This window comes from Lagopus muta, chromosome 8, assembly GCF_023343835.1.
Source record: "Lagopus muta isolate bLagMut1 chromosome 8, bLagMut1 primary, whole genome shotgun sequence".
NCBI classification, from domain to species: Eukaryota; Metazoa; Chordata; class Aves; order Galliformes; family Phasianidae; genus Lagopus; species Lagopus muta.
In genome coordinates this window covers 22,367,592-22,428,539 of record NC_064440.1, presented here as the reverse complement: position 1 = coordinate 22,428,539, position 60,948 = coordinate 22,367,592, and the positions used below count along the sequence as shown (strand labels likewise).

The 60,948-nt window shown below is 38.0% G+C and overlaps 1 long non-coding RNA gene across 1 annotated transcript; it reads left to right on the top strand.

Moving 5' to 3' along the window:
- Window positions 1-917: 917 nt before the first annotated feature.
- LOC125697139 (uncharacterized) lies at window positions 918-36,843 on the top strand. Its single transcript, XR_007378691.1, has 3 exons — window positions 918-977; window positions 4,389-4,521; window positions 35,951-36,843. It is a non-coding gene; the product is annotated as an uncharacterized LOC125697139 (long non-coding RNA).
- The last annotated feature ends 24,105 nt before the right edge of the window (window positions 36,844-60,948 follow it).

Below are 60,948 nucleotides of genomic sequence, written 5' to 3'. Positions count from 1 at the left end.
AAAATATGGGTATTTGTGGACTACTTTAATAGCTAGTTTAGGTAAAAATATTCTCATACACAACAGTATGTAACAATCTGATATTCTACAACACATTATTTTGTTTACATATATTTACAGTAAATCTTTATGAATGGTACTCAAGCAAAATTTGCTAGTTCTAGAAATTATTAGTTTATTTCATCATCTCAAGCCCCTGATCCTGCAAATACCAAAGCATGAGTTAAACTCTTACTTGTGTAGTTCTGCTGAGTTCTGCGAGTTCATTGCTTGCAGCACAGCAATCTCAGGAACACATGATGTGTGCGTCATGATTTTCAGCTGTTTGGGGATTTGGGTCCTCCAGTTTACAACAGCTAAAAGAAATATAGTATATTGGAAGCAAGGGGTTTGTCTCTCCAGAACCACGGGATCTTTCTGTAATACTACACTGGGAATCTAGAAAATGAATCTTTTCTAGAGATGACATCTCCTCTGTCCTTTTGAGATCATTTGCACGCTCCTTCTGCATGGTAGCATTAAAGATCTGCCTGTGCTCCTACAGCAAAGCCCGCATTTTATTATCCTTAAGTTTAATACAAAAAGAAAAAAAAAAAGGGATAGTAACAGAATTAGCTTTAAAACTACTTCAGTAAAACTCACAATATAAACCCACTTAGGGCTTTCATCTGCCTAGTTTGGCTCATATTCACTTACTGTCTCCTTGCTTAGTAATCTGATACTTAAGATACATCTCTACTACATTGATTTACTTCTACAGTGGGCTGTGTGTTTGTCTTTTGTGGTGCTTGTCTATGGGTTCTCAGCTGGAGCTGTTAGAGGTGTCAGTGCTTCTCAGCTGTTTGCAATGAGTGCTGCACTGCAGGTTGCTTATATGAGAGGGGGAGGGCAAGGGTGGGTTCCTGTTTGTGGCTACTGAACAGAAGAGGTTGGGAGTGCTTGCGGCTTGTGTGGACCTCTTCCTACAGAGACTGGAGGTAAGTTACTGAGATTTTACTGCAATGTGGCTGCTAGGCTCTGGAAGGTGAGTCATTTGTAAGGGAGAAGGTAGGCACAAAACAGTGTGGAGGTACCACAACTGCTTTCTAAACAACTATCTTGAAATGCTTCATTTTAAGTTTGCTTATTCAATTTTTCAAAGCTGTGTGAGCATGAACAGCTCAGTGTGGGTCAAGCTTTTGGTTGCAGTTTGTTTCCATTCTGAAAAGCTGGTACTGGGGATTAAACTAGTTTGAAGTTTACTGAACTGTGTACGTTGGTCTCTGTGCTGCAGGTCTATACTTAAATGTCAGAGAGGGGTTTTTTAGTGCTTGTATGGTGTCTACTGTTGTTATTAATTCTCATGGTGTTAAAAACAACTATTAAGTATCCTGCTGCCTCTCCTGTCTTTATCTACTCTGTCATGTTAAAATTGAAATAAAATCTGTGACTGAATGGGAGCCCTGCACCCACTGTGGGCTTTATTTATTTGGGGACCTCATGCAGATTTTAATCCACATAACTTGCTCTTTTATTTTCCATCTCAGTTTCCCTATAGCATCACGATTCTGTCCTCTGTGCTCTTCCTTGTCATGTGAATTGGTGTCTCTCAGCTCACAGTAAATGTTTCTGGTGACGTTGCAGGAACAGTAAATGTTCTGAGAAACATGAGACATTCAAAGTCAGATGTAAGAGCGTGTGCTTATTTACATATATGTATGTAGTGTTTATTATTTGTTCAAAGACATTTTAATAACAGCACAATGCTAATGTTTACATTGAGTTCTCAAATCACTGGGGAAGCAGAGCGTAAGCTGTAACTTGAAGTAGCTCTCTGTTAAGAAATAGGTTGTGAACACTGATGTGCAGTTGCTTTCTAGGAAAGCAAATGGTGGAATCTGATTAACAGCATAAAGTGTCTAAAGAAAACACCATATCTGAAAAAATGTTTCTAATAGGTAAAAAATTGCGTTCAACCATGTAAGCAGCGTAACAGAGATTGAAACTATTCTTTCTACTTCAGTTTTGTTGTCTTTGTGCAGAAAGATCTGGATGTAGAATAGACTTGTTTTTCGTCTTTAGTCACTTTAACTCAATGCTGCCAACTTTTGCAGAGAACGTTTTAAGACTTGAATTCAGTTTTTGTTTAGTTGAAGCTTAATGCAGTTAAGATAGATTTCAGAGTTTGAGTTATTAGGGTTAAATTATTTATGCCTGGTTTTCAACATGTTAGTGTTGTTCCTTTTCTGTGGTGGTTTGCACTATGAAAGCCTGAGAAGTAGTGCAGCATGACTCTTTCAAATTCCTCATTTTGCCTGGAAGAAGGAATAATAAAGGGTAGAAACAAAATAAACAAGTGGGACTTGGAAAAACTTACTGACTCTGCATAATGTTCAGGCATGCAGTCTGTGGTTGACTTCAAATGAAACAAGAACACAGGGGACTACGTTTAATTTAAACACCACTCATACCACAATAACTTAACCTGCAGAATGACTGCTGTGCAAACACTGTAATAGTAGAGCAGAGCTGTTATTTCAGTCACCATTTAATATTCTCTGGCTGATTTCATTAACACTTAAAGCACTTCTTGAAAAGTGATAAAAATGCAGATGCGTGGCCTTACTAAGCTCTGAGATCCCATAGAAGATGTTTGTAGCTACTGCTGGCTGCTTGTGCTGATTGAGAACAGAGCAGTTCTCATTCCTAATGTGTTTTTTTTCTAGAGATTGCTAAAAAAAAAAATCGCACGCAATAAAACTGGAAAAGGATGAAATGCGTTTCCTGTATCTTCTGCATTTGTGCGATCTGTGTGGAAACTGAGAAGCGGTATTTCTTCCATCTATCCCAAAGAGCTTGAGGTTTTTTCTGCTGTTTTACTCAAAATTTTGTGAAGAGAAGGCTGGTGCACTGTAGTTGCCACAGAACAGTCAGTTGTAGAACAAGTATTTGCAGATAAGCTGTTAATTTCCTGGCTTTATTGTCATGCGTTCTATATTTTTCTTACTACAGCATGTGTTTTGATCTGTGTGAAAGGAAGTGGCCATCACTTCCATATTTGTGTACATACATATAGATGCTACAATTGTGCCCATGTATGAGAGACGATCATTAAATTCAGTCAAGTTTCTCTGACTTTAAAGCCTTACAAATCCCCTGTCCTAATACAAGAAGCATCCCAAGCACTCTCAGAGTGGGCTGTGCTCGTTCAGGTGGCAGTGCTTAGGTTGATAATTAAAGGTAACTACGGCTGGTGTGGGGCTTGGCCAGTGGTGTGATTCCTTGTTTGAAAGGGCTACAATAGACTTGCTTTCCCATGTTGAGCTGGCAGGTTTGCATGTTTGGTGCATGTTTTCATTAATGACAGACAATGCAGGTGAAGTAGCCTTAATGTTCTCTGTTTCTGGACTGTCTTGCTCTTGCTTGTGCTAACGAAGGCACAGGTGTGGAAACTTCAGCTGGCCATATCTAAAGTTGGAATTTTTGGTTTTATTTCTCAACGGAGTTATCTTTAACATAAATGTCTTTCTGAATATTTTAGGGCTAAATGCTGACCTTTGAAAAGGAGAGCAGGAACAATGTAATTGCAACTGTTATTAACTTGTGTTTAATAGCATGACAAGCTTCTTTGTCTTGCATACTTGTTGCTGGCTCTGTTTATTACTTGGCTGCCTTAATCAGGGGATCTTACAGTGCTCCTGTGTAGCTTTTCTACGTTTTTGAAGAGAAATTTAGATTCAGATAAAGAGTGATGTGCCCACAGTCATAGGAAAAATGGAAGAAAGCAGATGTTCTCGTGTCCTTTTCTGTTGCCTTTGCCTCTGTGCACCTTGTTGCTTCAGGGAAAAGCCACAGCTAATCTTTTCTCTGACATCTATTGCAGCAAGACATGGCTTTTAATGCACCTCATAGCAGCATGAATGGGAAGCTACCGAACATCAGTTCATTTACAGTTATTTTGCTGATGGCCTTAACTGGTCCATTTTATCACAAGGCCTTTTGTAAGGTTTGTTGTGTTGACTTTATCTTCCACCTTTGCTCATTGTCAACAAGCAAGTCATTGTCATTGTTAACAAGCAAGGAGCAATACGCATGGTTATCACTATTAAGGAGACTGACAGTGCTTTAGGCTGGATGTTACAATAGCTGTGGATCAGCATCTTGCAGACTGTATAACCCTTAGGATATTTATTGTGAAAAAAGAATAAAGTAGTGTCAGTAAGAGGTATAACAGTTGCTTCTGGTCAGTAGCTCTGTGTGATGTACACAACTTTGCTTTGGTCTGTTTACCTTGATACTCTGCACAGTCCTGCTGAGAAATCAAAGCAGCTGTAATGCTAATACTATATTTCTTCTTCGGAGTCTCTCCCTCTGAAATAAGTATTCACAGAGGCCAGTGGCATTTACAGGTGCAGTTCTGAGAGGACGTGCTTGCCCATGGCTGCAGCTGTTACTTCAGCATTCCCACACCTTTCCCAGGGCTCAGCTTTACTCTCTCAAGGCAACTAAACTCTTTTGTTTAGTTGGGACAACAGAATAAAGGTGAGTTTTAATACCTAATCGGGTGAACAAATAGTTCATACATGTAGAACCTGAATGTTTAGCTGCCTGAATTTATTAAATTTCATATAATTATATATGTAATAATTTCTATTATGTTTTATAAGTACAGAGCAGTTACAGAAAGCTACTTTCTGCTAATTTGGTTATCCACACTGTAAGTGGAACACTAGCATGCCATGTTCTTGCAATGTGTCTTTAAAAGTCATATCTAGACTTTTTGTATCTTTCTGTCCAAAGTGTTATGTGTGTCTTTGCTACTTTCATTAATCTTTTGATAAACTACAGGCACTTTAGCCTTTCATCTCTTATCTGGCTGCTTATTGGTCTTGCTCAAGGTCTGAACGTGTCCTGCTACAGTAATTGGGCTATATTCTGATCAGGTTTGTGTAGTGTTAGAGTGGCCATTTCTGAATGCAAGTAAAAGGAGCATAAGTAACACTCTCTCACATTAGAGGAGTTGGGTCATTCTATGAGAAATGAAGTGTAGTCTTACCTGACAAACCTGTATCAGTGCAGCACGCTAGAAGACTTAGTGGGCTGCACTTAAAATAGTAGGAAAAAGCAGATCTTCTGTATTGATGAAAAGTTTTAATGGGAGGGTGTTTGAATGTGAACTCCTACCTTTACATTAAACTGTAGAATGCCTTGCCTTGTTTAGATGTCTGGGCAATCTGCAACTATCAGGAGAAAAAGGGAAGCAAAGATCACTTTGAGAACCTGTGGTGAAGAGTGTCACAGTCAAGTACAAGGTGAATGTAACTACTGAAATGGGTCAGTACAGTCAGAATTTGTCTGAGGATTCAGGGTGGAGAAGTCAGGCCAAATAAAAAGCAAATTATCTGCATTTGAAACTGAAAAGTCAGTTCAGACTCGCAGGCATTTAAGATACTGGCTCCTCCATATCTTAAAAGCATGCAAGTCTGAATTGGATTGTCAGTTTCAGTCCCCACAGTGGTTTTAGGTGCCAAAAAGACAACTGTGTAGTCTGACTTTTTCACAATATCATATTAAAAAAAAAAAGTCAGTGCAGAGGGGAGGAGGAGGAGGAGGTCACTTGAGCATCATCAATTATTTATAAGGTACCCTACTGGTGGAAGCAGAGAGAAGCCATGGAAACTAAGTGGGACATGGAAAGATGAAAGCTGAGAAAGGGAACCACAAAAAATGCAGTGGAAATGGTATTATCTGTCTAGAAATTCTACTAGTATCTGACTGCATGTCACTGGGTGTAAGATATATTAAAGAAGTTTTTTAAAAATGATAGGAGTGCTTAGTGTCCAAATATGTGCAATGAGAGCAATAGAAAATCACCATTACCCCTTGCCCTCCTAGGTAGTACTTGAGGTTCCAGGCATCTTGTCTGCCTTGCTGGGTATTCTGCTTGTGGGAGGGAATAAGAGTTTCAATTGGAATCTGGAAAAAAAGTGTGGAGAGAAGCTGTCATCCCAAAATCTGGCATCAGAAATTGTCTGCCCTCCTTCCTACAACTAAAACCAACAGTTCTTGTATGCAACACCACAAATACTCCCAAATATTTTTATAGCTTAAATGATATGGACTAATGACTGAAACCATTAAGACATGAGGTATGGTAATGGGTAAGTCTCTAAAATGCTCAATCGAATACAGTGAGCATCACACAGTGTGGTTGAATATATAAATGACGTGTACTACATTTTCTGAGTTGCATCTCAGCTGAGCTCTGGCTGGTATAGGGATTTAGGTATAATGGCCTTTTATGACAATATATCAACAGGAACATTTATATATGTGTGTAGTCTGACTGAGAGTGAGAATTAATATGTGTAGAGCCAGGAGCTGTGCAGAAGCCTTGACATGGAACCATGAAGATTCTGACCTTAACTCTGGGTTGTGCCTTCTTGGCAGCTTTCAGTTTCTATGATGATCTCTTCCTGGGGAAGTAAAGAAATCTATTTGTTGTTCTGAGACTAGCAATGCTTGACAGTGTATGGAAAGTCAAGTCCTGCGTTGTGTTTAGATGTAATAAATGCAATGTAGCTCTCAGCTGACTTCAATTTTATTGATGTAGTTAACAAAATCTGATTCAACACTCTTTGCATGACTTTCTTACAGTGACTGGTTTGTTTGCTTTTGAATATTATATTCACTCTGTATGATAGAATTACATCTGATCTTCTTGGGCAGAAAAGTCTACTTGCAAGAAATCTTGAAATACGAGCTAACATACTTCTTACTAAGTTTGCAGAATTTTCCTAATCAAATGGATCTATGAAGTGCACTTAATTTTTTTTTTTAATTCAACCAACCTTAATGTTTGAAGTTCTGGTGCTTCTCCTGAAATATAAAAGCTAGTATTACCTTATTCTGAAGCTGGATGTGCTGAACAATTCCTGGATAAAATAATTAGCTATAGGAAATAAGGGTACTTTGTTTACCAGCAGCTGTGGGGTTAGCTTTATATGAAATTAAACAGATCTTAGGAAAATGCTTCCAGAAATATTCAGAAGCAATACAAAGGCTTTTCTTTTTATGCTTTGTGAAGATATTGCTACCAACTTTTGAATCAAAACTTGAATAATCTCTAGTTCGGTCTCTGCCTCTGAAATGTATAAAAGCTCTTACTTTGAGGCAGTCTCCACAGGTTTACAATCTGGCCCTAAGCTGGAATCCCTACAGCAACTGACAGGCAGTGTTCAGCATATTCTGCAGTATTTCTGTTAACTCAATTGTATTTAATGCATAGAGTGCATATTCTACATATACTTCAAATTAAATTTCAGTGCTATGCAGTGTGAGTTGAACACAGTTCTCCAATACGCAGTTCATAGGTCTTATAGATGTCTCTTCAGTTTTTTGTCACTAGCGTTCTATTTGTAGACAAGGCTTTTCCACTCCTGTAACTATGTTTATCTAAATAAGGCCTGCTTGGAGAATACTTAGCAATGCTGAAATGTTGCTAAACTGGAAGCTTTAAGCATGAAGTATGAAATGGGGCACAGCATTTTTGCTTTACCTTCTAAGTGTATTTTTCTACACCTGTTTTTCCTAACTTCACACTGAGGTTTGGTGTGGTTTATTGCTGCTTTTTTTTTTTTTTTTTTGAAGCATATTGTTTGAAAAGGATGCTAAAACTGATGCTAAGGAAGCTTATACAAATCTGGCCAAGGTTGAAGGATCAAGGTCTGAATGCAGAAGAATATAGATTAAATGAAGCCTGGGATAAATCTACTCAGTTGTCATATCCTGTATCTGTTCTGCAGACAAACTCAGGCAACTGGGGCTGTCCACTGCTTCTCAAAAACAATTTGCCTCAGCATCGGGGAAAAAACTAAATAACACTTGCTTTGAAACTAATAGGGTGCTCATACTGTTAGAGTTTGCTGCCATCTTCACAGGAAATGGGATATTGTTCTACTTTTGTTAGCTTATGTGAGTTGTGATTTTAATTAATAGACACTGGTGTTTTCTTGAAGGTACAGAAAGTTCTGCAGGAAAAATAGTCACTTACTGAGGATCTGAGATCACTTTTTCTTCCTTATTCAGGAAACATGGGAGTAGAGCCAGTTGTGATCTGGGTTGTACCCCCACCTGAAATCAAGGAAGGTAGCTAGGTTTTAAGTAAGAACAGAATTTGGCCTGAGCTGTGAGTACTCTGGAGCAGAGGAAACCAAGAAGTGATCTCATAAGATATAAAACTTGAAAAGCACACTTGTGAAGTTAATAAATACTACCTTTGAAGACAAGTATTTAACTTAAGATCTTGGTATTTTATGGATAGAGTCTGAGCAAGTTAATTAGTAGGCTTTCATAGTGAGCATATCTTAATACTATTTTTCAGGTGCACTCTGAAAAGCATCTGAAAAGGATGGTAAAGTTTTTTTTTTTGATTAATTTGTAGATTGTGGCAGAAAACCCAGAGTAGAGATAAGTCATTTTATTTTGGCCTCTTCCTGGAAAAATCAGCCTAGCTATAGAAGTGAAAAATCTGAGTGCTGAAATCAAGTGTTCCATCTAGTCCTTGCTGCCTTCCCTTCTTCCTCTTTCTTGACCAGTGGCAAAGTGTGTATTTAAAAAGTTCAGCTGCTTTATTGTGATGAACATTAGTCTGCCTCTTTTCTATGTAGACAAATGGGGAAAATTGATGGGATTCTTCTAGACCAAACTATCTCCATTGTGAGACAGCAGGAGAAGTTGTGTTCTGAGATGACCAAGCTACATGCTTTAAGGTTACCTCATAAGGCTCTTCAGTTAGGAGTTTTGGTTTGGGGTTTTTGCCTTTGATCAACTTTCATATTTAAAGCCATGCTAGCTTTGGCTGTTTTAAGTGATGTGCTCGTGGAAGTCATGGAACAGTGGTAACAGAATGAAGTGTTTAAATGTAACTTTGATGTCAAATAGCACTATTGTGTATTTGAAGTAAGTCAGCATGTAAATCTGTTCCAGCACAGCTCTCAGCTGTAACCAATAGCTGTGAAGAAATTTTCCAACTTGTGACAAACAGGGCTTAAATAGTCCTGCAGTCTCAACTGTGTTTTCTTGGCTGCTGGGTGGATGGTGGATTCACACAGTTGTCTTACAGTCTTTGCATATGCTATTAAAAAAAAAAAACTTTCTAAAAATCTAAATCTGGTAATTGGTGTAGTCTGTAGCTAATTTAGGAAGGGTGCTGCAGACAATAGCTGCACAATTAATTAGTAGATTTTTTTACATGTTCCTTTTTTCTTCAACATCTGCAAGCTGTCACCACACAAGTTCAGGACCAAGTTGGAGAAAGCTAAGTGTCTTCCTAAGATACCATTATTATGTCTCCCTTTCTGATTAGCTCCTCCAGTGCTGGGCAGCACAACAAAAAGAGGAAGAACAGAATTGTTCCTGCCCTTCAGAAGCCAAAGTTATGGAGTTGTCACTATCAGTATTCCTCTGGCTGTTCTCAGTTTGAGATTTTGTCTACACAGTACTTTCTCTTTCCATAATCGTATAATGATCCTGACTTCAGTGTGGTGATATCTTGCCTGGAGAACTAAAATTTGAGTGGCTGATGTATTTCTCATGCTGTAAGCTACATTCCAGACCTTGAGGTATATGCATGTTTTACCACTGACTTGTAGAGGAATAGGGATTTTCTCCTTGTTTTTAGGATGGTGGTGAAGATACCAAATTTGTAACTGAAGTGATGGTTAGATGCAGCTTCTGTTGCTCAGCATCTTATGACTCACAGGTACTATGGCAGCAAGCTTTAAAGCATCACAAGAAGTGTAAAAGATGTAGCATTTGCTGAGACCCACCTAGCTCTAATGTGTCCAGGAGATGGAGAGGCAGACAAAACCACTGTTTCTGTGAAGGTCATGTTTCTGGGAAGCCCAATGGCCTTTTGATATGAAAGCCTCCTTTCTCTTACTTTATTATCTTTTCTGCAAGGCTGGCATTAGGAATTTATTCAAGTGTAGTGTTTTTCTGTGCCCAGAGTGAGCGTTCATTTCTTTTTGTTGTCTTTATCCAGCTTTTGATGAGTGTTGCTGCTCATTACTGCTGAAAAGCTCCTGTCCATGTTCTTGTGAGTGCATTTCTGTAATTTCTGCCTCATGTCATGGAACAAAGTATTCTTGCTAAAGGAGCAGGTATTAAATTACATTTCTCACTTGGCTTCCCAAAGTTTCTGTTCCTGGCAGGCAGCTGGTCTCTGCAGCCACCCTGGGACTTGCAGCCCACAGCCTCCTGGAAGACAGCTTTGAGCATAACCTCAATGTGAAACTGCTCAAGGCAGAGCAAGCTAAATGCTGAATACTATCGGTGTAATAACAGCAAAGAGCATGGAAAAATTCCCAACAGGAAGGCAACCTAGAGCTGCCTTCTCGTAATGAGTTTCGAGTTCCTCAAAACCTCACCAGAAGTGCTCTGGGGTGTTGCAAAATAAGGTAGTGCAGTTGGAGCTCGCAGCATGTTTTTGCAAGCAAGTGAGATGACACTGCTGTTGCAGTCCTCCCAACCTACAACTGGATCAGTGACCCCTCAGCCTGGGAAAATACAGCCCTGCATAGTGGGATAAGGATGCTTTCACCCAGGGCAAAGCTGCTCTCTCTGAAATGCTGCTGCAAGAAGCAGAGCAGGATAGCTGGCTGGGAAGACTGCAGTTAAATGGCAGCTTGCTGATGGAAGGAGTGGGGGAAGGACTTTCATTTTATGATGCAATATAGATATTACACCATATTCAGGATATACATTTTTCTTATATTATTTTGATATTACTTGATCTTTATTTTTTTAAAAGCTTTATTGTTGAAGATGTTTATAGCAAGTAAGCTAGCCTATGAGACACCAGACGAGTCTTTGTGATGCATTCATACTAGCTGTGAATAGATGGGCAATGGACTTAGATATCAGCTGGTTTATTTTAACACAAACGTTCTTTAATTTTTTTCTGGAAATGAGTTCTTTCTATTAGTACTGCCCTTGACTGTAACAATTAACCCTTAAGGTCCTCTCTGCCTCTTGATCCTCACTTCAGTTCAGGCATTCAGCTTTTCTCACAGTGTAAGAATGAAGTCTATTACCCCAAATGCACTTGCCTAGCGGTGCTTGCTTTCTTGAGCTCTCTGTGCACCATGTAACTGAGGGGTGGTGCCACTAATGTGAGCTTCTTTGTAGCTTGCCCAAAGGAATCAGATATGCTGTTTTAAAAACTATTTTGAAGGTTCATATACTTCATACATCTCTCAGCTCTTTATATCCTCTCATCCTTGTCCTTGCTGACTATTAATTGTTGTGCTGTTGAAATAAAAGACAAGAAATAATTCTGTATTGGAATTTACCCTCAGGTGAAAGATATTTTTTTCTTTTCTGAGGAAGAGGGCCATGTTGTGCACTGTGCCAAGAATGAATTTCACTTGATAGTGAAATCTATAGACAAAAACAGTCAACTTTCCTTGGTCATCTTTGTTTCAGATTCATTGATTCTATGATAAACACAATGCTTATTTCTATCAGAGGTCTGTATGGGGTCATATTAATTACATGGTTAATTTGCTGTTTTGCTTTTTTTAAAGCCTCTAAATCTTGCTGTTCAGCAGCGGCATAGTTTATGTAGGTGAATTACAGGAGGACTGTCTTAAGAAGCCTCTCATACCCCACAGTGCAGCTCCTGCCTGAAGAAATGAGAGCTGAGATTTGCACAAAGCCTGTGCGTGACAGTGGTGCAGCTCTGACCAGTCTGGGCACAGTCATCCTGATGGCAGTTAGCAGTGCCTGCCTGCCTCTGAAGGTGCGGGTAAAAGAGCACCTTTCTGGCAGGCTGAGTGTGTTGACGCTGCCAGTGTTTATACCACAGCTGCAAATAACTCATCTTTAGAGAATTTCAGGCAGAATACACTCAATTCTTAACTTCTGTATCACCTATTTAAATTGGGACTTCAAATTCCACTTGACAATGGGGGGGGGGGGGGGGGGGGGGGAATTCCATCTCTTTGGCTCTTGAGGTACCCTGCATTCTGTTTACGGAAGTTAAGTTACCGTTAGAATGAAGTGTTAAAATCAGACACTAAAAGATGGATTTGCCACTTAACATTCACTGAATTTGAGTTGCATTCATTCAGTGTAAAACTTAACTGACGATTTCCCTTACTACTCCACTAACTCAAGTGTCTTTATAGATTTGAGTACACTGTAGTAGTAGTAGTCCAGCTCCTTTGTAGGGGAGGCAGCTTTAACATGGGTTGGATTAAGTAGCTCTGACCCAATGTTCATCATACTTTTGATGTTTGAATCTTGGTCTAATGGCCTCTTCAGAATCCTACAGCTGCTTCCTAGTTGGAGTGTGGCTCCCAGATGATGAGAATTTTATAAATTGAAAGAAGGTGGTACATGATTTAATCTGTCTTTGGGCAAAAGAAATTATTTTAGAGGTAAGTGGAGTAATAACTATTAATTCTGGATCTTTTAGTTTTGTTTTAGCACCCTCTGGACTTTTCCTAAGACTGTTTCTAGAAATGATCACAAAACTTAAATAACCAAAATCCATTTTTCTTTTATACTCGAACAAAACCGTTTCTCCTTGCACCCACCTGTGTGTAAAATACGTATTGTTTCTTCCTTTGATTTTTACGTGTCTTAATGCTGGGCCTGACAGAGGGGTCTCTTTGTTTCACTTTCTGCATCTCCACCCTGCATCTATATTGATTCTGCACTAATTTGCTCAAGCAAAATTTCTAGGTTAAACTCTTCATGTTACTGTAACTGTTCATTTCTGGTAGTGAGTGACCATGCAACCTTTATTAAATGTAGTTAACCTTATGGTTAACTAAACATGCATGAGAACGCATGCTCAAGTGTACTAGCTTTAGAGAGAAACACCAGTCTAGCTGAAGAAATAAAATTTTTCAACTGTATAGTCCTGGAGATGAGAATAGATAGTACCCCAATAAACATTCCTTTTCATGTGATGTGTAGTGCTGATGTATATTATGTATATTATTTTAGTTCATAACCAGGGATGTATCTAAATGGGCACAAATAAAATTTATGTACAAAAGGTACGTATGTTTCTAAAATGTTCAAAACCTACCCCCATTTTTTTGCATAGATTTATTCCCTACATTCCCCATAGGTCAAATATGAGCACACAGAGGTAATGAACAAAGTACTTCTTACAGTGTTTTAACCATGTTAGTACTTTTTTTGGTACCCATAAAATGATTAGAAAATATTTTATTGATTCTTTTCCCCATCATGATTTTCTACCTAAATATCTGACAAGGGTATTCTCAGCTGAAGCGTGCTTTTCATTACTCTGGAAAGATAAGATCTTTTTGCCCTTTGAGCCAAGAGATTTTCTCAGTCTATTTTCTTGTACAAACATTGCTTCCCTCAGAGGTCCTTGGCAAGTCACTCAGCTTCAGTGTTACAATTCTTTCTGCAGTGGAAAGTAAGGATAATAGCATTACTGATTGCACCTTCCTGGCAGTGCAGTAAGAACTAGCTGGGTAGTTTGCAGTCTGCTTTTGCCATAACATGCGTTATTGGTTCTAGTCTTACTTTTGTTGAAGTTGATGGCAAAAAAAAAAAAAAAAAATAGCACAGTAATTTTCAACAAGCCCCTATCCCCTGCTCCCTTCCCCACCCCCCCAAAAAAGGAGAGGGAAAAAAAAAAACAAAAAAAAAAATAGGAAGGTAGGTATTAAATTGCCAAAGAAATAAGGAAATGAAATAGAAAGTAAAAAAGAACAACAGGAGAGGAATTCCCCTCACTGATGAGGACTGTATGAATTCTAAAATATTACATTTATGAGACTTGATATTTCATTTCCATTAGCTTAAAAAGGTGACTTGCTTGTTTTCTGGGTGACTATAGTGGTAATATAAAATTCTAGAAAGCAATGAAGAGCTTGAATTTGCACAGAAGGACTTGTGTTGAACTTTCTCATAGCTTTCTGTAAATATGTAATTGAAATACTTCCCCTGGCAACCAGAAGAGGCTAAGAGTTAACCTTGTGGCAAATCTGCACAGGAATTACATATATTCATGTGGTATATACTCCCATTTCGATTGACTACTGAATTATAAAAAATTCTTTCCTGTACTCTTGTATTGCCCTTTTGTGTCTTGTAAAATATATGAGCTTAAAGCAATTTGTGGTGTTTTTGTTTTTTTTCCTAAAGCTACAGTTATGATTGTAATGGGAGTGGTGGTAGAAGTGCTGTCTGGATGGAGCACTGATGTGAATTTAAGTGTTGGGAGCTTAATTCATGCTATCAGTTCATTACAATGATGGCCTGCGAACAGGTTTTTTATGGGTAGGATGTGCATCTTTTACAAGAAGTTCTGCCTCTTGTGAAACTAAGGTGTCTGAAATGCAGTTCAAACAGAACATGTTTGTGCTGCTGGTGCCTTTCCTTACCAGCATGGAAAATGTAAGTTCCTATATACCAAGCAAATAATTAAATGTTCGTTTAAACTCTGGTTAGGTACAATACTGAAGGATTCTGCAATGCAAAATAATTTTTCCCAGAGTAAGATAAAATAAAAAGTTATAGCGTGTGACACTAACTCATTCATGGGATTGCCTTAACTTTTTCTATGATCCAGTACTCACAGAAGAGTCTTGAATATTTGTGGCAGCTTTATCTGCTAAGATCTTGTAGTATGAGAAAATCTTTGGTTAGTTATTAGGGGCTATCTACTTCTGGAGTAGATACTTAAAGATTATGATGATTATTTGATAAGAGAATCAATAACACTAAAATGATAGTGCAGAGCTGCATTTCCTTTTGCATTTGAATATATTATATGCTTCAGAGGAAGAGCGTGTGGACTGGAGCCACTACAAAGTTCATTTGAACGCATTCTGAGCAAGCACAATAGTGTTTGTGAGGTACTAAATGCACTTCCTAAGACATGCTGTGATTTCTTGCTTTGTTCTGCTGTGTCTGGTCATTAAAAAGAGGTTCACGGGGTGTCTGGGAGCTGGTGAGCCCCTGTATTCTAGTCCTGCTGTATGCCTGTAGCTCAACCACCTGTCTTGAAAACAAGCTAGCAAATAAAGGAAGCTTTGAAGTTGCGTGGGTTATGGCTGTATGAACTCCCAACAGGATTTTGTAGATGAAATAGGAGGGCAAAACCGATCTTTTTAAGAATAAAATAAAATTGCTGATTTTGTTGATGGCTCTATGTGTGGAACTTAAAGACAATCTTATTTTCCAAACCTATGTAAGCATTACCTATTGTCATCAGTATCAGCTGTATTTATTTGAAGGGTGGGAAGAGAAGGTATTGTTGTCAAGTAACAAATCTGGAGAGCTGTACCTCATTCTGTAAGGTATTTCTAAATCAAAGAATTTTTTTCAAGCAGAACTGCGTTTTGTATTCTTTATATAAGAATGCATACAGACCTGAAAAGTTTGTTGATAATTTTGGCTATGATAGATAAGGTGGTATGCTTCTGAGCCCAGCAGTAATGGCATATGACTCTTGATCACTGTCTTTCTAGAAAATGATACTATTTAAGTAAGTGACAATCAAAAGCTGTGTGAGCTGTGGTCCATAGCACTGAGTAATTCCTATATTTCTATATTCACTAACAAGTATAGGTCTTCTGACAAAATGTATCCTGTATTGAAAGAAAAAATGTGAGAAAAAGGGCTTTCTATTTTCTCTGACATGCATATGGATGGGGGGAACACCCAACCTCTTGGTGTACGAGGACATTGGGTGCATCTTCATCCTGTGCTTCCACTTTTTGTCCGAGTTCCTGTGCACATCTCTTCTGCAAGGCATAAGCTGTAGTCTCCTAGCAGTTCTGTAGCTTGTTGAATGGTTTCTAACACACAACCTTAACTGGATGGATCAGCAAGAAAACATTTTAAAGCCCTTGGAGTGGTGGTTTTCAATGGAAGGTATTGATAAGAACTAGCTTTGCTCAATAGGACATGCTGAGTAAGTTGCTTGTCACCTGTGAGAGATGTAAAAAGCACTTTAGCTTGACTGCATATGCTGAAGAAATTAGCCTAAGCTGGAATCATATAGTGTTAATCTGGGAACTCTAAGTAGCTCATTTTGGGGGCTAACGCTGCTGATAGGCTGCAAGAACAAGGTATAGTATAGATGTAAGACATTCGTAGCAATTTCCATGTTTCTTTTATTTAAAAAAAAAAAAAATTTCCAAAGGGGAGTTGCGAGTGGCAAGAATCAGAACAGAACAATTTAAGCACGTGAATCTGGTCTTTTACAAGAAATTTTCTAATACTGTCCGTTAACCCATTAATACATGAATAAATACATGTGCACTAGAAATAACAAGTCTTTCACAGTGTTTCTAATAGAAATTGATGTTGTGTAGAAGATGCTTAAAATGGGATATTAACCGTTATTGCCCTCTAGGAGAAAATTATTGAAAACATTCAGTCATAAAAATTGTGAATAGATTCCCCTTTCCTGCCCCTCCTAAAGCTATCTGATTGCTTCTTAAAGTGATACAATTATTTTTGAGTATCTTGTTTCCTTGTAAGTTTTTAGGTTATGTGTCCTGGAGCAAAAAATACTTTCTCATGCTTGTTAGCTTACAGTAAATTTTACTTTTGCTTTGTTTCTCAAAATACAAGCTGCCATACTCAGCATGTTAGGGACATGTTGATGAGCAGAAGCTGGGGAGAAAGGGCTTTTTAGCATATAAGTCAGACTCAGTTTTTCAGGCTATTTTGTTGTTTTTCTTTTTTTTTTGAATGCCAGGAATTAGGAGGAGACTGAAGAGATACCTAGCACTGCACATCTTGATTTTTGCTACTGTTTTCAAGTGGCTAATACTTGTTCTATTCTTAAATGCTTTTCTTTCCTTCAGCTGAATCTAAGCAATTACTGTAAGGACAAAGTGTTTGTTATCAAATACTCTGACTTGTACAGTGTTAAAATGTGATCCCTGCTATATACTTTGCATGTGTATTAACAGGGTAACACAAAAATAGAGTTCCTGAACTAACAGTAATAGAAGTCTAGAAACAGAATAAGAATGTAGATGCTGCATCTAATGCAAAAAGAACCTGGAGTTAAATTGGACTTCCGAAATACTATGAGAGCAGTCAATGGTGCGTGTCCATGGACATAAAAACATGATTCAGTCTGAAAGTGTTGCTGTACTGCAGGGCTGTGCACATGAATTAAAAAGATGCCTGTCATAGTGTGCCCCTCCTATAGACATTATTTATTGTGAATGATGAATTAAAATGCATGAAGTCAATGTGACTTGAAGCATGGGGTGGTGCAGAGCAGTATAGCAGAAGGGAAAATTCAGCTGCTCTGAACAGCTCTGTTCTCTGTAGCAAGGAAGAGTACAGCCCTGTGTAGTGAGCTCCCAGATACCCTACTCATGACTAACTGCAGTCTGCAGGATCCTGTGGGATGCAGTACTGTAGCTTGCTGGGGACTCCTGCCAGCTGCAGGCAGAGCAGGCTGTGAGCAGGCATGTGGCTGCCCAGGCTCTGACAGGTTAAGTTAGTCCTGACAGCCTGAACTGGATAGTGTGAAGCCTTTTTTGGGGTTTGATGGTTCTCTTTTGCTCTTTGTGAGTACGCAAGTGCATGTCAGCCTTCACAAATTGAACAGGAACACTGAAATGCCCTTAAAATCCTAGAACATGATGGCATAATTGTTAAGATTTCAGAAATGCCTTATTCATATGAACTCAGATACTGTATAACCATCCTGTGTAATAGAGAAGGCTGGGAATTTCATCTGATTTCATCCGAGAATTTGGAAATCTGTTTGTGTTTAAACACTTGAGCACAGAATGAGGACAGACACCTAACAATTTGCAGCCTACTGTAATCCATCTTGAACATCAGAAAGCATACAACAAAATAGTTTCTTTAGAATGGATATCTAGATCAAAAAGTGTTGCGTAGGATGCCCATTTTAGAAGAATGTCATTTGAGAGGTTAATGTGAAACTGCAAACACTAGCAATTAATCTCAGTTTTCTATTATCTTTCTACTTTGTAGAAACTTGAATGAGTGTTCAGAGTCTGCCATGCCAAACTTCATTAAGATCAGATGAGAAAAAGGTCAAAGACCCTTAAAATGAAGGAATTTGTTGTAACATGACTCCCTAAAAGTGGCACTGCTAGGCTTTGCATTTCTCATCATTCTGAACAGCTGGATGTTACATACACCTGTTTGCCTCATGAATCTGACCTAGGAGTGGAAAAGTATACTGAGTCTTGTGTTCCAGAGGGTAACTGGGAAGTGATTATCTGATTTTTAACAACTGCCAGCTGTTCAGTATTCAGTTCAGTATTCTCTTCAAATCCTTACTGTTTCTATGCTACCTGTGGGTACCCAAGACTACACAACTGAAAGATGCATGAAAAATCATATGACTGCTTTTATTCATGAGATACGTGGGAGACTTTAGCGAGTTGAAACTAAGCAGCTTAAATTTTGGTTTTCTTGAAGTTTGTAAGAGCAGCAAATAGAGATGCTTTCCCATTCCTGGAACAATTTTGATGTCACTACTGAGATTTGGAGAGTGTGGAATGTGGCTTTGCTCTTTAAACAAAGTGTCGCTCTTCAGAGTACGAGTACGTTAGTAGAAATTCCTTTTCTTCAGTTCTTTGATTCTCTGTAGTTATCTGTACTTCGAGATTTGTGCTGCCTTCTGTAATGAGAGAAATTGCATGTAATATATGCATCCTTTGTACTTTCTAGACTAGACATTACAGAATCCTTCTCTTAGTCTTTTGAAAAATGCCTTCGTGTCTCCCTGGATTGTTCAGATCTCAGATTTTGAAAGCTTGAAGACCTGTATTTCTAAAATTATTTGCATATGTTCTTCCTTGATGAAGATCTGGTAAGATTTAAGAGTTAATTGTGAACCAGATCCAATCAGAAGACCTAATGGGCTTAGTATGTAAATAGGTGTAAAATAACAGTTTCACTTTAATGATGGTGCGGAAAATACGTGGGCAATCCATAGACACAGTAATAAATGTAAGGATTGCATGAATAATACCTTTTAAGTTTGGGGTTATGGCTGATTAGTGCTACTGTCTGTGATGATTCATTATCAAAAGGCCTAATCATTATGAGATACTGCAGTGTCTTGGGCAACTTGGTGTAATTACCCTGTGTTTTCTTCAAGAGAACACAAAGCCTGCCTTTGTCTGGCTTTTGCCAAGTAATTGCTGAATGGTTACATGTTTGTGATATGAAATGGGAATGAAAATAGTGTTTTGTTTTCTGTGTGATTGCTCTCCACAGTGATCAGTTTATTTTTTTTTTCTGCTTCACATGCAAAATGAGTCTTGCTAGTTTTATTGTACGATATTTCATGCTGATACTGCTTAGTTTGCAGCTCCATGCAGTTGGGCAATTAAGAAATAGACCTGGAACACAAAGTACTCTGCTTTGGGACTCTGTGTCTACTTGAATAACAGAGTATTGTATTTGAATATTATCAAGGCTTGCTATTATAGACTGAAAACTTGTACCTCTTCTGAAAGAAATACTTCATAATTGTGCTTTGTACTTAGATGGCTTTCCTCACTTAATATCTATCAGTCCTTGGTTGTGGGTGGTGATTTTGAGGGTGAGAAGAGGCAGGATGGTTTTCTTAAGAGGACATATCTAGGAACTTTGGGAGTAGATGAGGCTTTTTCATGCTTTGGTATTTTCTCAAATATTTTTCTTCTTCCATTTTTTTCCAAAGAATGGAGTTCAATTCCCTCTTGCATTACCTTAAATTATAAGCCTGTATTGAAATAAAACATAACAATGCAGAAAGGGGTTTTTTTGTTGTTGTTGTATAATGTGTAAATAGACTATCTCATACAGAAATAGTATGCTATCTGCAGCAGACTTTAGAAAATGATTTTCATCAAAAGAAACTAAAGGAGAAAGAAATAGTGCAGTTCTGATTCCTGATGTATCCAACACTTGAAGAAAATATACTGGGGCAGATAATAAACATCACTGAAACATGAGGTACTGTGTAAGCATTAAACTAATACCACCATCTGGTGAACTGAAATCATGTTACAGCTTAATTTATATAAGTTAATGTGCTTGTCTGACAGGGTGCTGTGTTTTGACCAGGGAACTGAACCTCCATAAAGGATTGCTATCTAATAGCTGTAATGCTGAGCCACTTGCCTTATTTCCTGATCCTTGGGGGGTGCGATGCTAAAGCAACATGAATGCTCTCTTTGTAATTACAATTTTGGTACTCAGTTGGGTCCACCCCATGCTGCTGAATTGTGGCATGGAGCAGGCAACTTCAGTTGGATTTGAAACAAATAAATTGCGCTCCTCCCCCCCCCTCCCCCCCCCCCCCCCCCCCCAAAAAAAAAGTAACCAAACAAGTAAGTCCAACCTTTTGCTGAATGAGTTGCCACAGATCTGACCCATGTTATCTTTTGGGATCTGATTACTCCTAAACTGTTAGTTTTTCTTAGGATATTTGTCTAATCTGAGCCCCTAAACCTCCCGTCGCTCGGTTCATTAATTGATCCATGCTGTTCATCTTTACACCTGTAGATTTTTAAGAATACGCTACATCCTGTATTTTGACATCATTATAATGTGAACTTCCTCAATGAACCTATATTTTTCTTCATTCTAATAATTTTAGAGTGCCCCAAATCCTCTTAAGTGTCTCTTCATCAGTTATTGATGAATAGGGTTCTAAGACTGTGAAATAGCTCTCCCCGTCTGTCATTCTGGTTCATTAAATCTGGTTCAAGAAGTCAATAGAACAATTGTGCATTTAATTGCTAATCTATTTTATGTTTTATTAAATGCTCAGTGTTGTTTTCTTAATTTCATTATATGGTAATGGGTAATCAAGTAATGATTAGTGGCTTACAATTTAAAAATAGCTTAATTGTATGAAACTTTGGATGTTATCTGTCATCTTGATGGACAGAATATGAGCATATGTAGGAGAGCTGCTTGGGAAGTAGTGCTTTTTATTATGTTGGCCCACAATGTCAGAGGTGGCTGTCAGTATGGCAGTAGAGATTGAACCTTCCCATGAATACTCCATTACATGTTATTGCTGTGTGACAGATGGCAGCAGAGGGGCAGTATGACAAAATGGCATTTGACATGGAAGTGAGTATGAAGCAAAGGTGTATTTAATTCCTCCATGCAGAAAAAATGTCACTCATTACTTTCCTCAGTGCTTACTAAATTTTTATGGAGACCAAACAGTGGAGATGGTGTATGGTACATTTCAGAGATGTGAAAGAAAAGCCATGTTCCAAGTGGTCATGCACAGTTGTCACGCCATGAAGTGAAGAACATCTCAGTCAGCTCATTATCTCAAATTAGCGAGATGTCAATCCGTCAAGTGACAGCATATGAATTCCTCAATGAAGAAAATGTTCAAGGTAAAGTAGGTAAAGTGATGTGCACTGTCTGGGATAGGAAAGGAGCAATCCTTTTGGATTTCCTGAAATCAATCAAACCATTAACTCTGTTACATCATAGTGCTGACTAAGCTATTCTAAGCAAGTTCTAGAATCAGGCCGGAGAAAAAGGCAACCTTTCTCTTGCAACACAATAATGCCAGGCCGTATGCTAGAATGAATGCCATGAAGCATGTTGCCCATTTTTTACTGGAATGTCCTATGACACCCACTCTATAATCTGGATTTGGGACCTTTTGACTTCCATCTGTTTGAGCTGGTGAAACTAAGAACTGCATGGATAACTGTCATAACAGCTGCAAAACGGGTCACCCACCAACAGTGGACTTGTGTGGATTAAGAATGCGGCATGTGGGCTCTTGTTCACCACTGGCAAAAATGCCTAACTAATAGTGGTGATGGCATTGAGAAACTGTTTTGTAGTTGAGAATTTGCTCTATCAAATGGTGTTATTGTGCTCTTCTTATCTGCTGTAGCTTCCACAGAAGTAAATAGGAAGCATTACTTCTGGGTGACCTACGTAACTGGTTTATTTCAAAACTTTAGAGTAGATTTGCCAAATTTTTAGGATGTCTTAAACACATCAAAGTATCAAAGCTACTTTAAATTTTTTTCTTCAGTGTCTAAACTGATTAACACCTAATCTGGCATATTTGCTTTCAGGTGTTGCAAACCTAACTTAAATGCTGCTGGATGTATAACTCCTTATGTATTTTTCTCTATTCCATTGCACCTGATGCTTCTGTGGAGTGTTTACTTAACTGCGAAGTAAAAGAAAATGCTCTAGCTAGGAGGAATAGAGTTGCTTGGTCACAGATTGAGTATGCTGACATCTACAGTTTTCTTCTGGTTCATGCTAAAAGTGCTTTGTCTTATGTATTAAGGTCTTGAACCTTGGAAAGAAGACATTGTTCTGCAAATTTGTTAATGCTACTGACATATTTTGATTCCTTCCCCTACCTCCTTTATGAGCAGCCTACTCAAGGTTTTTTTTCATTTCCTGGACTGTAATAATTTATTTTCTTGAAATGCATTTTAGTGTCTGAGAGTTATAATGGGATGAATATTTGGGCACAAATTCTTTAGGAAGCTGTAAACCTCTCCAACTCATTCCTGTTATAATTGGTATTTTTCTGATTTCTTCTGTACACCTCCAAATTATCAGAATGAAAACACTAGTTGACCCCGGAGTATGAATTTCTAAAGTTTTATATAAATTCTTCCTTTCCACTGAAGTGGGAATCTGGGCATTGAGACAATTTCTGGTAATAAAATGAATATAACTTCCTAGAGCATTTATTGCTATACTAATTTAACTGCAAGTGACTTTACCTTCAAGGTAGGTGGTGCCAGTTAAGGGACTTCAGTCACCGTCAGTGAGTTTAAGTTGAAGGCCAAAGGTTTCATCTCTCTTGTCTTATTGTCATTTGATTTCCAAAGATCTTTCATTAGTTGGGCAATGTCTAGTGCTATAGAGCAACCTGAGAAAAATACTGTCTTTGTAATCCTCCTTAAAACAAGAGAACCATCTCTAAGGAACTAAGATGTGCTGGATCATCCATGTTTGCTTACTTCAGTAAGCAGCCACTTGTTACACAGCCACAGCTTACCTTAGGCTTCTAGCCAATGTCTCACCTGCTGTGCTAAATATCCAAGGAAAAAAATACTAAATATACTTTTTTTTCTTGTTTGAATACATGTTAACATCTTTCAATTCAGCCATCCAGTGACCCCTTTTTAATTGTGTGCATTGAGAAACTTCTGCAGATTGTCAGCCCTCATACCTCTAATGTGCTTAGCTGTCTTCAGTGCCTTTGTGTGTGATGAAATCAGCATTGCTGTGAAATAATATCCTTGTAAAGCAAGTTACAGTTTTGGAATGTAGGCTGAACACTCAGATGCAGCAAGTAATTCAAGCTATGAAAATGAGGTCTAATCTTAGGGGAAACACAAAACAATAAGACTGACCAGAGGTGAGATTTCAGCTTTGATTTACGTGCTGCATATTATCTCCTTTCCTGGTTCTCATAAAGAACTACCCAAGGAGTGGATAAACTGTAAAATAACCTCACCTGACTTTTTGTCAGTTTTCAGAAGTATCCCCATTTGACTTTTTCTGAGCAAGTAGAATGTAGGCTGCTGATTTAAAGCATTCAACACTCACTGTTGGGAAATGAAGAGGTAATTGAACTATGATGGAGGTTTTTACACTCAGAGCTCTTATTTAAGTGTTTTAGCAAACTAGTCAGTCCTCTGGGCTGTTTCAGTGCGTGTTCTTTTTTTTTTTTTTTTTATTGCTATGCATTTGGTTATACTAATGTCACCATTTAAATATCATTGCACTCTCACACACAGCTGTTTCAACTGAACTGCTATTGGCAACATCTACAACATTCACATATTCAAAGAAAATGAGTTTTCTTTCCTGTGCTTATAAGAATTAATAAATAGTTAAAACTCTAGCACAGATCCAGCTCTGTGTTCTTTCACTCCAGTTGTGTTGAACATATATCCTGGTTTTCAATAGTGTTGTCCATTTCCTCCACTCCATACTGATCTTAGCAGCATTTCATGAGGAAAGCCTACAGCTTGACTGTGACAAAGATCTATGCTCAGATTTATCTTCTAAGCAGTGAGAGAGAATCCTCTTGGGTGCCATTCCCCTTCACTGCCTTGGAAATCAGATAAAGGTTGATTCCATTTTATACCCAAAAGAATACTATACAAGCGAAATAAAGAAGTTCTTTAAAGTAGACTTCTAGCTGAGAGATTTTTCAGTTCACAAGTCAATTTTCAGAAATAATATAACCAGCAGGCTGAAAATATTATCTGGTAAAACATTAAAACACCAGTCACAGTGCTAATAGCTGTTTCTTAAAAATACTTTGGATGCCTGAATGTAATACCTCCTTATTTACTTCTGTGGAAACAGCAACAGATACAAAGACCACAATAATGCAATAGAGCAAACTCGCTGCTACAAAGCACTTTTCTTCAATATAGTGGACACCATTAGTTGTGCACAGGAGCCACAACCTCACTGTGCTTGCATCCATTGTTAGTCTCTAGAAACATTCAACAAGCATCAATAAATGTCAATGGGTATAATTTTTTTCCACCTGGAGGAATTCAATTCCGCACCTTTGCTTTATATGCACTTCTATGAAGCTCAGGTCCAGGACACATAGTGTTTGTCTGGAATATCTTTAAGTTTCCTGCCTCCAAACAGTTGCAGTTAAATGGTGTACCTGTGTTTTATAAGGTACAGAGTAAGGCAAACTAGAAAGTGCTTATTCAAGGAATGTTTTTAACTTTGTTTTTGTGCATCTCTTAACTGGCTTAGCTACTGTGTCCCAGAAGAGGTAGGAATATTGTCTCTGCATAGGGCAGCTTAGTGGAGTGTTTGCAGTTGTGGGTGGTGCTGAAGAAAGCTGCTTAAAACTGAGAAGAGGGAAAAAAGAAAAAATAGTTGCATTCCAAACAAGTTGAGTAATGAATAGAGCTTTATAGAGTGGGTTCATGTAAATTGGCTGAAATTCAGATATTTTGAGTTACTGTATAAAACTGATCAAAATTAGAGCAAGACATAAATGCCCTAAACATTGATGAAGCATTAAAATAGGAGGTTACTCCATAATCAAATTATTGGTTCTGGAGAGAACAATGGAGGAAGTTGAAAAACTTTTTTTCTTAATGCTTCTATACATTCCCTACTCTTCAGAAAACTTACATCCCGACTGCTTTGTTGTCCCCTCCCCTTTTAAAACTAAAATGCAAAGAACTATTACTGTTAGATTGTCATGTAAGCGCATAGTCCTACTCAGACTTGAATGAATAACGGGGAAAAAAATATATTACTGCTTGCACTGTTTGGATGTTAGGTGGAGATGAAAGGTTTTTTGTGTCAAGGGAATACTGCTGGTAGCAATGTGCCACAGAAGGTATCAGTTTTGTTTCATGGTACTTACAAAATGCTCTGCCTATCTTTTGCTTTAAATGATTTTGCGCTTTAATGGAGCTGACAGCTCTTTTCAGTCTTGCAGACCATTTGAACCAAAGGAAAGTAAATGAAGAGTTCTGAATTTGAACAGTCATTGTGGCTAACATTTTTTTTTCTTTTAACCTACACCTTCAAAGGAAGGAAATACCAGAAACCTTGCAATATAATATGCACAGCTGACCTTTTATGTCCTGGATTGCATCAGAGAGGAAGAAAATAAGGTATGTGAGCAATAGGTTAGAACAAAGCTTAGTAAATACTACAGAGATAATTGTGCAGCACTACAGGCAAAGGTGAAATGAAAGTATGATTATATACCGAACCATCAAAATATTGAAGCAATGTTTTCAGTATCACTTACTTTGCCATTTGTGATGAACTCTGAAGTTAAGAGTTCATGGAGATAAATATCAACTGTGACAAACTACATTAAAAAAAAAAAAAAAGAAATTAATACCAAATGGTTTGATCTAAATCTATTAAATGGGAATCAAAACCACAGAAATCAGTGTCTAATTCACTGCGTGAAGTATTTCTGATTTAAAAAAAAAAAAAAATTGGCAGCATCTCCTCTATACTGGACAAGATAAGGTGATAAATTATCTTTGGGATGAGATAGTGGTTTGAAGGTTGTATGTAAAAAAAAAAAAAAAAAAAAAACCAAAAAAAAAAACAGGAATTGTAATCTAATTCTTTTGAACAGTGAGAATAAAATCCTGATAATTAACAGTTTATAACAAAATGACATTTGATGGTAGCTTTAATACTGTGTTTAAAAAAAAAAAAATAATGCCTCACGATCCAGCAAGCTGAAGTTTATTATGCTGCTAATAAAGAAACACACAGAAACAGCTGTTGCTCTAGAGATGTTGCAGCTTAAATAAGGAATAAAATTGATGGTGCACTAACAAAAATTTAGATAAGGTCTTTATAGAGGAATTTTAGAAGTCAAAAATCTCAGAAAGTAGAGAGGGAAGAGATTGGAAGAGACTCCAGGCCTTCATTGCAATGTGCCAAAGGCATCAACAATGGGCTGGGAGTTGAGAGCATCTGGGTAGGTTACTTTTGAGGGACAGCTTCTCCCCTGTGTCAGTGAAACATGTGGTAAAACAAATGGGAATTCTGGTGGTGGGGTCTAGAGAGGCTGGTTTGACCAACCACTGAGTTTCATGGGGCACATCAAAGAAGCTAGAGTTGTAAATTTTGTGTGTGCTGTTCATTGAGGGTGTGGGAGCTGCTGGATCATTGTACTAAAGGAATCATGACAACAGCTGGCTTGCGGTTACAGGAGGAGCTCTGTACTCCTAGAGGTAGGACTGTAGAGAGGAATTTTATGGGAGCTACCCAATGCATGAACGTCAGCCTCTAGGCTGAAAGAGAAGGATTTTTCATTCTCCAGTTTTCCCCAGCTCTTGCTTTTGAGTTGTTCCTTCTGTATGTTAGATAATAATTAGAATAATTGCTACAAGACCTCTGAACTCTGCATACTGCTATGAAGGATGACAAAAGACTTCTCATTCTTGCTTGGGTTGGCCAGAATCCATTGGGTTTTCTGCCTGCCTTGAATCATGGCTCTGACAGGATAAAATGACATTTCTTGTGACTACTGTGATGTAATATGGGAGCAAAGGTGTTCACACTTCAGCTTTGTCTGGTTTGGCTCCTGCGTCTTGCTGCTTTAAGAATCAGTGAGGAGTGAATTTGTGGAGGGGAGTGCAGCCAGGTGGGGGAGAGAGCTGAGTTGGGTGCTGCAGTGCTGCTCTGAATCTGTGGTAAGTGCTTCGTTTGTCAGGCTGTGTGCTTGTGAGCAGTTCAAACCACACAAATGTAGCGGAAATAAAGGATTTTGTGTAGCTTAAAGAGATTATTTTTGTCACCAAACAGTGCTTGTTACAAAATATATTAGTGCTGTTCAATGCATCAGAATAATTAGTTCAGTCTGTTAACTGGTGTATTTCATCCAATACTTTACTCTGCATTTGCTGACAATACAATTACAAAAAATTACGAAATAACTGAAAGAACAATGCAAATATGATTGTCTGCTTGCTGTTTCCTCTACTATGGCAGTTTGCCAAAGATGACATGCTTCACTAAATGTCACTAAATATTATGTGCTTAGGACTTAATTATGCCTTTAAGGCATTGGCCCTTTCAGGAAAGAGACTGGATAAAATAGCTTCCTTGAGTTCTCTGAGCCATGCACAGCCTGAGAAAATGCAACTGCTGGCAGCATGGTGGGAAATCGGAAAGAACACTGATTGTCTATTTGAAAGGACAGAGCATATGTGCTTGCCCAACACCTTCTCAGCTCTTCTGATGAGTTAGCTATCTTGCTGCTCTGGGTGTTAAACAAATCTCTTAAAGCTGTGTCTGCATCTGTAGCCTCAAATGCTCTTTCTGTCCTGTTGTCTATGCACTACAATGGGAAGGTAAGTGCCAGACTACGAGATTTTTTTGGATAATTTTTTAAAATCCGCTTCACAAGCTTTTTCTAACAGTCACTGCAAGCCATAAAATGTGAAGGGATCAGCCTACACCAGAGGATCTTGCTGGCCTCCCTAAAGAGAGAGACTGATCCAGGACACAAATAGAGCAGAAGGGACAGACAACTTCATCTTCATGGTAAAGCAAGCAGCACACAGGAAAACTTTTGCCCTTCCTTCTGTCCTTCCTTTTAGAGCTCAGGGTCTTCACAAACCTTCATGTGTTATCCCTCCTACTCACTAGTCAGCCCACTATTCTGGCTGGGTGTTCATTGGGACCCACAAGCAGTGGTGCCATGCCACAGCTATGCAGACCCTCTGTAAACATTAGGGACATGGTGAGAGGATGAGTGAACAAAAGAATGGAAGAAGGAAAACAATCTTGTAGGTACCTAAGCAGCATGCTTTTTGTTAGCTATCTGCATTCACACTTGTTTTAAAAGTGGGAAACAAATAAAATCTTCATTTTTAGAAGCAAAGCTTCAATCCAGTTATTGTGACCTATGAGGGTTGAGGACTTAAAGGTATAACTTATCATGGATGCTCAGTTAGTGGTTAGATCTGCACCTGTGCAGGAAAATGTTTATGAAATTTTTTGATGCTGATGAAGTATGAAAATGATAATAAATGTTAACTCTTAATAATAGTAATTAAGATAATGTGATTCTTCTTTCTTTCCCAGTGAAAAGGGCTGGCAGCTTTGAATTCTTGAAAAGAATGCATTTCATAGCATATCTATAAATTTCAGAATATGTACATTTGGAGGTAACCCCTGGGAGCACAACAAAACCAGGATTATATTGTGCTGTGGAATTATGTAGGATGCAGTTGTCAATTTCGTGACTCCATTTTTTTCTCCTGTCAGCTTATTACTGTGTAGTAGCCATTCTCCTTAGTATTTAATCTTCTTTTAGAGGCTTTTTTTTTTTTTTTTTAGAAAGTACTTTTGAAACCATCACAGGTGTGAGACAGTTGTGCTATCAGTTGGTCTGGATTTCTTAAAAGCTGTGTGTTGCATTGTTGACTTCAGGCTTTCGTCTCTTTAATAGTATTTGAATTTCAAAATCTTCATAATATCCAGGTTACAAGTGCAACTGCTTAAACTGGATAATTTTTCAGCGTCAAAATATCCTCTTCCAGCCCTTCTTCTCAAAATCACTGTGCTGAGTAACAGTTCTTAAGTTCAAGAATCACCTCCAGCAGTCACCTTTTCTCTGCCCTTTTCTGCCAGTTTTAATGTGAGCTTTCCTGCAGGTCTTCACTCTGTCTATACTCATGGCCTGAAGCTTTGAAGAAATTCCATCTGTCCTTAATAGTGTTTACTTCCTGGCCTTAGTCAATGACTTTGCCTCCTCACCAATTTCACACCTTCTGTCCAAACTTCTTTGACAGCTTGTCTCTGCCATTCATACATGTACAGAACAAGAGATTCTTGCAGCAAATCCTTTCATCCTCACTCTGTATTTTCCTCAAACACATCTGAGTTTAAATGCTATAGCATAAAAGAATGTAAGCAACATACTGTAGTCACAAGCACTGCTTTGCAAACAAAAGTCAGCAGAGTTCTAACAAATGGGGCATTAAGATCTGCTGTTTACATGAATTGTTTGGCTTTACTCTGGACTTTCACGGAGAAAAATGTTCCGGAACATTAATGTCTTCCTTGCTGAAGTATGTGCAAACAAACACATTGTAACTTTCTGCCTTCGGTGATATACAAAGCACTAAGTTTACAATGATGTGTATCTTTTTAATATGAAATTTAGCTGTGTTAAAATATTATTCACTCTGTATTTTCCCATTCTACTGGAAATGTCTGTCCGATCTCTGCTTGGAATTGAAGTGCTGAATGATTTCATTATCATGGTTACTTGTGGAATACCAAAAATGTCTTTGTTGGTATAAAGACATTTTATGAACTTGCTATGTTGTTCCTCTTTTCTTGCTAAGTGCATCTCTGGACAGTAGCATATAAGTTTTAAATGTCTTATAGGAACTTAGGCTGAATCCAGAAGAATAGTGAGGGAAATTGTCAGGTTATCTTTTTGCCAAATATTTTGTTTAATGATGCATATTTAATGACAGTTCACTAAATAATATATTCAAATCTGTATCTTGTGCTTATGGCCTTGTATTCATGCTGTTTCATTGCTACTGGTTCTCTTAGGATAGAGAAAAGTCTGTTTTCAGAACTGTCAATTCCAAATGATGCAGTGGGACTTAATAATAAGGAGCAGAGTATTCCTGGTCCCTCTGAAAAATACTGAAATTGTGCCAATTGTGCAGGATGTATTCTCTCAGTGTTTAGGTGAAATGTAAGAAAACGCTTGCTAAAAGACTTTCAGTTTCCTATGTAGTATATTTCCTATGTAGTAGTTTCATAGAATTTATTATGTGCCTCACAGTGACTTAAAAGCAAGCTAATAAATATCCCAGTTAATCACCTATTGAAACTACAAAGTGAAATACACAGGAACCATGAAATTTCAGAGTTCAAGCTGTCTGAGATCTTAAATTGGTGTCGTAATATATGGTATGATAGTTCTGATCTTTCCTCCTTTGTTTTCTGCTCCTTGCCCAATTTCTGCATTACTTAATGCTTTCCATGAATTGTTTCTTTTGTTGCATTTAAGTGTATTTTCACATGCATTAACTACTTGCTGTTCCTACCCTATGTATTAACATATGCCTTTATCCTCACATCTATTAGGGGTTACAGTGTGTGCGTACAAAAGAAATGTTAATAAATGCAGGTACTACCTGCATTTCATATGTGAACATCAGGGATACTAAAACTTCCTTAAGTTTTAAGTAACGAAGGCTCAGTTTGGAAGAGGTTTGTAAAATTCTTTGTACAGAAACCTTTTTTTTTTAATTATAGGTTGGCTATATGAATGGGTGTATTCTGGAAATCTATCTGTAAGTAACAGGTGCTACTCAGTATAGTCAGAGCACAAAGGAGGAAGGGCTGATGAGGGAAATTAATGGTGTTTCTGTGCCCAGAGTGCAGTGGAGGTGGGTGCATTTATATCAGACAGCCATGGTAATAGTTGCACAAGCAAAGCTATCCTGCCTGCTTTTGGCTTTTTAAAAAATGTATTATACTTGTATGCTCTTGGATATATCTTAAGAAGCTAGAAAACTTTTAAAAAATTCTACCTGTGAATGAATTATTTTGTAAAAGTAAACAGGAAGACTCAAATATCAAGATTTGCAGTGCAGAACAGTACAGTTAGAACTACAGGAGCAATCTGATAACGGTACCAAACTGACTGTGAGGGTCAAGTGCTAAAGGAAGATTAAATGAGCTTTTGCCATTGATTTTTGTAACACAGGAATAAGGGAAATTGGGGCTCCTAATTTAATGTAAGATTGTGCGACACTGTAGGTTCCATTACAATTTTTGTTCCTGCTGCTGTAGTTTCCTCGTTGCTTACATCTACTCAGGGCCTTTCTGCTCACAGTGCATGCCTTCTATTAAGGTAGTTTCTCCTATGTTTTATGCCAAAACACCTGTATTTTCCATAGTACCTGTGTTTTTTTCCACAACCTAGTTCTCTGCCAAAGCAGCCTGGACATCTTTCCTCATTCAGTTTCTTGTTTGCCTAAAGACTTTCTGCATATTCTTCTGTCTCTGCGCTGTGCTTATGTCAAGAAAAGAGACAAAATATGCTGAGTGCTCTCATCACTGTTGAAGCATTAGAGCTTTTTCAAAATAAACTTAAGGAAAAAAGACCTCAGGCTCAGCAGACAATAGCATAGACAATTTCATTCAAAAATTGCATGTCTGGGGTGGTCAGGTAAATACAGATTATTGGAGTGGAAAGTTTGGATCAGGATTAGTGGTAAGCCTCATCCTCTGCTTTAGGATGCTTCCATCCTAAAGCAGTATTTTCACCTTCAATTTTATGTTGCAGTCACTTGAAGGCCTGAGTCTATATCGCTGCAGGAAAGGGAATACACATGCTAAATCATAATTTTATGCTCAGACTGTTTTTTAAACAATTGCCATGACAATGTGATACATGATTTGTGCTGTGGATGCCCTAGATGAAATATAGGGTGAAATACAATGCACTTCATTGCTATTTTACTAGTAACAGTAAAATACAGTAGATGTCTTCACTGGATCAATCAGTTCCTTCCATTCCTGCCCACATTCATTGGGCCCTCTTATTGGAAGCTGCTTGCCCAACCCCAAAATCTGTACCATCAGTCATTAGTAGTGGTACAGAACTGAATTGCAAGATGTTCTTTTGCTTTACTTTACATTCATTTTTTTGAATTTGTCTACTGCTGGCGATGGTAGTGATAGTAGATTTATTTTCTAACATTTTATTTTTTGAGAACCTCCCCTTTTAATTCTTAAGTGGTGGAGATGGTCACTTAAATGCCTGTTTGTATTAGCATTTATTATTGTGACATTAATCTCACTAACAACTTATAATTTGTGGAAACGTCTCATTATTTCACTAACACATACAGCGTATTGGAATATATTTTTCAGTGAAGCTGTCAACTGAGCAATAAATTTTTATTTAACAAACTGACAAAAAGTTCCTATTCAGAGCTGCCATGAGATGCAGTATTACAGACAACACTGTCTCAATTTGTGCTAGCTGTAAATCTAGTTTTCAATAGGAACAGGCTAGAGATAAACTTGGAGCATTGTGTCAGCTGATGGAAAATGGAAACTGTTATCTTTCTCCGAAGTAGCAGTGACAAGACCTGATAGCAAAGGGCAGCCCCACAAAATGATTAATCACTTAAAAGGCCAGAAGGATCCATTATTATCACATACAAGCCATAACACTTCAGCAGGTAAATCCTAGTTAGAAACCAAATTGTATCTTTAAGAACTGACAATCATAAAGCATCTACCACAATTAATATAGATGCCCAACAGTACTTATAAAGCAGACAACAGTTTCAACATCCAGTACTATGACTAATTTGCTGATTAAGTATGAGGTCTTTGTTTTCATTCCTTATTTAGTTATGTGGAACTAAGTTTTCATAGAATCATTTGAATTGGAAGGAATCTTTGAAGGCCGTCTGCAATGAACAGGGACATCCACAGCTAGATCAGGTTGTTCAGGGCCTGATCTAGCCTGACTACTTTGCATGTCTCCAAGGATGAGGCATCCACCACATCTCTGGGCAACTTGTTCCTGTGCATCACCTGCGGTTTTCTTCCATCACTCTCAAAGATTCTGAGAAAATATTGGTAGACCTCCTTGCACTAGAAGTGGCTAAGTTCTGTGATCAGACTACCAGCAGTACAACCCCTCTCAGCCTGGCAGAGGCACAGTCTGATATTTCGGGTGGAATGACAGCACTTTTTCCCAAGTAGAAAAATTGCTATTTTTACTGGAAGGTAATTAGGATTCAGAGGTAATTATTTTAAATATTCTATATCTGATTACCACTGAAATTTGTACTGATGTAAATGATTATCTTTAATAATTAGAAGTATTATGGTCAGCAAAAAAAGAACATAGTTAGTTGCAAATAAGTCAAACTATCTGATCTTTTGTTCTATTGTTTTGTAATACTTTTCAAAGTAAGTAAATGCCTGCAGAATGCATTGGTGGTATAGAATCAGAGCCAAAAGGATATTTTTGTGAAGGGACTTCTTGAAAGGAGTAATAGAATTTATTGTTGTGGGAGGATGGTACATGCCTTTTTTCATGGAAATCACTTTTTCTTCACCTTCTTAAAATAACATTTTTTACAGTAAGAAATCAAGATGGCTTTCAACATTGAAAATCCGTCATGAGACACTTATAAAGATCTGCATTTTAAAGGAAACAATTCAATTTTACTGAAATAATGTCTTGACCTGGAATATTTTCCAGAAGCCAGTGGGATAGGAAATGGTAACCCCATGTGGTAACAGCTGTTGGAGCAATGCTTGCCTAAGACAAAAATAGTTTTGGCATCTGCTGTGTTTATCTAGCAGGGCTATACTCTGATTAGGAGAAAGAGGACTGTGAAGCTGTGGAGCAGCATAGTGGTATGAGTTTTACCTAATGAATGCAGGTTCTTCAGCTTGCATGGCGAAGGCAGCTCTTCTGTCTGAATGGATGGGTAACTGGATCAGGAGTTCTTCTCGGTGAACCCAGTTCAGCACTAGGCATGGCAAGACTGCCCCTGATACTTGCTAGCCCACAGCTGGTAGATTCAAGATGAGTTTTCAGCTTTTCTGTTTCAGCACTGCTTTTGTGGTTCCTGCACAGTGGTCAACATTCAGGCCTAAGATTGGCTACACTCCCATCCCCTTGCAGGGGAAAAAAGAGGGAAAAATCACCCAAACTGTTCTAAAACAATGGGAAGTTTAAAATGCAAAACAAAACTCAATTTCTGTCATATCCTGCTGTAACTCAATTGCAACACAAGTAGAATTGAGATTTTCTTTCCCCTTCTTCCATCCTCCCTCCCTCCCTTTGCCTCATGATGTGGAGAACAAGATCTTGTTGCTCTGCCTGTTTCTCTGCCACATTTGCCTCCAAAGGCACTCCCTCTTTTGCATTGGCAGAAACATTCACCTGGCCTGTTTTGAGTTGGATCTGTTGATTCAACAATGAACAGCCAGGGTACAGGTGAGGAAGTGACTACACTTTTTTTTTTCTAGTAGCTTGGCCTTAAACTACTTTGAAGCTGCTGTAAGAGCATATATTCATAAATGTGAGTTTACAGTTCTTTGGAAATTAGAGTCAGAAGAATACTTGGAGGAGAGAAGCTCTTTGTGTATGAGAGAGAGATGGCATTTTACTGAGTCTTAATAGTGCTACAAAAAATATTTTAATATTTGGTATGGAGTAAATACTGTATTCTTGTTTCCCTTCTCTAAATATGGGTGGAAAAGGAAACAGTTCTATTGACTAAGATATTCAATAAATTAGACAAGAAGTCTGATGTAACAGTTGTCAACTGCAATTGGCCCATGACTTCAGTCTTAGTGAGAAACCATTTTAATTCTACTTTGACTGCCTTTCTCTTCTGCTAACTCTCGCCTTGCTTCATCCATCTGTTGCGCCCTTTCATTCCTGAAGATCTTTCTTTTTTCTGCTCATAAGAGCAGTGATCCTTTAGTGTATGATTATGAAATGCTGAAGATAAGAGGGCCTTCATCTTTGCCTGGGGCTTCTGCCTTCCTGCATTGACATTTTCTGTGAGATGCAGAGTCTGTCCAGACAGGGATAATCTCTGCATGTGGAGCCCAGTTAATGAAAGATATGAAAATAAACTATGTTCACCAAGGACATACCTTAAACTGAGCCAGGGCTGCAAATGAAAGCATTCAGGCATATGGCTTGTGAACTTTTCTGAGCGTCCCCATTAGTAAAATAACAGATGTGCCATGCCTGACTTAACAGTGCTTGATATAGAAGATGATATAAGAGAAGGGAAGTCTAATAGAAAACATAGAAAAAAATTTCAATCTTCAAATTAATTTTTATACATAAACACAAATGAAGCTTTCATTAGAAATTCAAGACATTTTTAATGGCAGTAATGATACTTTAGAGTGCATTTCAAATTGAAAACTGATAAGTCTAAATCAAATAGGAGTATTTATAAATATTCTGTAAACATGAAATTAAGTTTTAGGGGGGAAAAAAAAAGCTAACGGATGTGAGGCAAGGTTTTCTTAACTGTGAGATTGAAATACAGTCCAGAGTAATTCTTGCCTTTTTATCAGTGTTGTTTAGCAACTGATCTTAGTATGTGTATATTCAGCTCTTTCTTTACTTCAAATGCTAATTCTCTCATAATTGTAAATTTCAGTTTTTCTCCTCCACCCTACTGTAACAGAAATCCTTTCAAACCATGAGTAAGTTTTACTAGCAAATGTCTGTCATAACTGGATTGCTTAACTGGTAAATAAATTCCCTGATGTCCTATTTTAATTGACACTTGAACTGTGCTGTCAGCCAAGCTGGTTTCCATATCTTAGTGTGCCTCTGTGGGAGAGATCAGCTCTGACAGTGCTGAAGTTTTTTACACCTTGTATTATTTCTTTCTTGCAGGAAGCTGGGTTTCTGTTTAAATTGCCTTTTGTAATAAATGAAGAAAGGTTGGTCATTGGTAGCAGTGCTGGAAATCCTAAGTCACCTTCAAGAACAACCTGGAAAAAAGAACAGCAGATCCACAATTATGGATCTACTTTGGGTAGGGGTGCAGCCTGGTCCTTGATTAGCTGAAAGGAATCAAGCTGCTCCTCACAGCAGCGTTCAGTTATCCACTCAGTGTCTCTGTAGGTTTTGGATTTGGGGAGAAAGCAGCATGTTTCTCTGTTTCCTCTGATAGACATCAACAATCAAATACAATTTACTGTTTGTCTACTTTATTTTTTACTAGGTTTTTGAAAAACTTGTGGATTTGTGAAGAAGGGTGAATTTCTTCAGAGAGCTATAGACTTTTCTTACCATGAGGAATTTTGCGTAACGAATTAACCAGTAGCTATTCTGTTCTGCCAACAAGTTAAAGCACATCTCAGAATAATTATGTCTTTTAGATGCTACAGATTGTTTCCATGATTTGTGCTCATGAGATTTGTGCTCATGACATTTGTGCTCATGAGCTCTGGACAGATTTGGCCCCAATATGTCTGCATTTATCTCTTGTGTCTGTTTCCTCATAAATGTTAGGAATAGAAGATTTCTGTAGTTGTGATTAGCAATTTGGGAAAGAGGCCCTTACCTATCCAGATATGTTCTTTTAGCAGTGTGGGGGTATGGCCAGCACACAGGCACAGTCATGATCTTTACTGTTGAGGTGCATTTGCCCCATACTGAATGCAGTGCTATGTGTTACAGCCCCTTTCTTTTTTTTTTTTTTTAATACATTGGAAGAGAATTTATAAATCAGAAGCCTTTGTGCTTAATCTCCTTAAATGTCATTCAATGACTGTAATGTACATTTTAATAAACACATGATTTCATCAGGTAATCTTGTGGAGGACATTCTTATGAAATTATGACCAACTACACATTCAGCTGCACGTTCTGTGCTCTGAATTGGACCTGGTGTGCTGCTGAATGGCAGCATTAGGGAAATAACCTTGCTTGTAGTGATGATGAGAGCTTTGTGTGTACTGAAGATTGTGTTAATGAATACATGCTTAAATCTTCCAACCACGAAAAAAAATTGGTGTTGGTTATTACAAAAAGGAAATTAGAGGTATAGAAGCATAATAGTGAATTTTAACCAGTGAAAGTCAAATTAAGTTGACTTATGAATCTGCTGAGCAAGATGCGTTCTTTTTCCCCCAGCCCTATTTTGCAATTTTGACTTAACACTTGCAGTATAACATCGCCATGCAACAATATTTTAATATTCTTTGTTTTCCTTGAAATAGAAAGAACTACAATCAGTAGGCAGCATGGCAAGCTAAACAACTGTCTCCTAAATTGATTTTAATGCAGCAAGGTATCAAGTGCAATGATACTGTAATGGCTCCGAAATGATTTGTTCGTATGATGTCTTGAAGTACAAAACTCTGCTGCTTGTATCATGATGTCTTTTTTTAACTGGGACCTGATGGTTTGATGTTTTGAAGTGGCATTGCAGTAAAAACAATTACATTAAAATTTTGTTTCTTAAAAAAATATATCCAATCTGCTACATCGTGTACGTAACTTTCTTATCCTGTCAACCTGATGCAACTAATGATATCAGTAAAACTGCTCAGAATTTTAAGAGTTACCCTCTTAGGCAGATCCTGATCCTACAAAGCTGAGGAATTTTTTGGAGGAAAAATACATTATCTGTTTTATGTGTTTCTTCTTGTTACCTCTAAATAGAATCACTAAAAATGAAGCTATCCACTTATGCATTATATCTTTATGCCCACACTACATCACCTAAAGAATTCTTTCAGCAGAGACATAAAGAATAGAATTTTCTTCTATTTCCAGAAGAAAATCAGAAAGAATGCTAAATCCATCAGTTATAGGTTGTTCATCATGTTTACACAAACATACCATCAGGAAAATGTACCGTGCAAGGTATCCTCTTCAGCATTGGAGATATTCTCTGGGAAAGAGGGCAATCTGACATTTCTTACTTAGGCTTGCATCTGTTGCAGTACATTGTAACCATGTTGTGACTTTCTGATTATTGGACCAGAAAAATAGGTGTTAATGTTGTGTAATTCCATTGGGGAAAGTAGGCTTTTAAAATTTACATTTCTCTTTCCATTTTTAGTGGGGCTTTTTTTTTTTTTTTTTAAACTGAGAAATTGTCTTTCTTTTGAGGAGCTTACTGCAACTTCAGAGAATGTCAAGACATCACAAAGACTTTTCTTTTGTGATCCCTTTTGTTTATTTATAAAAGATAGCTTAATGGAATTCATTCTTTCCAACTTGCACATTTATTTAAAAGTCGAAATCTAGCTGCCAAGCAAAATAAACACAGCAGGGTAAGCTGCTGTGGAAAAACAAGGCATCAATATGTAGTTTCACTGAGCTGACAAAGTGAAATCATAATATTAACCTAATAATAGCTTTGTGGAAAGCCAATCATAACACCATTATTTAAATACTGTAATAGATTTTGAATCACAATAAGCCTCATGAGATAAATTCTTTGCTACAGAGATTCATGTTTTCCTCTTCACTTATAGACTAGTAATTTATAAATCAAAGATTTACCTTGTAGTAAAGCGGGTAAGGCAGCTAGTCTTGTCCTAAATGGTCTTCTGCATCCTTGGCTGTCTGATGCAGTCAGATCTGGTGGCAGTGACTCAGCTGACTCACTGGGGAAGTTGTGCTCTGCAGCTGCCCCTGGTATGTTCCTCATGGTGATCCAGAGTCAGAATATCTGGGTTCACAAAAGAAGGGTCTTTGACCTACGTTCACAGATGATTCCATTCTTATGATACCTTGAGGAGCGTATCTGCATTTCGTACAGATCTTCAGTGATCTCCTGCTGTGGAGAGGTGGTTCAGCAGGACACCAAGCTCTGTGCTTCGCTCTGCTGTGAAAGTAGCACTGCTGGAAACCACCCTGAATGTGGAAGAATTAGCGAAACTATTTTACTAACTAATTTATTAGATGTTATCTCCTCTCCTTCTGATTTGATTTTTAATGGCAAAAGCTATCATAACTTTGGTCTGTCAAAACCTGGTAACAATTCCTGAGAGAGGATTCTGTGGCCTGGGAAGCCAAGTAAGAGGTACAATTCTTCCAATCTGAGATGAATTAAGACAGCATTCAGCAAAAGCAAATAGGAACTGGAACTTTTATTCTGCTTTGGGAAGTGTGAGGAGTGCTCTCTTAAGTTTTCAGGAGCTTTTCAAATACCGATCTAGGAAAAATGTGTGCTCAGGGCTATAAAAGAGAATCTGTATTTTTGGTAAAAAAAAAAAAAAAAAAAAAACCCTGCTTTATTGTTTTGCAACTAGGACCATGGTAAAACAGCACGCTCCTTCTTCCTTTGAGTCTGTATTGTAAGTCCTTCTGTTAGCTGCACTGTGAATTCTGGAAGTTCAAGCTCTGAAAAAAAATTGGATGGTGAGCAAAGTGTTTTGCATAATAGAGCCCTCTCCTGTACACGAAATGTGAGTGCTAGTCAGTGAAACCTCAGTTCTTTTCCCTCTAATATGTAACTGTATAGTTCACTCTTTCTCCAATGTAAGTGCATAGCCCTGGATTCTCTGCCAGCAATTCAGAGCTATGATATTAATGAAGAATTTCCTTCAGCAGGACTGGCTTCAGAGACTGAAAATGGAGCTCTAGTGTTATCCTTGACAGCACAGGTAGTCTGGGCAGGTGGCAATAGTGACTGCTGGGGAAGTCCATCTTCTGCAGGGTAAGGGTGCTCAAGGAGGGGGATCTGAGGGCTTCTTTCATGTGGGTGAAAGCGTATTATCTCATTGACAAATTGACTCAGAATTTTAAAGCAGTAGGATTTAAAGGATCTGTTCTTTTAAATAATAATTTTCAAAAAGTAAAATTGCTTTCTGCAATGTTTAGAGAAACAAGCACTTAATAAAACTTATTTCCTTCCCCGGTTCACTGAGGCACTCTGTCTTTTTGCACAAGCTTGTACAAGAGCATGGTGTTTCCTGTGTGATAGGAAGATCCATTTGTCTTCACACATAGTATTTTCTGGTATTGACAAAGCCTCAAGCTGCAGCACAGATTTAGGGGGGAGAAAAAAAAACCCACAAATATCCTTGGTTGTGCTCTGGGAGCTTTGGATGTGACATGGAAATGTTTGGGTTAAAAGAATAGCTAGAAACTGATATTTAAGAGGTTGTGCAGGTTCTTCTGCTAATCAAAGCACTAATGCCTACATATTATGCAAATCCCATTGTATTACATGTGTATAAACTGTACAAATATTGTAATTCCCTAAATAATAGAAATAATGTGGTTTAGCAGGGAAGAGGTCTTACAGTGATAAGGCTCTCTCTACAGAGCAGAAGCCAGAATAAATGAACATGTAAGTCTGAAATTACTCTTAATTGTCAACCACTACACTGCAAGTTAAATTAGAACCCTCTGTATTATGATGGGTTTTTTTTAATACTGGGATAATAAAAAGCTGCTTTCTTCTGACTTTCTGCCGTATCTTAATCATATGCTACTTTGTGAGAGATCTTCAGCTGCTGTGTTCTGTCAGCCCTCTGCAACATGGTGCAAGACCAAACTACTCAACATTTTCTGCAGTGTTTCTTTGCAGTGCGGTGTGAGGAGGAAGGGTAATAGGATCAGGCTTGTAGTCCTTGTAGTGACAGATAAAATTTACAGTAGAAATAACTTTTGTGTACTTGCAACATTGTCAGTGGGGAAAAAAAAGTCATGTTATTTTTCCATAAATCAATTCATTTACAAGTGATTCGAATACATTTGTTTACATTGTGTTTCGCATTACTACTACCAATGGATGAGCACAATTTCTTATTGAAAAAATAGACGAGCTGTGAAACCAAAACAATGACTGAGTTCTTCAACTATGTGCTTGAGCCTGCTGTAGCTACTGTGTCTGAGGGTTGACAACATAAAATGTTCAGCTGAGAAATCTGTCCTTTCTCTCTGGCTCCTCCTTGTAGGACAGCTCTTCATGGTTCAGGGTTGGGCACTGCAGAACCAACAGGCAGTGGGGTACAGAGCAGGAGGTAGAGCAGGTAACAACACAGGTGCCAAACATGGCTTGTAGATGCCAGGTGAATAACTTTGTGTCTGGACTTGTTCTCTTTCTTTTTTTTCTGACTATAGGATAAGAATTGAAATTTTGTTTTTCTGATTTTTTTTTTTTTGTTTTTTAGAATATGAAGAAGGATCTGAATTTAAAGCAGCTTATCAAATGATCTGTAGTTCTATTTAAGGCTATCAAACTCTGCTCTTAAATGTGCTTTCTAAAATTGACTATTAACTGAACAAGATAATCCTGTGGGTCACAGGACACAAAGGTCCTCCAGGACAGGCTTGGCACCTGTTTTGTTCTCCCTTCAGATAAATTTGTATTACAGATCAAGATGCAGTGATGCTAGTGGTAGTTAAAACACACCTCTTATAATGATATAGCACCTTTTTTTTTTTTTTTTTTTTTTTTTTTTTCCAGTAGGAATAGCTAAGTGGGCTCTTCAGGCTGAATCTGTCTTACAAATTTATCTTGCTTTTGAAAAAGCTACTTGAGATCACAGCAAATATCGTCACTAATGCATAAGGGCTGAAGGAGTCTATTGTAAGATTTTTGTTATGGAAGGAAAAGCTATTTTCAAATCAGAACAATTATGTATATTTCTTTGGTATATAGCTGTATATATTTGTATTTAGAAAATTGTACTATGAAGTAGCTATTTTTATTCTCAAATTTATTGCAGCTCACAAAAAAAAAAATATCTGATTTTTATACTTCAAATTCATGAATTACCCATGAGTTAAAAATCACCAAATGCAATAAATTGAAAAAGGACTCTGAAGAATTTGCTTTAGAGCCTGCATTGGCTTCAGTTTGCTTTAGTTCCCATGGACTTTCAGGGCAGTGACCAGCAATTATATTAGCCATTTCTTAATATATATGTTCTCTCCCTCTTGTTTTCTATACTTTTTCCTTCATATCAAGTTTACAATGAAGGTGGAATGTATTCAAGCAGTTCACTCAGTAAACTAAAACCATAAACTCCTTTCTTTCTCTGTCCTGTTAGCCAGAAGGGGTGTGTGACAATTCAATTTACCATCAAAGCGTAAAGCAGTTTGCCTCTGGAAATGGCTGGGGTCCTTCTAGTTGTTTTCTCCTTGGTGACGTGGTAGCTACATGTTCAGCCTGCGCTAATTTGAGTAACTCAGGTTTCAGCCTTTGGCAGGAGAAGAAATTTTAGTTCACTGAAGCTTTGAAGGTTTTAAGAGAGATCTACATAGAGTGTAAAGTCAAACAGCAGTAAGTTGAAACTGTCCACTGCAAACAAAATGCTGAGTTCAGTTTCAACAGTGTTACCTCCTCCTGTGTGGTTTGGCAGATGGCTTCTGTAGAGGGTGGAAAGTAAGCAGGGATTACTTACTGGCAGACTATTTATACAAGTAGAATATGAGCTTTATTATATTTAAGGAAGAGCACATCGGTGACTGTGGTGCAAAATTACACCATTAATGACAGATATATGTCATTCAAATGAGTAGTTATTCCAGTTTCTCATTTTGTCTGAAGTGACTCATTTTTGACAGCCCAAAAAGAGAAGGGAGTTGATTTTACACCTTCAAAAAAAAAAAAAAAAATATATATATATATATATATATATATATAGTTAAACATGAGGTAGACCCTTTACTGTTCTTACTATCAGATTAACAAAATGCTTTCAATTATTTCAATTTATTTATTTTCTTAATACTGTTACCATCAAAAAAAGCTGTTTTCTACCTTGTCCTAAATAATGATAAATTTCAGGGAAGGTCAGTAAATGGACTGATAGGTGCAGTCAGAAGCAGCTGTTTCATGAAAAAAAGACACTGTATTCTCTTGGCTTAAATCTTTGCAAGTTTAACAATTTCAGTATGAAATTTGTATGCGAAGTTTTAGGAACTGCATCATGTGTGATGAGCAAGGGAGGAACTTTGTTGATACAGACTGAGCTCAGACTCTAGTCAATCAACAGCAATTCATAGGGTAGTTCAGAATGGGGCTCCAACTTACAGCAACAGGACACAAGGGCCACATAACTTGTTGTGCTCTTCATTAATGAATTTCTCTGCGGTTGACTATTTTCAGAGGGTGTCAAAATGACTCAAAGATTTAGAGTTTAGTCACAGCCGCAGACCTGACGAGAATTAGTGCAACCCATAGTGCTGGATCAAAAGGAAAAGGTAATCATTAAAAACAAGAAAATGAGAGGTAAATGGCCATCCTGTAACGTAACTGCTGCAGATTGCATTCCTTGCAAATGTGCTAATTAGTAGCTGGATTTGTCTTGTCTACATCCTAAATGTTAATTGCCCACATGTGCAGCTGCCTGGTGCAAGTCTGTAGGGTGTTTACAGCTCTGTGCTGAATTATTAGGAAACTTAAAATAAAAAATAAAATGAAAGTATACTTAAAAGTAATGACCCCAACAGTGATGTGTCCTATCAATTTGCTGCTTACCCGTGTGACAGAAGCAGACCAAACAAGTATGTCACCTTAAAATAAAAGCAAAGCATTGATTTGCACACTGGAGATGTGTAGCTGTTTCCCTGTTTATCTTCTTCAATAAGAAATGCCTGAACCTGCCACTAACTACTAAAATTAATTTCCACTCTTCTGAGGGCATGCTTTCATGATTGTGGGGATGCTGACCACGTTTTTAAGAAGCAATGCTGAAAATAACTGAAGGAATGATTGTTCTGTCTTTGGTTTACCCTACCACACCGAACTTTGGAGCGTAGTGACAGCTGGAGGAATAACAGCTTATTAGTAGCTTTGCTGTGTGCTAGGATGGATTCAGTAGGGAAAGAAACCTGAGTCCCCAAAACAAGAATGAGATCTAGAGCAGAAGCTCTATTCTGCATAACAGAATGAACCTTGTAAAGAGCAACTTTTTTTCATTTTTGCCCTGTGCAATGCAGCTCCAATTGGTGCTTAGAAACAAAATAGACATTCGTGTCCTTATTCAGTTAAATGAATTTTATTCCTTTGGGAGGGATCTCATTTGTGCTTTCATTACTTTTTTTTTAACCATTTGCTTCAGTGCCTGGATTCAGTACTGTTGGAAAATAAAGGCTTGTTGCTTTGGGTTTATTACTTATCTGCTGTATTTATTTTGCAATTTAAAACTGACTTAATTCAATGCTATTAACTTCCTAATTGTGTAATTTTGATGTTGGTTATGCATTTAACAGTAATTCACTAGCACTTCACACCAGATTAACAGCAATGAAGAGTGGAGGCTTAAGAGGTGGATTTCTCTAATGTTGACATCTGCTTTGTTATTGTGAGAAGTAATTCAACAAAAGCACATAAGATGATCAACTGCTGTTGATCCAGCTCAGTACAAGCTAGTTTCTGCTGCTGCCCTGTTGGGCATCCCATCCTCACACCATGCTCCCTTGCACACTGCAGATCACCAACTCTGGATCCAGCAGTGCTGTAGCTCCTCTTCGTTAGCCATGGAGATCTTCATATACTTTGTGCCCGTTCTGGTTCTTAGAAGGCGTAAGCTTTGCTTTTGGTCGCTTTGAAGTCTTTGGTCAAATAATACCCACTAATGACTGAGGGAATTAATACAACTCAGGTTTCAGTACAGTCTTGACTTTTGATATGTAGAAATGTTTAAATCAGATTTAAAGTGTTTTGTGTGGTGTTGAAACTTTGGTATTGCTAGTAGGTGTCTCTCTTGATTCTGAAGAGTCAAAGGAAATGCTTGTGTGTGAGTAGCAAGGTGTATTCTTGCCCTGGCAGGGTGAGGAATAAATTGATATTGCCATCACTTTGATCAATTTGTGGGAAAGTCGATAAAGTGTATCTAATTAGGAAAAAAATATCGGTGAGTATTCATATATTAGTATCGTAAAGGTCAGCCAAGAGAGATTCCTTGTACTGGAAACAGTGAAGGCAAAATTAGCCAAGCCTATTGTGAGTTTAACGTGTTGGTTGTTTAAAATAAACAAAAAGCAAGGAGGCATGCAGCACTTTCCAGTGGGACCTGTTGTCTTCTGCTTCATGTTGCATTAAGCACTCATGCAGCTACAAAGCATTTTTAGTATTTCTAGATTAATGTACTGACATGTTAGGGCAGTGTCACAGTCAAAGAATCTGATGTCCTACGTTTTGCCCTTAAAACTGACTTCCACTGAATTTTCCGCTACCTGACCTGAAAACCCAATCTTGCTAAAGATGGTGGAACTCTTGCCTTTGATATTGTCTAGGTACTTCAATCTGAATGCTTCACAGCTGATTCAAATGGAATAGTGCTTATTGATTACATCTCTAAAACAGGCATTCGTATTTCCTCTTCTATTTTTCCTCTAAGAGAGTTCTGCCTTATATATATGAAAGGATCAACAAGAGCAGAAAGGGAACTATGAGATAGGGAATTCCTGTGGAAGATTAAGCAGTTATTTATGCAGTTTAAATTAGATTTGTAATAAACTTCTACAGGAAATGAATTAAGATGGCTAGCTTCTATGGAAAAGGGATTGATTTTCATAGTGCTTTTTATTATTCATTTTACTCATAGTTGATCTGTCTTCCTTGTATTTTTTTTAAATCCATCTAGGATTAGTTTCTAATTAGTTCAAACTCCACATGGATTGATTAGTGATTTTTTAATATTTGGTATCTCTTCCCCCTCCATCTGAAGCCTCGTGAGCTGGTTTAAATTTTTGGATGCAATTACTGGCAATATCATGAGCAATATAAAATCTTAATTTGCTGCTTCTCCAACTATGTTGTCGAAATGTCTCATTGAACTTTTGTTCATTGTTGAAAAATGGTTCCCTTCTCCCAGGGCCAGGTAAATGATTATAGTGTTATGCTTGGTGGCAAAGCCCTTATTTGTAAAAGTATGATATAATTGTTAGGTGGAGTAATATGTTATTTTGAGGAAGCAGCTTTATTGATCACTCAAGGTCAAATGTTTTTTGAACAATTTATAAACTGCTTATCCTTTACTTGTAAGGGTTTGGGCTATGAGCTACTACACATTTCAGCCAGCCCAGAGAAGGGGTGAGCATGAGGTTTCTGGAAAGGGGGGACAAATTAAAATAGTCTGCTACCGTTCCAGATGATAATGCCCTCTGCCATCTAATGTTAATATTTTGTGTTACAGGACAACCTTGAGACCCCAAGGAATGTTCAGAGTGTCTATCTCTTTGATACTCCACGTTATAAATGATGCAAATTAGTGTGTGATCTGGTTTATTGTTCTGTTAAAGCCAGCTTAAATAATATGCCACTTTTCAACATTCTTTCTGATATCATAAACCATGCTGCAGTTTCTAACTTTGAAATTACTTTGAACATTGACTTCAGGTGTCTGAATAATGACCTGTATTTTATAAATGCTAGGACTGTGAGGGGCATAGCAACTTGGAGTTGAACTTGGGCTCATTTGGTGAGTGAATTAGGTTTGAACATTATTCTGTAAAAATATCACCACCCAGGTCACCTGTGAGGGCAAAAAAGAGAAGATTAAGCAATATAATGATGTATATTTTTTCTCTAATTATTTTCTATTAGGAGCTCTTTTTTTTTTTTTAAATTTCACTGAAGCATTTTAAAATATGTATACACATACAGATTTGTTTTTGTAAACAAGAAAAAAATGTAGAGCAGCTTTGGTAGAAGCAAAGCATTGCAAGTGTATCACTAAAAAGGTAAGGGTTAATTTTTTCTCTTTGAACACGGCAAATCTCTTCAAAGTTATGCTGCTCTCTGCAAGTGCAGCACCCCTATTGACATCAGTTGGAGTTTAATACAAGTAGATACAGTAGAATAGACTTCAAGGGAATCTGTGATATGATCAGATAATAAAATTTAACTCTTATTACTTAGCGAATGAAAAAATAATTATACATTGGAAACTCCACTTGTATTCATAGCTGGTCAATAGTGGCATGTAATAGGAAGGTTATAGGTACCCTATGGCCTGATTCTGCTTCCAACAGAAAGAAGAGGTGCAGAATTGAGCTCCAAGTATCACAGTTTTAAATGGGGGTTCAAAAAATCCTAAGTAGATGGCAGGAGTATGGAGGCTGGTTTGGCTATGGAGATGAGTGTGAAACAGGTTTTGAGGTTATCCTACAGGAAGAGAATCTAATTGCCACTTCTGGACAAGAGGAAGCGTTCGAGTCTGCGTGTCTGCCCTTTTATTTGATGCTTTAAAATATTGCCCCTTCTGGGCAATATTACCTCAGTATTTTTTTAGTGGTCATTTTATCCTAGCAGCCCTTCTACTGGATCAGATATAATTTGTGAGCTACTTAAACTTCCTGAAAGATATATCATAAAATTATAAAGCTGACAGAAGCATAGCATGTGCCATGTCTGGTTAGGCAGAGTTATATTGGTGTTTCTACACCTACCTGGTGCAAGTAAAATGCGTACCTCAGTAGCACACAGACCTGCTACACATTACTTGGGAACCAATCACGTATTTGTGGGTTTGTTTTTAGAGGAAACAACATCACTTAAATTAATGCAAAACCTTTAGCTGTCTGATGAAAGGCTGGACTTATAGAAGCCCTTGTGCACCAAAGGCTAAATGAGACAGGGTGCAATTTGAACACCAGCTTATACAGCCTGTAGATGTTGCTCAATTAACTTTGCAAACTGCAGTTTTGCATTTAAACCCTGTGGCTGCTGAGCTGCAGCAAGCCTGCTGGGATAGAGACATCCTCATTCTCACTTCAGTGAATGCTTTTAGTGGTGGTGTTTGGCCCATGCTTTGCTCACAAGTTCCAAGTATGAAAATGGTAATTGCTTAGCGAGTGAATCATGGAAAATCATAGTGTGAGGGATTTATGTGATAGGTCTCGAGAGCCGACAGCTGGGCTAATTAGTGCTGATGAGGGGGTTTGCCTCATCCCATACAAACTACAGGCTTATGGTTCTTGCTGGGTTGACAGTGGAAGGCAGGGAAGGAAGAAAAAAAAAAAAAAGAAGAAAAAACAAACAAACAAAAAAAGTTTTCAGGGATGTGATCACAGTGGGAAACACTGAATGTTTTTATCGCTTGCTCTAAGTGAGACTGACCACACAGACTTGCTGGCAATCTCCCTTTGCTGGCTGCCACTAAAGAAAAAGGTTGTATAGCTTTAGCACTTCTTAATAGTGAGAAACAATGCAAGTTTATTCTCAAAATAGAAGAGAAAACAGTGTCTCAGCTGTTGCTGGAGGTTATAGTCAAAACATTTTCCTTTATAATTTGGTTGCAAGAAAGCTGGCAAAATATTGATATGCGTGTTGCTTTATATCTTTCTGTCATTATTCATAGCCATCCCTCTACCCATTGCACTAAATTTCCCACTGCCATCTGTCACTATCCTGTGATTAAAAAGTAAAAAAATAAAAAAATAAAAAAACAGAAATTAGTCACAAGATTACGTATGGCATCTGTGGTTGAAATAACTGGGATAAAGCCATCCTTGCTGGTAATTTTAATGGTAAAATCCCATAATGGTTAAAGAACAAGCATCCTCCCATACTGTAGTGCTGCTTAAATGAATGTGAGATACAGCTGTACTTAAAATGCATGTCAGTGTACATGGGTATTTAAGACCTGGCAGCATTCTGTGAAGTAAAGCATAGCAGTCTTTCATTAAGATTGTGATTCAATGTCAAACTGATAAAGTGACTTACTATAATAAGTAACTAAATAAGGATAATAAAAAAAATAAGGATACCATGGGATTCATTGTCATTTTTATGTGTGTCAAATGTGAGTTAACTTTTTCATAATCAATTTTAAAATTCAAGGAAAAAAATTGGTTGTTTTTATTGATTCTTCTGCTGCTTATTTTAATAGAATTCTCACCTAGCTGTGTCAGTAATTCCTCTAAGACAGGAAGAAAAGACCTGAGGCAAAAATTCTTGATTAGAACAAAGCTGTTACAAAGCGTGTAGAATCCTTCAGTGCGGAACATCTTAACTTGCACAAAGGGAGCTGACATGGGAAGGTAGTAGTTACTGCACCACCTCTGACAACTTATGAATGCAAGCATGGCTTTATCTTTAGAATAGATTCAAATGATTTAAGTTATCCATCAGATATTGTGGATGCATCAAATGTAAATGTATTCTACACTTTTCTAAGAAAAGTAACACTAGTTATTTTCAGTAAAGAAAATATTGTTTAAAGATGTTTTGTTTTATTTTTCAGAATTCTTGTAGTGGTTGATCTCTACTTAATAAGTTCTAGCTTGGTGAAAATGTTTGAATATGTTTTGAACGTGGACTGCAACTACTGACTCCAAAAGATCTGTTCGTCTCCTTGGTCTTTGAATTCTGTAGTGCATGAAATCAGTGTTAATGCATAAAAGTATCAGAACTCATCATTTCTGAAGATGCTTGGAATAAGAAATGCTGTTGTTGTAGTTATAATAAAGCCTGTGGTACAGATTTCAGAATTAGTAGATACAAAACCTAGGGTTATAAGACTCTCATTGATGACTTTATTAGTGGAACAAATGAAACACCTAGCTCAGAACTCTTCCCTTTTCAGCTACACCTTATGACTAAAGCCAACTGCTGTAACAAATGGTATTTTTGTTTCTGTTAAATCATCTCAGGTTGCTGGAAGAGATTTCTCATAACATGCTTAAATCTTTTTTACCATTGTTATGTGTATTTCTCCCATGAAAATTAGGATAATTACAGAACAATTTAATGTTAAATCTGAGGAAAAAATCATGTGCATATGTTTAAGCATCTACAAGTAACATAATAGTTGGTGTGTCTTAACTCCAGAAAGCATTGCAGGTAGCCTTTTTTGTATGTTGGGAAAACGCACTTAAAGTGTACATTCATATGAGTTCTAAAAAAGGCAAAATATAGAGTTTGTGATCTTTTTTCAACTCATGTTGCTAGGTCATGAAATAATTTAGGCATACTCAGCTTTAAGCCTTTAATGTGGTCAATAGTATCTGTATCAAACTGAATATGTAAAAAAAAAAAATCCATTCATTCTTCTTAATGCAAATTTTGTTCAGAGGTAAACATTTCAGATAAAAAATAAACTTTGGCGTAGAACAAGTCACTTCTGTATCATACTTACAATTCCTGGAGTAATGCTGTGAAGAATGCTAGTAGATGACTGTAGGTGCAGTGATATTTAAGCCCAAACCAAGCTCTATAAGGAAACGTTGTTGGTGAGAGCATCTATAGCAGCGTCCACAACTAAAGTAATTCCAGCTCCAGTAGGCTGGAGTGAAATTTGATGGTATTTTGGGATCCAGAGGCATAGTTTTCTAACTCCTCCTTGAAAAGACTGATTTAACAAGTGGATGTCCATAGAGAGGTGTTTTCATGGAAAGTAATGAGCCACAGAGGGATCTGGGACTCTGGTTGGCTCAGTGATGTGAAACAGAGACAGTAATGAGGTCAGACCTGAGCATGGAGTCAGTTGTGTTCGCTGCCTGGGCTATTACTGGGCTGATGTTGAGAAGTGACGGAAAGTGATTGGGGAGAGCTTGTTGAGTTTTGTTTTGTTTAGTTTTTCTCCTTTGTGATTTCTTTCTTTCTTTCTTTCTTTCTTTCTTTCTTTCTTTCTTTCTTTCTTTCTTCTTTTTTTTTTTTTTTTTTGAGGGGTTTTGCTTTGTTCTCTTTGCTTTTGCCTTTAAAACTGAATCCTCATTAATTTCATCATTGACCTCTGCCATCAGCGTATCTTTCTGAATTGAGATCTCTTTCTCTCTTGTTCAGGGAGGTTTTTTTTGTGTGTTTTATTGTTCTGTTTTTTTTTTTTTTTTAATATTGGTGGTGCTTGTTTGTGTTTTTTTTTTTCTTGAGTATGTCTCTTTCCCATGTAAATGAAATGCAGACCATGGAAACAAACTTTTTTTTTTTCTTACAAATGCTGCCAGGACTACTGTGTAGATTTTATTTCTTTTTAATTGTTGTTACTTTCTTTTGGTGGTGAAGGGGATTTGTGGAGAGGTATCTGAGTTTATTTCCAGAGAAACAGTTGATTAGGTTAATCTGCTTTGGTTGTCTTTTATGTATTCCCACTCTATCCTCTTCATATGTACATTGTTCCCTTACTGAATTTCATCAGTTGGTGCTCCAGCAGTAACTATTCTATCAAGCTTCCGGGAGGAGACTTGGATTTATTTTTTTCGTAGATACCAAACTAAGTGCATATGCACCACCAGTGCGAGGAGTCATGCTGATGGATGGCACCAGCTAGAGCTTTGATTTTATATACAGAATTGTATCTTAGGACCTGCAGGCTGTTGATTTGCAGTGCCTCATGCTGCGAAATACTTGGACTCCCTTGTTTTGTCTCACATCTTGAGTTTATGTGCCCTGCTTCAAATGCCGTTGTGTTGGCAAGAGTGCCAGAGAGCCATGGTAGAATGATGAGCAGCTTTGTACTCAGCATTTGTGTGCAAAATCTCCAAGCCCTGACAGACTCTGGAAAATGGCTATTAACTTTTCAGCTAGAAACAATGTTTGATTTGACAAAATAGGGGAGAGTCAAAATGAAAAGTTCTTGCTATTAGTGTAAAAATTTCAACAAACACTTAGGTAATAGGCTAGAAAAATTGTACATTTTTATACCACTAGGAAAACATCACTATGCTTCTTTAAAGATCAAAAAATATAAATACTATGGAAGTGCACACTATGACAAGTGTTATAGTTAATTTAAATAATAGTAGGAATACCCTCTACAAAACAGTGGGGTGTTGCTTTGAGGTTTGTGAGTGCTTCTGCTGTTGTGTGTTTGAATGGACTCCTCATCCCAGTGCTGCTAAACTCGTTCAGATGCTATTAGGACTGAAGGAGAGAGAGGAGAAGGTTCTACAGCCTCTTTGATCTGTGTCAAGATCGAGGAGGGGTAGAGGAAAGCATATTGCAAACCAGCCAGTCCTCTATGTTTAGGATCAAGGTTTTACACATCAGTCTGTGATCAAGTATGTGGCCAGCTGAAGCCTACAGGGAAAAGCCTGTTTTCTGCAGCAGATTGGCCCTTGTAGTGCTGGACTGATTCAGATGTTGACTGACTTTGTTCTATGCATTTTTTTCTTGGATTTGTCATTTAAACCAGACGTAAAAATATAACATGTAGCAGTCAGAAACACTGTTCATTGACTGAAGGGCTGCACATCCAAGCAGTATTGGGTGGATTGTATTGAAGAGTCATCACAGAATTTTCATTTGCAATAACCTTCTGAATTTTAACAATCTGTGACAAACTGTTTTGTATGCATTGTTTCATTTATTTAATAGTGGTATTTTCACTGTTTTGCATAATTATACAACAGCAAATGCTTTTTGGTGCAAATTATTTCTTCAGCTTGTGTGTTCCCACCATGACCTCTTTATGGTTTCATAGGTATCTTGGAAAGAAAAAGCCTATTCATGTTGGTCAGCATTGGGTTGCTACTTACTGCAGCTCTATTGCAATGGGTGGATGCAGCATGGTCTAGAATGGCTATTTCCTAATGATTGGCTTCCATGCTGTAGGAGCAATGAATTATTTAGGGGAACAAAAAATAGTCATTCAATCTGATGGCTAGAGGATTCACTTGTGACAGTCTGATTCAAGAGGAAGAAAAAAGTAAATACTGAAATATGCATTGGATCAGAGTGGAGCAGCATGGTGTCCTGGTGCTGATGGCCTCTTCTGCAAAGTGAGGAGGTGAGCTCCAATCCTTCAGGGAAGAGGCTCCCTGAAGGATGGAAACATACTTGTTTTTCCATTTGTTGAGGGAGAAAGGAAAAAAAAAACTAATTTTAGTTTTGTCTAAACTCTTTGTTATTATTTTCCAAATCAAACTCCACACTAGTATGTTGATCACTGACACAGCCCCTTTTGGATTACGTTAATTTACTGCTTATTTATTTTCAAAAGCCTTCCTGTTAACTTTTAGTGTTATCTCAATTAAGAAAATTACTGCATATTTTTATATTCCTATAGTAACACTATTCCTTTTTGTTTTGTTGTTAAGCAAAATTTAAATAAATAAATAAATAAATAAATAAATTTCTTTTTCAAGAAAACAGCAAGGTGAAAAAGATAGGAATCTCTTTGAAAAGAGTCCAGTGAAGGGCAACAAAGAAGATTAGGGGCCTAAAGCATCTCCTGTAGGAAGAAAGATTGAGAGACTTGGAACCATTCAGTCTGGAGAACAGAAGACTAAGAGGGGATCTCATAAGTATTTTCAAATATCTTAAGTGCAGGAGTTAAGTCAATGGGGACGAACTCTTTTCAGTGGCGAGCAACAATAGAATAAAGGGTAACACAACGGACAACTTCTTAACTATCACAATGACAGAGCACTGGAAGTTACAGGCTGTCCAAGAGAGGTTGTGGAATCTGTTTTAGCTGGGAGGCTGCACTCGATAATATTTAGAGGTCTTTTCTGTGCCCAAGAATTCTGTGAATGCATTCAGTATGGTTGTGTAGTTGGGGATTTCTAGTCCTAGAATTTTGTCTTTCCTCTCTTAGTGCTTTCCTTGCACTCATCAACAAGGCTGAATCATAGCATTAATTTTACTGCATGCATTTCCAGCCTTGCATGACTCAAAGTGCAAAATGAAAACCAGCACTTACCCTCTGTGTTTACATGCATGGAAGTGTCGTCACACCTATCCATGCCAAGAGTTTGTTTCCCCTGGATGACAACTGTGTGAAGAGTTTCCTGTTAATTAAACAGGAAACTTTCTACCTTTAGTGTCTTTTAATCAAACTGAACAAAAAAGTTTTAACTTCCTACATGGTAATTTCCACTGTCAGTAACTAAGAATCAGAGATGGGATATCTGGGATTGGAATGGATGGGGAATCACTCTGTTTTCTGCAGTCACTTACAATTAATAAAATAGCACAAAGTCTCATTTTCACAATGCGTATACTCAGTTATTCTCTCCTGCCCATGCTGAGGAGAAGCTAAAAGTATAGATGGCATTTAATGCTCTCACTCTGCACTGACTGTGTGTTTTCTCAAGTGAGACTCGCAGAAGGTCTGGCTGCATGTACACACACATTCTTCTGTATTTCACAGGAAATTGTTCAGTGTTTGTCTGTCCTGTAACTGTAAACTGGAGTCCTCTTGCTAGTAAGCATGATTGCTTTATTCAGAATCAAACAAGCTCTTTACAGTGTTTAACTTTGCTCCATCTAGTACACAGGAATGATTTTTTTTCCCCGCTTCATAATACACACCTATATCAGAATATAAATAGTGTTATTACATGTCTTTCGAAAGGCAGCGTATAGAGATTAGCAGCAGCTCCTGCAGCATATGGAAAACTACAGAAAATATGAGCATTTCTAACGTTTTTTTCTGACTGCTGCTTCTTATATTAGCTTCTACTACTTTTGAGCCTTTATATGGTTTCACAAAAACTAAGGCTGGCTACAAAAATAACTACACTCTATCTGAGAGTAAAACTTCCAGTCAATGAAGTTTTACAGCATATAATGCAGGACAGCATTTGGGGGGAAAACAAAGCATCCACATAGCAGTTTCATCTTCCAAAATTTGCAAAGATCCTTGAAGTTGGTAATGGAAACTCAAGATTCAAAATTATGCATGCTCTTGATATTAGCTGAAAGAAACAAAAAGGGAAGAAGTTCTTATATAATCAGGTGTCTTTGTGCTGTCTATGCTAGTATCAAGAAGGGACCACTAAAACATGCAATTGATATCGTGTTTGTTACACTGTTACTTCTTTCTAGCAGAACCAGGGAAAATATTCCAATCATATTCCTGTATTATTGAAAATATCTGTTTGTGCAAGTGGGTGGAATAGTTAGAAGGACTGTAGTGAGAATGCAAAGTAATGGCTTTTCCCTTCTGTACGTAATGGGACATCAACTGAACAATTCCCACAAAGACCTTCATCAGCCTGTGCTGCTTGCAAAGCCCTGGTAGCAAATCGGCTCCTCCTGGGGCTGGGTGGGATCTGGTCTGTAGGGTGGACTCAGCTTCAGCAAGGATGAGATGTGGAATGTCTTACCAAAATGATTCTTTCTAGAAGCTCAAGGCTGTAAGAATCTATATCATAGTGAGGGATTCTCTTTTCAAATAGGTTGGGTTTTATGGTGAAATTTGACTTTGATTCTGTCATTCTACACACACAGTGCTGCTGTTTCCTAGGAGTTTGAAGTGCCCTAAATTTTGTGAAAAAGAATCTGTCTCCTGTGACTTGAATAATTCTAATATAAAAGTAACGCTGCTGTCTTTGAAAGTAAGGCAGATGAAAGAAACTCTTCTTTCTTCTTTTCACCCCAATGCCTATCCAAAGATGGAACCTGGGAAAGGCTTCACTTACAGCCAGGAGCAGTTTGGGCAGTAGAAGGGAATGGGCTGACACAAACCTCTCAGCTGTCCAGGGTGGTCCTGCCAGATCCTGTCATCTGAAGTCCTTTTGGTCTGAGACACTGTGGCAACAAGTTCCCCGCGCACCATGGGAAATCTTCGTAAAGCATGACTCTATTAGAGAAGGGATCTTTGTTATAATCTCTTCATTATAAAGAGAAAAGCAGGCTTAGTATATTTACAAAAATTCAAAGAACTCTAAGTCTGCTGATAAGACTTCACAAGACTAATAGCAACAAAATAAATGTTTTACTACTTAAAAAATTTCTACTTCAATTTCATTTTGAAGACTGTCTGCATGAACCTAAAATCAATTGTAAAACCTTTTAGTTATCAGTACTAAGTGATTTAAAAGTAATTATTGACCGTACTAATAATTCATAACTACATAAAAGTATCCAATTTTAAATTAAAAACTACTACTTCTGTGAAAAATCAATTATCCTTCTTATCTTTAAAACTTGAATTTAACAGCTTTTCAGGTTTTCTTACTCTGTCTGATTTAGCGTAATTGAAACCACCAGTGTAGGGCTTTAATGCTGATTTGCTTGCAATGCTAAGTATATTTGTAAATTTAGGACAAAATGTAAATTGGGAATGTGATACCATGAGTTGCCATCTAAGGGGAAGATCTTGTAGTCTTTAAATGTGAGCACAACCGTGAAATGTAGGGACTGTTATAGAATGCTTTATTTTTATTTGTAGGGAGTAGAAGCTGACATAAATTCAAGATGCTGTAGCATGCATGCTCTCAATCTCTGGAGTGACTTCATTCCAGGAATAACCATGTTGCCTGCTTTTCCGAGTGAACCCACTCACATATGTAGAGGAAAATCTATGAATCTACTACAAATCAGTTTTGCTGCATCTTTCTCAAAATTGAAACTTTCTCTCCCTTCCTTCTTTTAGGCTCTTTGTCTTTTTATGCTTTATAGCTGCATGTATTGAAGCAGTATTGAGTGCACTTTATACACTCCTTCGAAATTTCACCTGTTTGAGCATACAGGGAGCTGAGCACTGCCACAGGGACCAGCCTGGCCTGGTGGGTTGCTCTCTCCTCTGGTGTGGGTGGTTAACTTGTTCCCTGTTGGCACCAGCTGTTATCCCAGGCTGCAGACAATTGTATTGATTCCTGAGGTTTCCTAACATTTGCTTCAATTCTTCTGTTGTATTTCAGCATGCGGCAAAGCCAGTTAATGTTTGTAATAGTTAATGTATTTTACAGCTTAGAACGTGGCTTGCATTCGGTGCATGCAGGCTCTGAGATCGAGAGCAGGACAAGGCCCATTACTTTTAATGGTCCTCATCATGCAGGATGTGGGGATGATGACTCTGTGGGGAAAATTGTTCCCTATTTGGCAATGTGAAGGACACAAAGCGAGGATGGGATGTGTTTCAGAGAGGCACTCTGCCTAATGTTTGTTTGAAACCCACAGAGTGACTTAATCAAAGACATAAGAGACATTTCAAAGAAGAAAAGAGTGAATTGAACAGGTTAAGAGCGCATTGAGTAGGTAATTAACTATTGGTTTTCTGACAAGATCACATTTGATGGCCAAAGCCTTTAAATAGGAGCAGAAAAGAGAAACTGACTGATCTGATTAAATCTCAGAAGTGCCCTCCTCATCACTGTTGCTGTCAGAGAGTTGGAAGTAGAAGTGGGATGCAGAAAGCGACTCAGGTGGCTGTCCTGCTCCTTAAAGAGGCTGGACTTATTTTGAGGAGGGATTGAGTGTCCTCGTTGCTTAAGGATAACCGGATTGACACTGTATCCTTTTCCTTGATGATCCTTTGATGATCAGTTCTGTTCCATACTAAAAAGAATTTGATAAATTGTACTATAGTGTGAAATATCACCAGGGCGTTGATGGCAGTCTGGGGGCAGTAAAAGCAAAGAGGCTGAGGTGTCTGTGCCCTGCAGCCATGCTCCCCAAGGCCGTCTGCTGGGCTTGTTCCACAAACACCCACCCTGACTCATCGTTTTTATCTTCTTGCATGCACTTTTTCCATTGTTTCTCTGAAAGTACCATGGAAAATGTGTTTTTTGTGTTATTTCAGACTCAGTTACTTCAGTGATGCAACAGAAATGGAACTGTACTTGCAAAAATAGAAATAAAGCAACCTGCATGCAAATGAGGTAATGTTGTAATAGAGTCTGAGTACAATCTTGTTTTTTCTTGTGTTTGAGCTGAAAATGTGACATCGGATTATCTTATTTATCTTTGTACTTAGTGTGTCTAAAAATTAAAAGACGCTGTTGTATAGAAGCAAATATCAGCCCACTTTATCTTCTTGATGTACTATAAACTGCGTGTTCAGAAGAGGTTAGTGGCTGAATGGGGGATGATTATGAAGATGAATGGGTGGCCAGGAGACAGAGTCAGTTTAATGAGCTGAGCAGTAAGGAGGCCGTAATTTTTATAGATTAGTGCTGAACTTGTCACTTACCACCTGATACAACAACTTAGTTTCAGAATTACAGTATGTCAGAAATGAGCTCAATGAGCTCAAACCAGTGGCAATCTGATTATCTCCCAAATAATCCAAATTATAAGCATAGTTCTCATAGAAGTGTATTGCTTCCTCCCAATATTTTATGTCACAAGTAGCGAGCAGAACCCAGACAAGCGCCTGATTGGTTGTGTTAGTTGACTTTTTCTAGTTATCTTTTTCCTATGTTTTGCTGTATTGGCAATGCCTCCCAGGTCTTCTTGCTCTATGCCAGCTGGGTACAGGACAAGCCTGCCCCAGAGGAAGGAGGCCAGTGCAATGAAGGACACAGTGCATTGCTAGGACACAAATTTCACAGCGAAGCTGTTGAAGACTAAGTACTTCATTTCACTACCATGGTTCTTGTGTCAGAAGGTAAACAGAGGCCGATAGACTGCAGGTTTGTCACTTCGCTTCATTGCCTTACCCTGCACAGAGACATTTTCCCAGTCAGCACATAAAACTTGCAGCCTTCTCTGCAGCACTGTAGGCACAGGAATGTTATAACAGCTGCTTGTCAGCAAGAAACCTGTCTCCTTGCACCACTACCATGCCATGCCTCACCAGCCACACAGTTGACTTCAGAGATAGGCACTACTACATGCTTGCAGACCCAGCATGCTAGGGCCTGGTTTCTGCTAGGGGAGGCAGTAGAAGAACAAAAACCTACTCTAATTTGAATTTTTGCAAACCAAGCAAAAGCTATGAACCCCTAGTCTGGCACTGTTCCCAGAAGTATTATTTTACAGGCATGATGTTTTTTATAATGGCATCGCTTCTGGAGTAGCATACAAGGGATAATTATTGTTCCACAGGCAGATGAGTGTTGATTCCTTCCCCTCATGATTCACTCAGGCTGCAGGTTGATTTGTTGAAAGGAACATTTTGATTTCAGGCAGTTCTGGGGCTGGAAGAGTGAAGGCCAGACTTGTTTTTATTGAGACAATGAGCATCTGTAATTTTGGAGATTGCTACTGCAGCAAGCAGTATGCAGAACTGCTGTGGCTCTGTTGTTCTGGGGGACCTGAGTTTAATTTTGAACAAGGTTTTGGAAAAGAAATAGTGCTCTAGCCCTTTGTTCTTGGCAGTGTTTCCTCTAGAAAGTGCCTTAGAAAAGCATATGTGCTAGCAGTGTGGGGTTTTTTGCATAAAGTGGTAAGATTTTGCCACTTGTGCCTACTCAAATCCTTCTGTTGTTGGGTAACCTTTCCAGTGAAGATGCACTTTATTCCAAAAGCATCTGATCTTCTCCTAATAATTGCGCTGCACAAGCACTGGAAAGGCCCTAAAATCCAGGTAACATGTAAGAATCAGTATACCTCTCCTTTGCCACTTGCTACTCATTTTACTCTAGGAACATTTATCCTCTGTCTATTTCTCCACCTATAAAATGAGACGAGCCAAGTAGTTTACTTTTGTCCAGGGTGTTAAATAGGCACTGTTATTATGCATGTTACAAGCAAATAATTTCACCTGTAGCAAATTGTAACTCAGCAAAGATATTTTAAAGATGGAATTATTCACCCACGTGTATGCTACATGAGTTTTTTTAGCCAGTGGTTGCCAGCAAATGCAGACCTGCTGCACCTTACCCTGCACCCATGCAACCTCCTCATCCATCTGTTTCTGGGTGATGCTTTCAGGGGTGCTGGGTTGTCTTGAACATCCCAGCGTGACCACGTGGCTCTGGATGACTTCTGCCAGCACATGAAAGCAGAGCTTTTACAAAATAATTTTCCATTGCTTTTTCTGAGCTTTAGTTAATAAGTGTTAATCTGTCAGCACTTGAACAGAGGAGTCAATGATTTTTTTTCTATGTGTAATCTTATCTTTAAAATGTAAGTGCTTATTTTCTAAATAACCCATTTAAAAAGAAAAAACAACAGAACAACAAAAAAAAAAAAGAAAAAAAAAAAGAAAAAAAAAAAAAGAAAAACAGCTTGACCTTTTAAACCACTGTGTGCCAGACCTTCTTAAGAGATTTGACACCGGTGTTTTTGTCATCATGGAAGTTTCATTAAGGTCAGTGATAAATTTGCTGCAATAAATATAGAAGAATTAAGACCTCATCAGCATTACTACAGTGTAATGCTCAGTGGATTGAATTATGTACTTAGGAAGATGAATCTGTGGCAATTGGCAAGCTTTAAGAGGAAATCTGTGTGTACACAGACATGTGAGTGCACATGTGTGAGAAAAGACAGGGAAATGAGAGGAGAGGAAGAAGGGAAATAACGTATTTCTTGCTCATATTGTCTAGTCAGTAATATTTGTAGTAGATGCTACTAATCATCATATGTTTGTATGCTCATTCATTGCCTTGTAAATGATATTTCTTGTGGTAAACACTGCAGAATGATTGGGTGTCTATCCTGCTCTCCTTGCCTCACAGATACACACAAGTCTTTCAAGACATCTTTAGTGCAGACTAAGGATATCAATTGTGATTGATGAGGCAGCGTGAATGGGTCAGCCCTTTACCTGCCCCCCCCAGAGTAATTGGGCTGCAGTTTGTTAAAGGGTAACTGAAGAGATATTAAAAATGAAGAAATGCACTAAGTGGCTGTGAGCTGTGCTCCCAGCTGTTCAGAACATCTATTCTGTAATGTGGAGCATCAATCTCATTCTTTGCACAGGGTAGGTGTATGGCAAGTCAAATGCTTCCGATAGGCAGTTTTCACCAGCAAGATACAGTGTTCAATTTAAGAAAAGATTGAAGAACATCAGTCTTCTCTTAAAACAATTTGTACAGAATAAATTCGGCACTTGCCAGCTATTCCCACAGAGGGAAACTGTTAATAGGACAGAGAAAATCATATAACATGATTTAGGATTCCCAGAATGGGATTACTGTTGGTAATAAAATAGGAGGGAGGCGGGAGAGAGGAAGAGCTTGACAGTAAGCTTGATGTTAATTCAGAATGCTCCCAAAGCCCTGGAAATTTGTCAGGGCTGTGGGTGCTGGATAGCATTCAGCATCAGAGCTACTCTGAATGAGTTTTCACTGTGCTGTCATGCTGGCTCCCACTGCCTCAGCTGGGTGCTGCTCTCCTGACAAAACTGGCC